The following is a 68321-nucleotide window of genomic DNA, read 5'->3' on the forward strand; positions in this document are numbered from 1 at the left end:
CGCATCACAAAAAGCCTTGACATCAAGTCAATGTCGCGCTGAAGTTATTGACTCCATATGTGTTTCTATATAAAACGAAAGAATATACTTTGTGTGATATGCTCTGAAAAGTTAGGCCTTGTCACTGTGAAAACTTTTCAGATTACTGTGACACTTTCATTTATATGTGGTAATTATTATCCAATTATATACTAACTATACTTAAAAGATTCGTCTTGCAAATTACAGACATGTTATATATAGTAATTAGTTATTTTTTTATCTATATTTAACACTCTATATATGTGTCATAAGATTCGATATGAAAGAAAATCTTAGAAATTTTTTGGTTTTTAAGAGGAACTAAACAAGGCCTTACATGTAGCATGTTGTTGCAGGAGGGAAGAGGTGGCAAAGAAGAGCGAAAATGAATTTGTTGGTGAATAATGATATTCCAAGGTGTCCCCGGAGAATGTCCACACAGAGATTCGTCGATTAGAAGGAGCCCACCGATCAGTGAGTGAGGCGGGGACCCACCTCCCCCGGTGCTCGTATAAAGCGGCAGAGCAGGCCCGGCGGTTTCCCCTGGCATTCGGCGCCGCCGCCTCATCAAATCACAAGCCCCAGCCCGTCCCGTCAGCCAACCCGAGCCCAAGCCCCAAGGTTGGCGGCGGCGGCGCGGCGCCATGGAGTCCCCCTACGCTCTCCACCTCGCCCTCGCCGCGCTCGTCGGCGCCTCCTTCGCCGCTGCCTCCGCCTACTACATGCACCGCAAGACCCTCGACCAGCTTCTCCGCTTCGCCCGCGACCAACAGCGCCGCCGCAACCGCCTCCTCCCCGACGCCGACGAACTCGAGGGCGGCGAAGACGACGAGGACTATCCTCCGGCGCACAGGGACCACGATCGCCGCACCCTGCCCATCCCGCCGGGCCTACCGCCGCTCCACACCGGCCGAGAGGGTGGTAAGCCTCCCGCTCTTTTACTGTTTCGTTTCGATTCGATTCGATTCGATTTCTCATGTTTTTGACTCAAAAAATGGCTGCGTGCCACCTCATAGTCACGTCACGTGTCATGTCATCGGCGCTCTAATGCGCTCTATGGAAGTTTAGCATCAACTGCTTATTCGTATCATATATTGGAATGCACAATGTGCGCGATAGTTTGATTTGTTCAGTGTTCATTACTGTGCGCCCCCTGCTTGTTTTGATCTGCAGAAATAATGCGCGATAGTTTGATTTGTTCAGTGTTTACTGCACACCTCCTGCTTGTTTTGATCTGGAGAAATAATTGATGCTCCAAGTTAAGTTGCGATTGAAGTTAATGGCCTCGCGTACTTACTAGGTGTCTAGGTGTACTTTATCCACTGGCCAGTGGCTACTTACGAATTTCTCCCCCCCCCCCCCCCCCCCCCCCAGCCCCAAAGTGATTGTAGAATGTTGAAACTGTGTCTACAGGATTTAGGACGTGGGAGATCCTTCATTAAAGCATGGTTAACACTTAGCATGGCTGTCATATGAACCACTTATCCTGCTAATGTCTGTCTTCTTTATCTTTCAGGTAGGCCAGTCATTTCTCCAGGTTCGACTAAAAGAGTTGGACCTATTGTTAGACCGACTACACCCAAATCCTCTGTCCCCACTGTCAGTGCATTTGATAGAATTGAAGATTCAGATGACGAGGAGGATCTTGTCCCAGATGCCAAGAATGATACTGCTTACTTGGCCCCAAATGGTGCTGTTGTAAGTATCAGATCTCTATGCTACTCTGAACAATTGATGCCAATCTGTCTGCTAGTTCCACTAGAATTCTATCTATCAATTGCATGAATTCTTTGCCTTCAGGATCTTCACATTTTGAGCTTTGTTTAGCAAAATGCAACCTGGTTCAAAACTGCTGTATTTACTATTTAGGCCTTGGACTAAGTTACACCAGTTATCAAGTAGAGCTTCTTAGTCTTTGTTGCAATGCTAGTAACATATACTGATTAATTACCACACATATATTGTTGTGAGCAATGAGCATGTTTAGTTGTGTTTGTAGATATGAATCATGGTTCCATCTGTCTATCCTGGGCTGGTCTACAGCTGCAACAGTATGATTGGATTGTTGCCAAGTTAGTAACTATAGACCATTGAAAAGATTTACACTGTTCATTTGGTAAAACTGCTTATGGTATTAATAAATGGAAATGTATTCTTTTAATGTCGTCTCCTTTTATGTGTTCGGCAACTTTGATGTGCATTTTCTCATGTGCTGCAGTCCAACATTTCTTTTTTCAATGTAGGGGCAATATTATATTTTCCTTGTAAATGTGCCCTACTTATACTGGTATTATAGACTAACAGTGGTTTCTTTCATTTTTGTTCTTTCTCTCAGGGATCAGATCTCACAGATAAAGCGAGCCAAAATGGGGAATTAAAATCAGCACCATCAACGCAGATGATTAGATCCCATAGTGCAACTGGCAGTCTGCATGCACCCCAGCTTAACCCAATAGCAGCTGATATACTTCGAAAGGAACCTGAACATGAAACCTTCAGTAAAATCAACATCACAGCTGTTGGTATGGACCACTTTTTTTATCCTTTTATCTATTTGGCTGCACCTTTCATAAGTTAACAATATTGCTATTTCCTCATGGTGTTTTTCTAATGAAAGAATTAACATGTTTACCTCATATGCTTTGTTTTTCCTCTGCATATATGTACACATGCCTTGTCCCTTTTTTCCTGGGGGGGGGGGGGGGTACCATTGGGAGGTTACTTCTGTTCACTGGGGAGGTTGAGCATTGCAGTGTATTTTATTCTATGAATTATTGAATTCACTCAGTAATCATTATATCTTTTTGTTGCCTGTGCTCCGTGTTAGTTGCTACTCAATCCGTTCCAAATTATAAGACGTTTTGACTTTTCTAGATTCATTACTTTTGCTTCATATTTAGATACACACTACGTCTAGATGCATAGTGAAAGCAATGTATCTAGAAAAGCTAAAATGTCTTATAATTTGATGAAACAGAGGGAGTATTTTTCATTACTCTTACACTCCCTTCTCCCCCCTCACAGAGACTCCTTCTCCTGATGAAATCGAAGCATACAAGGTTCTTCAGAAATGCCTTGAGCTGCGTGAGAGGTACATATTCAGAGAAGAAGTTGCTCCTTGGGAAAAGGAGATCATAACTGATCCTAGTACCCCAAAACCTAACCCAAATCCGTTCAATTATGAACATCAGGCTAAAACTGATGTAAGTGCAGCTTTTCAGATATGAACATGTTGACTAGACGGATATGTCTAAGATAATTTCCTTTCACCTAATTATTTTCTTTCTTTCAGCACCATTTTGAAATGGTTGATGGTGTCATTCATGTGTATCCCAATAAACATTGTGAGTAATTAAGGAATTCTATATCTTTTAGTTTCTATACATCTACCTTCATGTAATGATGACTTGGTTTAGGGTACACTGATCATTATCTTTATCTATGTCTTTACAGCTAAAGAAAGACTCTATCCAGTTGCCGATGCAACTACCTTCTTTACTGATATGCACTACATCCTTCGTGTGTTGGCTGCTGGGGATATCCGAACTGTGTGTCATCACCGTCTAAATCTTCTAGAGCAAGTAATTCTTTGTGTTTTGTTCTTTCAACTGCGTGCTCTTTCCGCATGAGTCTTAGCCTAGTGAAGGGAATAATGTCCTGACGGCCAAGCCTGTTCATCAAAGCATGCAATGGTCTATGTTGATTCTTTGTATATGGTGTGTGCCACTTTGGTTGCTTGCCTTGCTTGGCCAGACAACAATCCAGGCCCTCGATTTCTAGTGCCTGGCAGCCTGGATTTCTTGCCTGGGAGGCATTTGCCTACCAGGGTTCAATCCAAACAAGCTCTATAGTCCTTTTCTTTTACTGAAAGCTGTGAGGGAGTTATTCACAGTGAGTCTTCCATACTGAAGAACAAGAGCAAAATATTTACAAAGAGTCTTCTGTACTAAGACAAAGCAACAACAGGGTTATGAGTAGGGCTACTAGGAATATGCATCCACGCATAAGCTAGCTTGATTCATAAATCTTACTAAGGTTGATGTCATATAGTGGATGTGTCCCAGACCAGGCTTTCAAGTTTGGTTGATTCATACATCTTACTGAATAATATGGTGCATGCATATATTGACTCTTGCTTATGTTCGCTCTTGTGTATGTCAGAAATTTAATCTTCATTTGATGGTTAATACGGATAGAGAACTGCTTGCTCAGAAAGCTGCACCTCACCGGGACTTCTACAACGTTAGGAAGGTTGATACTCATGTTCATCACTCAGCATGCATGAACCAGAAGCACCTGTTGAGATTTATCAAGTCTAAGTTGAGGAAGGAACCTAATGAGGTACATCCACCTTTTTTTGTTTCTGAACTTCTCTTATTGTTTCACGTTATATCTCATAGTTCTTCACCTGAGATCTGGGATGTGTTCTGCGGCCGACTTAACTCCAAAATTGCAATTTGTAGGTTGTAATCTTTAGAGATGGGACCTACTTGACTCTTAAGGAGGTTTTTGAGAGTTTGGACTTGACAGGGTAACTTCTAGATTTGACTTTGCTTGTGTATGTCTTTCAGTTACCAGTTTTGACGTAACTCATTGATTTCTCTGCCAGGTATGATCTCAATGTTGATCTCTTAGATGTCCATGCTGATAAGAGTACATTTCATCGTTTCGACAAGTTCAATCTGAAATATAATCCATGTGGTCAATCTCGCCTGAGGGAGATCTTTTTAAAACAGGATAATCTTATCCAAGGTGCAAATATTTTGTTTAGATGTCTTCCTGTCTCAGTTGTGGTGCAACTGTTACTCCCTCCGTCCTAGTATATAAGGTGTAACCACTTTTTATTCATGTCCCATAATATAAGGCATGCTCTCTCACAAACATTAATGCAGTAGTACTAGTGCTGAGAGAGAATTAAATGCGTTCTTGGTCTTTGAACCAGAGGTGGTTACACCTTATATACTGGGATGGAGGGAGTATTTACATGCCACATTTATCTCATGGTCAATGTAAACCTGACAGGTCGCTTCCTTGCTGAGCTGACAAAAGAAGTATTTTCTGACCTTGAAGCAAGTAAATATCAGGTGTGTTAATCTTTCATAACTTGTTTTCTAAGCACTGGAACTAGTTCTTCTGATTAGTGATCTTTCTAGTATGCTATTTTATGGATTCTAGCTATTCATTCTTCAGCTAATAACTCTTGCAATTACCTTCATCAGATGGCTGAGTATCGGATATCTATTTATGGGAGGAAGAAAAGTGAATGGGACCAAATGGCAAGTTGGATAGTGAACAATGAATTATATAGCGAGAATGTTGTTTGGTTAATTCAGGTTGATACCCCCATCCCCTTCTTTGGTTCAGTGTGTTCAGTAAAAATATGTAAAACTCTGGCTAGTCCACAATGGAACAAGAGTATAATTTTTGTGCTTTATTATTTGTTTCATTTTTCTCTGCAGATTCCTCGGATATACAATGTATACAGGGAGATGGGCACAATCAATTCATTCCAAAACCTCCTTGACAATATTTTTCTCCCTCTTTATGAAGTAACTGTTGACCCAGCTTCACATCCTCAGCTCCATGTTTTCTTAGAACAGGTTAGTGGAAATACTTGTATGTTCCACCCAATGGGTGGTTTCCACCTGATATTTGTTGTATTTTGTTAGGCATTATTTACATCATTTTCCTTTATTTACTTCAGGTTGTTGGGTTGGATTTGGTGGATGATGAAAGCAAACCTGAAAGACGCCCAACAAAACATATGCCAACACCTGAGCAATGGACTAATGTTTTCAATCCAGCCTATGCATATTATGTGTACTATTGCTATGCCAATCTGTATACACTGAACAAGGTACATCTTTTTGTGCATGGAATTCTTCACCATGTGCTCATTTAAGGATAAGTAACACAGAAAATCCTCTGCAAAAGAAGAAAGATAATAGTGTCATTTTCTTTTTCCATAAAATAAATTTTAGTTTGCAGTTAGCTTCTTGTTCAATATTCATCGGGTTAAATTACAGTGGTTGATTTGAAATTTTTTGAGAGTGCAGCTTCGTGAGTCCAAGGGCATGACAACAATCAAACTGCGTCCACACTGTGGGGAGGTACGTGCCTAACATTGGCTAAAAATGTCCAGATTGAACTTGAACATAGTGACCTGATTATTGTTATCTTCAGGCTGGTGATATCGATCACCTTGCTGCAGCATTTCTTACTTCACATAATATTGCTCATGGGGTGAACCTAAAGAAATCCCCTGTACTTCAGTATTTGTACTATCTTGCTCAGGTTAGTGATAGTATTTTTGTGTTTGAACATCCATTGGATTTTGATGTAGTTGCTTGAGAGGAACTAATTAATTATCTTCGGTCTGGCTGTATTCAGATTGGTCTTGCAATGTCTCCCTTAAGTAACAACTCACTGTTTATCGACTATCATCGGAACCCTTTCCCAACATTTTTCTTGAGAGGTCTTAACGTGTCTCTTTCAACTGACGACCCTCTACAAATTCACCTGACAAAGGAACCTTTGGTTGAAGAATACAGTATTGCTGCTTCAGTAATGTCCCTCCTTCCATCCCTCTATCTCTGTCATCTATTTTCCCACCCAGATGTTCTTAGTTTGGATTGCTTGTTGCTCTTGGCAGCTTTGGAAGCTGAGCTCATGTGACCTGTGTGAAATCGCTAGAAATTCTGTCTACCAGTCTGGCTTCTCTCACAGGCTCAAGGTATAAACTAATGGTTTATATTGCCATTTGTTGTGGGTCATGGATGGATTTTCCATCGCTTTTTTCCCCTGAGGTCTAACATTTGTCTGTTTTAGTCTCACTGGATTGGGAGAAACTACTACAGAAGGGGTCCGGAGGGCAATGACATCCACCAGACAAATGTTCCTCACATCAGGGTTGAATTTCGACACACTGTATGTATCTGTGTATTTAAATGATGTGTCTTCTTAAGTTAGCTTGTATCTGTTTATGATCTATCTTCTCGTTACCCTGGACTGCAGATCTGGAAAGAAGAAATGGAGCTGATACATTTTGGAAATGTTAAACTACCCGAAGAAATTGACAGGTGAAGAAGAGTAGGGAATTGTGATGGCGTGGCAGTGAAGTCTGGCAGTGGCTGTAACTGTAAGGGAGGAGAAAAGGTGTCAACATGATCCTGCCTTCGATGAATCTCTTGTTTGCAGAGGTATTATGGCTGATGTCGCCAAGTCATACTAGTATACTCACTCCGTGCCTAGGCCACACCATATATGAAGAATAAGCCGGAAAGCACCTAGTATTTAGAAGCGTTGAATCCAGATGTGCCATGAGGTGGGAGGCAACGCATCATGTACTTTCGTTACGTTTATATACGTGTACTGCTGTAATGGTGGATCGACGAATGTCTGTCATCTAGTGTTTTGTTAGCCAAATTGCATGGTAAATTAATTAGTTATCCAGAAAAAAACTTATGCTTTATACTAATGATGAATAAAAGGAAATCTTTAATGGGGAAAGAAGTGAGAATGCGCATCGTGTAAATAGAATGAAATAGGTGTTTGGCTGTTTGCGGCGGGAGGGAGGCAGGTCAGGTGCAAGAATGAATGAATGATACTCGTGCGTCCATGTGTGTATTGGTGGGCTAGGCTGGTCCTGTGCATCAATTCAAGCGGGACGAGGAAAGGGCATGGAATCTCGTACTAGGCTTACGTGCGGTACTAGGTTATACCACGGTCATCCTCGACGGAGGGTTTCGTACATTCATATTGTAGAAACAGTTCATATTGTAGAAGTGTAGAAGAGTTTTATTCTCATAATTTTTTTACTATTCTATAAAACTTTTATTTTTTTTATTAATATAGTGTCATATTAATATATAATGTCCATAAAACTCTATTAATATTAGTCTACTAGTATGAACTGCTTTTGGAGATGGCACGGGCAAGCTTTTTGGCCTTTTGGGGACGGATGGATCCATGGATATTGAAATAAGGATATTCATGATGTATGTTGGGTTGGATGGATGAGACTAGCTATTTCTCCTATTTAGTTGGATGGATGAAAGTAGATGGAATTAGAATAGTTGACTAATTATATCTATTAATGATTTAAAAATATTAACTACTAATTGAACACTAAAAATATACACTAATCTTAATTTTGTCATAATAATTACTAAGGCTAGATAACGAGCTAGCTCGGCTCATTTTGGCTCGTTAGGATAACAAGCTAACTCGGCTTGGCTCGTTATCTTAACAAGCCAGCTTGGCTCGGCTTGTTAAAAGCTCGAGCTGCCTCGTTAAGCCTATGTAAAATATAATATTTGTATTTATCTAGAGCTTAAAAATAGTAATAATACAATAATAATATATCCAATAATCTTAAATCTAACAAAATATTCATATGAACTAACATATCAACCAGTTATAAAGTGTAAGACATAAAATAATACAAAATCATTATAAGTTATGATGATTTGTTTTCTAATACTGTAGCTCGTCTGGCTCACGAGCTGCCTCGTTATAACGAGCTAAAATCTTAGCTCGGCTCGGCTCGTTATCCTAACAAGCTGAGCCGAGCCAGCCACGAGCTAACGAGCTTTGAGTTTTTCGTCCAGCCTTAATAATCACTAATTTGAAATAATGTCAATTAGCACTTATCAAAACTAATCCCATCATCATAATTACTAAGAGTCTGTTCGCTAGTTTGAAAAGTCATGGCTGAAAGTAATGTTCGATGATTTATTGTGAAAGAAAAATACTGATGACTGATAGAAAAAGTACGGCTTAATATGGTTGAGTACCGTAAACTAAGGTACCCCAACTGACGATATAAAAAAGCCCAAGGCTACTTTCTTAAAAGACCAAACGTCCCACAAAGCATTCCCGAGTTGAGCCAGGGCTACTCTTTTTTGGCCTAGGACGGGCCCAGCGAGATAGAGTCTCCTCCTCAACCCGCCCGGGCTAAGCCTCGAGCGAGTTTTCCGCCTCATCCGAGGCCACGCCTTGGGCGATTTCCTCCGCCTGACCCGACCCTAGACCAAGCCGATTTCTCACTCCGACCGCGGCCTCAGGCGATTCTTCCGCCTCGCCCGAGCCCCGGCCCCGGCTCAGATCTCATGTTCGCAGGCTTCCCGCGCACGATAACTATGCTGAGGATAGGACGCAGGGCGCGCTCTTACCCATGACATGGAATGGTCTTCGCTGTGCTACCTACCCCCGTCACTGCAGCACCTGACACCCGTCACTATGCGTACGGAGAGTCAGGAGGGATGGGAGACGTCAAGTCCAAAGCACTGTAGCCACGATAGCTACTGTCGCATCCAAGCATTGGTTAAGGGAAGAGGCCTTGAAGAAGAAGGCCACGACCCTGAACAGGACTTGGCAAAGCGTGAACAGGGTCAAACATCAAATCCACAACATCAGGGATGACTCGGCATGATCAACAGAAACGACCACGTCGAGGTTACAGCTCTAAGGATGAGACACCCTACCGCTACTACACCAACACCATCCCCCAATATGTACTCTAGGAATAGAATACAACACAACACATGTACACGCTATCCCTCCCCTTGAGACTATAAAAGAGAAGAAAAGGACCCGTTCAAAAGATACGCATGCAACAACACTTCAACACACCGTGACAACCACGGTTCACTCAAGCACACATACACTTAGCGAAACTCTCAGCCGAGACCTGGGTCACGTACCCTCTCTCGCAGTTTGCTTGTAACCTCTACTATAAGCACATCGGGTGCAAGATAGTACAAAGCTCCATCTCCACACCGGACGTAGGGCGTCGTTGGCCCGAACCAGTATAAACTTCTTATGTTCTTCTTGTATCACTATCTAGGCTCAGGGACACGCAGACTCGAAATCACCCGTTAGTGCTTGAACCACGAGTTCAGACACCGACAAATATACTAATAATCCTTAATTTATTTACTAATGATAAAGATTAGAAGATATGGAGGAGCTGGTCGACGAGATTTTTACGAACCAGAAAATCTAGCAACTGAAGGGTATATTAACTGTTTTATGGATTTGATGGTCCGAATGACCCATCCAACCAAACAGTAGTGATTCATGGATGATCGAATCTCATCCATACGAATCCGTACTGGAGATGGACCACGCGACCCGCCACCGCATCCCTCTGTAGAGCTAAATCAGGCCTGTTTGGTTTGCCCTTCTAAATTTAGTTGTTTCTAAATGATTTAGTCTATTTTAGTCACTCCAAAGTGACTAGAGAAGAGTAAAGGAGATTTAGTTCCATTTAGTCATAGGTAAAAGGTGACTGAATGAAACTAAACGACAATCAATTTAGCACCTGCAGGTTCTTCTTGATTGTTGCTGGCCGGACCACAGTTTCTTCTTGATTGAATAATCATCATTTTCTCATGTGTGGTGTGCTGCTTGAGAGATGACTTTCCTAGCTGACATGACAAAAGTAGGATACAGTGATATACAGCAAGGGAAAAAGGAAAGAAAGGTGCATGCCTAAACTGAATGATGTATCTTGTTTCTCTCTCTTTAAACTAATAAATAAAAGAACTAAAAAGGAAAAAAGTAATTGCTGCTGCTAGCTTAGTCACAATCACAATTAGATCAGGGAATTTTCTTTTTACAGAAATTAGAAGAGAAGACCTGAGCTGGTTGTTGTTCCCTTGCATGAAACGAAGAAAATGATTGATCTACAGTAGGTAGGGCCAAAAATGGAAAATGGTTAGTGATCCTGGGACGACGACGAGGGCGGGCTTGGTGATATGATGTGCGCGTAGAGGAAGTGGTTCCAGGTGTCAGGGAGGCCTGGGAGGCACCAGTGGATGCAGTCGGCGTAGGTCTTGGGGTCGGCCTGCTGCTCCGGGGTGAGCAGCTTCCCCTGCCGCAGCGTGTGCACGGAGGTGTGCGCGTCCTTGCGCAGCTCCGACAGGCCCGTGATGTCCACGAACTGCACCGGCACGCGGCGGAGGTAGCGCGCCAGCACCCCGAGCGCCACGCCGTGCAGCCGCCAGTCCGTCCCGATGTCCAGCCGTCCCGTCCGGTTGTTGCTGATCGGCTGCGTCTCCATAGCACACTTGATCCCGCCGTTGTTGCCCCACGCCCACGGCCTGCAATGCAATGCAATGCAATCAGTTGTAATCTGCAGCAATCAGCATCACATTCCCTTCCCAGCCTCCAATCCAAGGTGTTAATCATAGGCCTTGTTTAGTTTCCAAAAAATTTTGCAAAATTTTTCAGATTTCCCGTCACATCGAATCTTTAGACGCATGCATGGAGTATTAAATATAGACGAAAATAAAAACTAATTGCATAGTTTGGTCGAAATTGATGAGACGAATCTTTTGAGCCTAGTTAGTCCATAATTGAACAATATTTATCACAAACAAACGAAAGTGTTACAGTACCTGTTTTGCAAAAAATTTTGGAACTAAACAAGGCCTTAGAAGAGCTAGAGGTAGGGGGAATCTTGTGGAACCGAACCATTGCTGGTGCTTGTTCTCTTTTGGTAGATTTGATGCAAAGAAAATACTGTATTCATCTATAGCTAGAGCTTTTGCGCCCCTCCATGGAATCTAGTGGACCACCCTCTTGTTTGCCCTTTTGCGTCCTGACAGACAGGCATTCCCTTCCTCTCTCCCCCTTTCAAGTTTCAAGCACTAGAGAGAGCACTCCAAATGAAATAATCTACAAAGTGGAAGCTGCCTTTGTGTTATTAATAACTAGTACTGCTGCTGGGCAAAGGCAATCCTCCTAAAATTAACAAGCAGTAGCTTGGTTAGTTCCTCGTGAATTGATTCCCCTGGCCTGCTTGGGAGGCAGATGCAGATGGGCACTACATAAAACGAGAAGACAAGAGAGGAGACGAGGAGCACTAATCTATGGAATGGAATGGAACGGAACGGAACAGAACGGAATGGGTGGTCAGACTGGAGGCCCAGAAAGTCACGGCATGTTTCGGTCAGCAAATTGCCAGGAGTCCCTAATTTCCAAACGGTGACGCTAGTGAGCAGATTAGCAGCCACGGCACACCGCACACCTACTCCTACCTACCCAGCACAGCACATACTGTACACACGACGAAAGGAGAAGGACAAAAAAAACAAGACCGAAGATGAAGGGAGGGCCTGGCGTGATGATTCGTGTGTGCTTACGTGATGTGGTTGGGCGACATGCCCATGAAGAAGACTCTGGTTCGGTTGGGGTCGATGTGGCGGTCGACCCACTTGGCCCACGTCTTGAGCACCTCCCGGTACGCCACCGGCCGGTCCACCAGCGCGTACTTGCTCCACCTCTCCTTTCCCTGCTGCTGCTGCTGCTGCTGCTGATGGCCATGGCGATTAGTGCCTTTCCTGAGCACACATTACATTACATTACATTTCATCTCATCTCATCTCAACAAACACACTAATGAGTATAGACAGACAAGCTAGTGGTAATGCAAGGTCGTAATGGTTAGTAATCATCATCAAATGTGTTGAGACGTACATGACTTTCATCTCGAATGTATTGAGCCACCAGATGTATGAGTTGAAGACGAGGTAGTCGACGCCCTTCCAGTTCTTGGCGTGCTTGGCGATTGCGCGCCAGGCGATGACACGGTCCATGACGCTGTGCACCTGCGGGTCATCCGAGTTGGACTCGACCAGGAAGGGCGCCCAGTAGAACTCCACGGTGGCGTTGTAATCCTGCCATGAAATTTGCATTGCATTGGTGTCACAGATGAGAGAGAGATGACAGGCAAGAAAGCAGCCTTCCACAGATCCATCCATACGTACATGCGCCGTGAATACGTTGAGCGATCCGTTGTTGACGAACTTCTGCAGCGTCTTGTGGCCCCAGGGCACGACGGACTGCACCAGGCACACCATGGACTCCCACTGGTTGCGGTTCAGAGAGTCCCCCACAAACATGAGCCGCTTGTTGCGCAGCCGCTCAAGCAGCAGCCGAGCATCATACCTGGACCATCACAATTCACAATCCATTTGAGGAGTAAAAAAAATCTCAGTTGCCAGTGTGTCGGTGCCGTGCCGGTGGTGGATCAACGAAACGATCAGCAGGTGCAACATTCTACTACTGTTTTTCTAGCACTCTATTTAAATATTCTGCGGCATGTGTGCTAGTTCAGTCCCATACCATCCCATGCGAGCACATGGGGTGGGAATCCGAGATCTCAAATCTACTTGAAGGCATTTTGACCGTCCGAGCGACGATTGTTTCACCAGAGAGTCTGGCCTTGTTTAGTTCACTTCGAAAATCAAAAAGTTTTCAAGATTTCCCGTCACATCGAATCTTTATCTTTTGATACATGCATAAAGCATTAAATATAGACGAAAATAAAAACTAATTTCACAGTTTACCTGTAAATTGCGAGACAAATCTTTTGATCCTAGTTAGTCTATAATTGAACAATATTTGTAACAAAAGAAACGAAAGTGCTACAGTAGCGAAAACCAAAATCTTTTCGCATCTAAACAAGGCCTCTATTCCATCGTGCATTACGAAACACTACTACTACTTTGAGATGGCAGGCAAAGCATCGCTGATCGACCTTGCCACTCTGCAGTCATGTCATCTACCGGCCGGAATGCAATTGCAAGGAACGGTCAAAAGGGAAGAGGGATCGGGACGGGACGGGACGGGACCCCGCCGGAAAAGCCAAAGGAAAATCTCACTGGAGTCGGAGTCCTCTTCGGTGCTCTGCCTCTGCCATGGATACGGAGTTTGGATACCAAGCAAGCAAGCAAGCGAATTAAAAACATACAGTTGGGTCGATGAAACGAAGAAAACACAAGCGAGAAGACGTGATTGCCGCGAAGCACAAATTCATCGCCAATCTCAAGCACAAATACCAAAGGAAATGGAGAAGCAGCAAGTCGATCGGTACGGTACCTGGGCAGGTCGCATCCGTCGGGCTGCCACCGCCACTTCTGGTACGAGTCGTCGCGGCGGCCGTTGCGCATGCACGTCACCTGCTCCGTCAGGAACTCGCACTCCGACTCGCGGTACAGCGGCGCCTGCTCGCCGGCCGCGTCGAACGTCCAGCGCCCCCGGTACAGGTCGCACCCATCGGCAACGGCCTGGGGCGGCGGCTGCTTCTGGGTTTGCTGCTCCTCGTCCTGCCTTTTAGTATTGTCGACGGGGAGGGTGGTCAGCGGCGGCGGCTTCTGGTCGGCTTCCTTGCGATCTCGATCCTCCTGCTCCTGCTCCTGCTCCTGCTGCTGCTTCTGAAGGGCGTCCGCCTCCCCATCCTGGTGCGCTGCCTCCTGCAGCACCCGCAGGTCGGGTGACCTCGCCCGCCCGGAGACGCCGACCTCAACAGCGGCTCTTGTTGCTGGGACTGAGCTGGAACGGGAGGCGGCCTTGACCACGTCCTCGTTGTAGAGGAAGGTGGCGACGAGGAAGACGGAGACGACGAGGCCCGCGAGCGAGAGGCGCGCCGTGGGCCTGCGCGCGGGCGGCTGCTTGGCGGCCGGCGGCGCGGCGGCGGAAGCGGGCTTGCGGCGGTGCTGCATCGCATCCGAGGGGCGAGGCGATGATGATGTGATCTGATCTGAGCGATCTCCGTCCGCGCACTGCCCAGCCCCAGCCCCAGCCTGCCTGCCTGCCTCCCTCCCTCCCTAGATTGGACTAGGATTAGCAGCAGCAGCAGCAGGGGGGATCCAATCCAATCCAATCCCCTTGCTGCTATGGTAGCTAGCAATTCCAAGGTAAGGTAAGGTAGCTGCCAACTAAAAACTAGCACTGGATACAATACAATACAATACAACAGAGAATAGACGGACGGACGAATTGGATTCACGCGACGGGACGGGAATTGGTCTTTGTGGCTGTGGGGAGGTCGCTTTGCTTGGTTTGGTAGCTTCTTCTTGTTTAGGTTGGATCTCGCTCTCCCTCCCTCAACTCGTCTGTCTATTGCTGATGGATCTCGCTCGCAGCCGCAGCCGCAGCCGGGACAGGAGAGGAGAGGAGAGGCGAGGCGAGAGCAAGAGGAAGGCACTGCAGAGACAGGAGACGTTCAACGGCAGGGCAGGGGATGGAGGGATGGATCATGGAGATGGAGACGAAAAAGGGAAGATCCCTCCTGTGGGCCCCGTCCCCTCTCTTCTCTTGTGTTATTTATCTCTCGTATATAATAATCCCCTCACACACACAAGTGCTACCTGCTCCGCACACTTCCGGCAGTGGTTACCAAAAAAATTATTCCATGACTACAGATTTCAACCCTGCGACAGTAAGGGGGTGTTTAGTTTCTTTTTTTCTCAAAAAAAAAATTACTTTTTGGTTTATTATTTTGTAAAATAGAACTAAACATCATGCAAAATATTTGATAAAAAGATTGTTATTATTTATTTTGGATTTTGGTCTCAAAAGGCAAAAAAAAAACTCAAAAAGATCTTTAAGAGGCTCTTATGAGAGAAATAAATTCTGTATTTTAGATAGCACTAAGCTAACCTTAAAAATTTTAACATTTTGTATTTCATCACTTATACTGTAGTTGGTATTTTATATTTTGAATTCTACGGGAACTAAACACCCCATTGAGTAGTAACAATTTCCTCTTCATAGAATATTTCTTCCTTTCTTTCTTATCGGTGCAGGGCCATGCAATGTAATGCATGTCATGTACTCCTGCTGTGTCTGTGTGCCGCTACCATCCACGTTCCAACCGTCTTCTTTTTTTCCCTTTCTCCGTCGACGTTATGGTGAGGTTGGAGTTTGGCTTTGGGAGGAGGGATTTTTTTTAATTTTTTTTTTATTTTGGATGACTCGCACTCTCTTCACCTAAACCAAGGTTTATATGCTCAGTTTTTAAAGGTAAAACCAACGCTTATATATGAAAAATTACTATTATAGAATCTTAAACGTGTGAATTTCGCTATATACACATACAGTAACACATTTATTTAAAAGGCTAGCCATGCATGTCCATTTAATTAATCGTCCCCTTCGCTGCTTGTCTTAATTTAGGTCTTATTTGTTTTAGGCTTTGTTTAGTTCTAAAAATTTTTGAGTCTAAAAAACAAAATATTTTGCGTTTTTGCGGTTTGGAAGTAAACAAGGTCGAAATTTTTCAATCCCAAATTGTTTAGTCCCAAATTAAGGCATTAAGGGCCTCTTTGGCACAACTTCAGGGGCTCCGGCTTCATCTGATATTGTGCATTGTTCATTTGGTAAAACACAATAGCACCACTATTCATAAAAGCCGTTTTTATCTCTCCTCTCCTTCTTCTTTTACTGACACCGTGCACTATTCATAGGAGCACCCGGAGCCAGCTTCTCTAGCTCCTCTCCTATGTCGCTACAATACATGAATAGTACCGGAGCGGGAGCCCCTATGAGCCACGCCAAACGGGGCCTAAATAGAGGGTGTTTGTGTCTCTATTTTCTAAAATATTTTGAAACTAAACACGAAAACCAAAAAAATTAGTGTCATTTTTTGATGGGCTGTTCAGATTTTAGAGTTTTGGAGTTTTTGCAAAAAAAAAAAAATGTAGAAACTAAACAAGGCCTTAGCTTTCTATAAGTCTTTAGACTTTAGCTTTGAGGCCTTCCAAAAACCTCCTGGCTTTTGACTTCTAAAAGCTCACGGAAAGGCCAAACAAAAAGGCTCTTAAACTGGTACATAGATGATCGGCCACTTAGTGTTCAGTTTTTACGTGAACAACCATCGCTTAGAGCAGACTTGAAGCCTTGAAGGAGCAATCTGATAAATTAATGAATGGATGGGTGCACGCTGCGCCTTGCACGTACACAGCTAATAACATCTGTCGTTCTCAACTCATTGCTTCAACTAGCATGATTGGTTGATTCACGTATTCCGCTACGCCATCATGCATGCATGATGATATGATTCTGCAATCACATATACATACTCCTACGCATCACCGTCAACTCCTTTCATTCTCACTAGATTGAGGCCACCACTTTGCACCATTATTATGTTCCAGCTTGTGCATCAAACCAATTAAGGACTTTGCAGCATTATATTATTATATGCTAGTATATACATGTATGATTTGCTCTATTATCTTCTTCTTCAAGGATTAAAAAAAAACCTTCAGCTCAACATATATACGTACCATGACCAAAATTATAAAAAACACAGACCCGACATGTACAAATCTCAAAGCAAGGAGTACAGTAACTATAATATTTCCAACATTACTCTATCTAGCTTGCTATCATGCACAAAATGCAAAAAACATTGAGGTAGAATTGATAAAAAAAAAGTGGGTCTAAAAGCAACTCCAAGAGTTTCCAAAATTCACTCTCAATCTTGATTTTTTTGTAAGATTGAAAAAACATTATCCAACAACTCCTTATCTCAACTCCTAGTTTTTTTTGCATTTGAGGGAATCGATCCAATCACACGGGGATATACATTTCCATGTATCACTCGGGCAATCTGGAGGTGGAATGATGTGGGAAAGAATGTATAGTAAGGACAGGGTTTCTAATGCAAATGTATAAGAGAAAAAGAAAATATAAAAATAGAAATCGTTTGTGATTCCTCGTGTAAAATTGTGAAAGCCCAAGTTTGGTTTTGGTAATTAATGACACCAATGTGCTAATGCTATGTGTTTAAGTGATTTGAGTTAGGCATAGCAACACATATGATGAAGGTGCATGGTGGCATGGAAAGGTGGCCACATGACTACAAAGAGATGAAGCTTGATATGGAGATCATGAGGATAGACGAGGAGCAAAGTTATCAAGGCAAAGGTATAAACATAGGGTTTTACTTTTGCCGGTCTAAGATGAGTAGAGAAGTGATTGACCGGGTTTAGGATAGATAGCCGACTATCAAGAGGGAAATCACGGTCATCTCTCGAATCAAGTGCTACTAGGTCTACATCTTGAGCATATGCATTAGGATCTAGTAAAGTGCTAACTTAACTCCTTTGGATAAAAAATGTTTGTGAAAAGCTAACACACATGCACTTTGGTGGTGGACACTTGTTGGTGTTAGCACATTTACAAAGGAGGTGGCGTTCCTAGGGTTGAGAGGGGTGTGGGTTCCTCTCTCCCTCCCGCCGAGCTTGCGAGGCGGGATTCGTCGCTTTTGAGAAAAATAAGTGTATATTTTCTATTGCGCCGGTGGAAAATTTGGTGAAGTCGCGGGAGTGTTTTCTCAGTGAGAAACACTCACCGGACGCTGAGTGCGGAGGCACCGGACGCTGGCCTCAGAGTCCGGTGTGCTTGACCCTACTAGGGTGGAGCACCAGACGCACTCTGAGAGCGTCCGGTGGTTAGCGTCCGGTGTGAGGGCGTTTTGCGACCCTCTCTGCGCATGGGTCCAGTGAGCACCGGACGCTACCGGTGCTTAGCGTCTGGTGACCCTACAAGTTTGCAACCCTCTCTGCGCATGGGTCCGGTGTGCACCGGACGCGTCCGGTGTGAACCTACAGAGCGTTCGGTGGTGCGCAAGTGACCATTAGAATCTGACACGCGGGATTCAAGTAGGACACGTGGCCAACCCCTGAGCACCGGACGCTGGGGGACGAGCGTCCGGTGATCACTTAGTAGCGTCCGGTGCCCCCGATTTCAGCCCAGTGAAAGTGGCCAACGACTAGTTTCTTTGAGGGGCTTATAAATTGAGGGTGGCCGTCTTTGGGAGGTTTACTCTTGCACATTTGATTACTTGAGGCATATATTGAGCTAGAGAACACTCCCTCCACTCATCTCCTTGCTTGATTGCTCATCCTAGTGAGATTCAAGTGCATTGCTTTGAGAGTTGCATTTAGTGGCACTTGATTCTTGAGTTTGCTGCGGATTTCTTGTTACTCTTGGGTGTTTCCCGACGCCCTAGACGGCTTGAAGCAGCGGTGTTGTTGAGCTCGTGATTGGAGATTGTTTCGAGCCTCACCAAGTGACTTGTGAGGGGTTCTTGAGCCTTCCCCGCGGGAGATCGCAATTGGCTACTCTAGTGGATTGCTCGTGGCTTGGAGGATCCCCATCTTGTGAGTGGATGTGCGGCACCCGCTGAGGGTTTGGCTTTGGATTGCCAATTAGCTCGTGATCCATCAAGTGGGTGTATCGCCACAACGAGGACTAGCTTGCCGGAAAGCAAGTGAACCTCAGTAAAAAATCTTGTGTCATCTCTTGCCGAGGATTCTCTTGTGATTGTGAGTGATTGGTTGGATATATCTCTACTCTACAACGTTGGTATAACAATCACTCTTCACTCCTTTACTTACTTGTTTACCTTGCTAGTTGTTTAGCTTGTTTAGTTTAGTCTTCTTGTTTAGGAGTGTAGCAAGCTTCTAGTTGTGCTTTCTTGTTGTAACTAGTGTTTAGCTTTCTTGCTAGACTTGTGTAGGTGGCTTGCATAGCTTAGTTGTGCTAGTGCTAGAATAGCTTTGTCTTTTTATTTTACTAATCAACTTGTCTAGTTGAAGTTTGTAGAAAATTTAAATAGGCTATTCACCCCCTCTAGCCATTTGGACCTTTCACCCTCTCCTTTACCTTTGTGTATACCTTGCTAGTTGTGTAGCTTGTTTAGCTTAGCTTTCTTGTTTAGGAGTGTAGCAAGCTTCGAGTTGTGCTTTCTTGTTGTAACTAGTGTTTAGCTTTCTTGCTAGACTTGTGTAGGTGGCTTGCATAGCTTAGTTGTGCTAGTGCTAGAATAGCTTCGCCTTTTGTTTTACTAATCAACTTGTCTAGTTGAAGTTTGTAGAATTTTAAATAGGCTATTCACCCCCCTTCTAGCCATTTGGACCTTTCAAATTGTCTTCTATATTTTAGAAGTGAAATTTTAGAAATTGTTGTGATGAAGCCACAAAATATGCTCCCACCTTTAATTATAAGCCACTTGGGAACTTTGGAGATGCTCGAAATTCTTGACCATGGTCACAATGGTTTATTTTGTTCCCCAAGTGATTGGGTTAAGGGCTTCCTTGGAATCTCTAGCCTAAACTTTAGTGATTAAAGTTGATAACTAAAACTTTAGACTTGTAATTAAGGTTTTATCTTTATCTTTTTTATTTATTTTGGCTAAACCTTTACAAAATCATAGCAGATTATAGAAAAATCATAAAATAGAAATAATTTTGTTAGACTTCATATGAGCATATCTACACAGTGAATATATAATATGATTTTTCTGTGATTTACTATAATTTTTCAAAGATTCAAATAATAAACAAAAAGAAAAAGACAACCTTCATAGCAAAATATTGTACTAAAACATACCATATTATATGTTCATTGTATAGATTTACTCATATGGAGTCCAGCAAAATTAGATTTTCTATTTTATGATTTTGTATGATTTTTTAAAATTCAACCGAAATAAATAAAAAAGAACAAAGACAAAACCACTGTCGCTGTAGCAAAACCACTCATTCACTATAGTAAAACCACCTTCAAAATTGCTCCAGGGAGGTAGAATGTACGGTTTGAAAAGTTAAGGGAGGTGGTTTGTAAAGTTGAGGGAGAAAAAACGAACTTTTGTGAAAATTAAACGAGAAAAATAGATTTTCCCATAAATATTTATACCCCATATAATTTTTAGGCCCATAACTCAAGTCCCAACACCAAAAAGGCTACGGAATGCCTCTGGTTGTGTCCCTCACCCGATTGAGCCTCTCAAACAACCACTTTGAGTTTGTTCGTTTGTCTAAAAAATTATGGCTGAAGTACTATTCATTAAGAAAAAAAACCTCTTTGAGTGGCAGAAAAAAATACAGACTTCACAAGCGGACAACCCCCCTCCCCTCCCCCCCAAATCATCGGATCAACTAAAAAAAAATGTGTCTTCGTTTTAGTTATTTCTATGCGTGGCAAGAATGGGAGCCTACTAAAGTAGGGTAGAGTTGTGATACTGTGATGGGTAATTTTCACCGTTAGATAAAAAGCACTAGCCTTTGAACAAATCCCGTGTCAGACATTGGTTTCTTCTCAAAAACTTTTCTGTGTTTATTTGAACATCGAACGCGTAGCACCCACAAAATGATTGCTTTTGTTTTTCTATCGTCTACTAAAACTAGCAACAAATCTTTTGCCATTGTTCCTCCTAAATTTTTTTTGTGTGTTTATTTGGACAGCAGTATTCGGCTCAGCTAGAGATAGTAGATGTGCAAATGGATGTTCGCTTTGTTTGCTCTAATTTATCAGCACTACTTTTTAATGATAATTTTTTTCTCTCATAATAAGGGTCTGTTTGGTATAGCTCACAGTAGCTTCATGAGTTGTTTTTTTGCCAAACACTTATTTCTAAAACAACTTCATGGGTGAAGCTGTTTTTCTTCTCCTCTCACAAAGACATGAGTTGGGATGAAGCTGAAAAATGTAGCTTATTGCAGCTCTCTCCCTCATTTCTCTCTCTCATCTATGCATGAAGTAGTTGGTGAAGCTATTTTACCAAACACTTTTTCCAAAACAACTTAGCTTTATCTAGAAAGTTGCTCATAAAATTATTTTCTACAAAAACAGTTTTACGAAGTTGAGCTAAATGAGATCAGCATCATGGAAACACACAGGTACGGTACGGTCTATACTGTTTGGACTTTTGGAGGGTGTTCATCGGCACTCAAAAATAAAAATAGCGTCGTGACAAGGCAAGGACTTGCTTCCAACCGAGCAATCTCACTTCTCTTTCTGGTTATATTTTCGATAACGGAGAAAAAAAATGCACAATTTCGTTGGTGAAGCGTCATCAACAAGGGTGGATAAATTAACTATGCAGGTGCGCATGCAATACATTCTGTAGTGTGCTTTGCAAGTGCAGATATTTATGGGATACATTAACATGAATTTTACAGATGATGCGCATGATTCTGTGTGGATGGATGGACAAGCTACTGTAGCTAGGCAAGGTGCAGACTCTTGTGGCACATGGTGGTTCCCTGGAAGCTCAGGATGGCGTGCTCCGCGGCGATCTCCATGACGTCGGAGCGGGTCATGGGGTGGAAGCCCAGAGAGGCGGTCCACATGGGCAGGAGCTCAGGCACGGCGGGCAGCACCAGCCTGCGGACGCCCACCTGACGCAGCACCTTCTCGAGCTCCGTGACGAGGAGGTGGCACATCCCCTGCCGGCGGTGCGCGAACCGGGTGCCCACCAGAGGCAGCTCTGCCACCTCGGTCCCCAACACCCGCAGCGTCCCCACGGTGATGAGCTCGCCGGCTTTCTCCAGGCCCACCACGTAGTACCCGCGGAAGTTGAGGCGGCGCAGCTCTGACTCTCGGTTGAAGACGATGTCGGCGGTGAGGTCCGTCTGCGTACGGGGCTCGATCAGGGTCACGAAGCACTCGTGGAGCACGTCCAGCGCGGAGCACAGCTGCCCGTGCTCGGCGGCGTCCTCCTCCTCCTCTTCCTCCTGACACCCAGACCCCGTGGCGACCATGGAGATGGGTCGTCGCCGCCGCCGCCGCAGGATGCTGAGCGACACGCCTTCTACTGTAGTGGGGACTGTAGTGGGGATGGGGATGGATCTTTCCCTGGCCACCGCAGCAAGTCCCTGCAGATGCCGAAATACCTCGCCGCATTCAGGACTGCAAAGCCACGGCCATTCTTCTTGTTCCTCTGGTCGCCGGCACCACTCTGCTGCGCTTTCTTCCTCCTCCTCGGAACCTCGTCGTCTCACGCATCCCACATGATCTGTTTGTTCATTTGCCAACGACGACATTAAGGGCTTGTTTGGGCACAGCTCAACTTCACTAGTAAAGCTGTTTTTTTAGAAAATAGCTTCATGAGTGACTTTCTAGATGAAGCTGAGTTGTTTTGGAAAAAATATTTGGCAAAATAGTTTCACCAACTTTTTTTATGCATAGTTGAGAGAGAGAAGCTGAACTTATATCTTTGTGAGAGGAGAAAAAAAACAGCTTCACCCATGAAGCTGTTTTGAAAATAAGTGTTTGAAAAAAAAAAACAGCTCACAACACTAATATTTCCCGTCGAATAATAAAATTCTAGACTGAACTGGTCGGAGGATGGATCGGAAAGGAACTTACATTCACGCTCGCATTGGTCGCAGTAGATGATGGTCTTGTCCGTGAACCCACCACCACCAGCGGCGGTGGCATCGAAGTCGCTGCCGCCGCACACGCCGCATCTGCACGACGGACAGAACCAGTCGCCCTCCGGAGTGGCCTGCAGCCCAACGCAGGCGTGGTGGAACGCCGACGGGCAGTTGTCGCAGAGGAGCAGATCGCCGCCGTCGTTGCAGATGGAGCACACCGAGTCGCCCTCCGGGTCGCTGCATTTCTCCTTCACCCTCACGTCGCCATTCCGAGCCGCGACGACGGCCACGTCGCGCCTCATGAGCTCCACCAGGCACTGCGACAGCGACCTGCCGTCCTTGAGGAACACACGTGCCCAGGCCTCACGGCGGTCGCTCCCCCGGCGTGCGGTGGCGTGTGCCGCGAACTCTGCCACCGTCAAGGTCTTGTTGCAGCACGTGCATCTGATCCCCTCGCCGGTGATGAAACCGTCCTTGGCCGCCGGCCTGTCCCTCGCCGCCCTGTACGTCACCTTGTCCCTCGGCACCACGATGTCCTTGTCGATGAGCACGGACAGGAGCGTCCGCGAGCGACGCTGGCACGCCGACGCCGTGCTGTTGGTGGGCCGTAGGACTACGCGCGTTTGGTTCTTGGAGGCGGTTGCTTCCTTCCTCCTCCTCTTCTTCCTGGTCAGGGTGGTCGTGGTGATGGATTTCTTGATGAGCTGCGTGCCATCAGCGCCCACCACTTGACAGCACGTCTCCTTCTTCTTGATTTTCTTCATCGTCACGTTCACGGCGTCGCCGTCGCCGATTAGTTTCCTTTTCTTCCTGATCGTCATCACAACCGGCGGCTGGCAATGGATGGTGCCGCCGTCTTCGTCTCCGTCTCCGACCCTGCTGGGGCGCACAGCACGCAGTATGGTGGCAGGAGTCGCATGCACCCGGCGTCTATCAATCTTGCTGCTGCTGCTGCTGCTGTTGGAAGCCGACGAAGCCGAGGCCGAGGCCGTCGTCATCGGCAACGCGGCTTGCCGGCGGCTGGTCTTGAAGGCCTGGCAGGCAGTGTGGAGGGAGATGTAGGAGCGTCCGGTGGGCGCCCTGTAGCGCAGCTCCTCTCTGCCGTTGCTCTTGAGCTTCGTCCAGAACGTCCACCCGGCCGCCAGGAGGTGCCTCTTGGCGCCGTCGCGGAGACGGCCCGCCCTGCGGCCCCTGCTGGCGCCGTCGTTCCTCGCCATGAGCGCGATGTACTCGGCAATGACGGCGTCCTGGTCATCATCTTCCTCTTTTTGCTCCTCCTCCTCCGCCGGCTCAGCAGGCCCATCTTCCTCATCATCGTCTTCCTCGTCCTTGGTTTGTGGCGGGGGAGGCGGAGGCTCGTTATTATTAACAACAGTAATAATCTGATCCTCCTCCTCCTCCTGCTGCTCAAACTCAAACTCAAACTGTGAGGCGGCGGCGCTATCGACGACGAGGTCCGGAAGGGAGCAGTAGGACTTGGCGTCATAGCCTCCTGGCGCCCTGTAGCGGAGCCTCGTCAACATGGCGGCGTTGGGCCTGGACAGGATGGTCCACCCCAGCGCCAGCAGGTGCTTCCTGACCGTCATCCTCAGGGCCTCGTCTCTGCGGCGTAGGCAGGAGGACAGCTCCCTGCGGCCGTGGTCCGTCAGGAGCAGCTGGGCCACCTGCGGCGAGAACTCGGCGTCCAGCGCCGCCGGCTGCCATGGTTTCGAAGGGGCGGCCGCCTTCGTCATGGTGTATTGTATTGTTTATGGTGGTGATCTCTCTCTCTTTTTTTTTTGGGATAGTAAAAAGATCTTGCACAGAACTCGGCGCCCAACAAGAACCACCACCAAACAGGAAATTGAATTGAGAACAGTACTATGCTGCAGGCTCACCTTATATAGAACGAGACGAGACAATGAGTTCGACACGGTTGCGGATGAATCCGTTTTTTCTTTTTAAATTTTCCTGAGCTTATATTATAAATAAATAATTCCTCACAATCCGTTAGCAGCAAGCAAGGAACGCAACTAACTCGTCGTAATTATAATAATTATAATAATAATAGCCGGCCGGCCGGCCGGACGATCGGATTCCGACTCTTTCTGGGCCCCAGAAAGCCCAACAACGGCCCAATCGCTTCAGTCTGCCTTAGCAGGCCCACTCGATCGTCTTGCACGCCAGTACGCCACCATCGCTCCGTCCGCTTTCGATTCGACTTCAACTTGGAAGCAGTCAGCGACCCACCTCGTCGTCGCCGTCGTCGTCGCCGTGCACATAGATGTTCGCCAAACGACTCTTCCACAAGGCACTCGTGCACCATCAGGTCCTTCCCTCCCTGCCTCCCTCGCTCCATTCCATTCCATCTTTCGATTCATCCAACTACCTGCCGCGTCCTTTCTGCTAAAATTACACTGGCAGCAGCTCAGGTTCGCGGAAGCGGAACCGGAATCCGCACGGCGTCGATGATTCTCATGGCTTCACCACACCTTGATGCTTCTGCTTCTGATTCCGTTGCTTTGCTGCTGTTGCTGGATTGCTGCAGGGAGGGGGAGGAGGAGGAGGATCAGCCTCAGCACCGGCATCACCTAGGGATGTCATCCAAATGGACGCGCAGATCTCGACTCACTGCGGGGTGCCCTACACAGCATCACTACTCGCCTTCGATTCCGTCCAGCGCCTCCTCGCTGTCGCAACTCTGTGAGCCCCTTTCCAAACTTCGCCTTCAAATTACAATCAACCCTTTCAACTAAACCACTCGCACACAGTTCATCCCATTGTCAACTTGAGATTTGCTAATTTATGCTCCCCCCTCCGTATCAGTTACTTGCGGTTGCAGTATAACCAAACAAAGAAACTACCTTCCCTTTGCATAAACATGGAAACAGGTTCTTTAGTTTCTCTTGTTGTATATGTCTCAGAGACTTAGCCCTTATTTTAATACATTAACAAAGCTGATGGTAATTGTATGGAGATTTTCATCACTGCTGTGCTTCAATCTACCATACTGTTCATTTTAACCCTGTCTATTGTTATGTAGATTCTGATAGCTTTTCTGCGCTCCAAACTGCAGGGATGGTAGGATAAAAATATTCGGAGGTGATAACATTGAAGGCCTCCTTATATCACCAAAGAGTGTGCCATACAAGTTTTTGCAGGTTCAGCTCTTAACTATTTCTCTTGCTGCTTATTATGTACAACATGCAACACCAAGTCCAAGTTGTTTTTTTCTTTTTTGGTTTCTAACAACTAATGTTTTGCTTCTTTACAGTTTATTACAAACCAGGGGTTTTTGGTTGCAATTTCCAATGAAAATGAAATCCAGGTGAGCCATTGACAGAGCCAAAGTTTTTCTGCATTCAAACTCTTTTTTTCTTCTAATTTGGGGATTCTGGAGCCTGGAGCTCATATGTTAACGTCATCTATGTGGTGCTCATGTGTTGGTTCATACTGCAAGTTTCTTTATTATATGCTCTTTGAAGACAACCTGTGAAAAAAATAAGTGACTTGGTCAACCTAGGAGGAACTACCTAGCCCCTGAAATCTATAAGCATGTTATTTATTAGTGTTAGTGACCATTTTATATATCATGTATATCTGTCTTGTAGGTATGGAATCTTGAGTTCAGGCAACTATTTTATTCGTCCCAGTGGGACATCAACATTACTGCTTTTGCAGTCATAGAGGGGACCTTTATGATGTAAGCTACAGAAAGGACTACTTATTTATTTGAATATCATGCGTACTTAGTTTGGCTTTTGTATTCTAAATTCTTGCTTTGTATTCAGGTACCTTGGAGATGAGAACGGTCTTCTTTCTGTATTGAAATATGATGTAGATGATGGGAAGCTTCAAATAATGCCATACAATGTTCATATCCATTCTTTAATCCGTATTACCTCTACGCCTTTCTTGCCAAATGTTAACTAAAACTAGAATGTTTCTTACAGTTTCTTCTATTGATGCCAAAAACTGGTGGTGTTGCTGCTGGATGAAGTTTAAATGTTGAAGGAAATTCCATTCCTGAGCAAAGATAGTTATAGCCTGTTATCTAAGTTTTCAGCTCAACAGAAATATTTGATGTTAGTTACAACTGCATAAGCAAATTATTTGAGTCAATAGAAATTATAGTGAACTTGAACAGGCCATCAATATTCATAACTTTTGCAATTTTTGTGTAACTTGAGCATGGCCATCAATATTTATAGCCTACTGTAACTTTATGCTATTTATTCATCTACTTGGACTAGAATCATGCTTACTGTTTACACATTGAGGTTCAAAGTTAATATCTTAGCATTCAGCTCTCTCTCTCTCTCTCTCCACAGAAAGAGCTGGTGTTTCGTTACAGGATTCTCAACCTATTGTTGGAATATTGATTCAGCCTGACACTTTTGGGACAAGGTAAGGTCTATGTAACTTATAGAACTTTGGTCGATTTTCATTAGTTATTATTGGGATCTTTAGCAACAGATCTGTCGATAGGTGATAGTATCGAATATTAGGATGGTCAGACTTCGCAAATCAAAATAGATATATGGAAATTATGGTACTATCCTCAGTTCATCACTTTGTTTTCTTATACGTTAAAGCAATTAAGGGATCCATAACATGTCCTAGAATACTGTAAATAAGGTTTTTATGCAAGAAAGTTTGAAAGAAGAATGATGGCTTTGTTTTCACCTGTTATTCTCATTTCGAAGAAATTTATTTTGTGAACGGAAAAGGTCTACTTCACCCCCCAACTATAAGGGGTGGACTACTTAACCCCCTCAACTTTGAAACGGGATATTTTACCCCCTAAACTTTCCAAAACCGTTCAAATAACCCCTTTAGGCGGTTTTTGACTGTGGTTTGCTACAGTAACCATGGTTTTGCTATAGTGACAACGGTTGTCTTTTCTTTTTTATTTATTTCAGCCGAATCTTTAAAAATCATAGTAAATCATCGAAAAATCATAAAATAAAAAAATTCAATTTTGTTGGACTCCACATGAGTAGATGTACACAGTGAATATATAATATGACATACTTCAGTACAAAGTTTTTGCTGTAGATTTTACAGAAAATAATAGATCAAAATCGCCGTATTATTTTCTGTAAAATCTACAACATACTTTGTACTAAAGTATGTCATATTATATATTCATTGTGTAGATCTACTCATGTGGAGTCCAAAATAATTATTTTTTTTATTTTATGATCTTTCTATGATTTACTATGATTTTTTTAAAGATTTAGCTGAAATAAATAAAAAAGAAAAAGAAAAACCGCTGTCACTGTAGCAAAACTATGGTTACTGTAGTAAACCACCGCCGAAAGCCGCCTGAGGGGGTTATTTAAACGGTTTTGGAAAGTTCAAGGGGGTAAAATATCCGGTTTCAAAGTTGAGGGGGTTAAGTAGTCCACTCCCCATAGCTGAGGGGGTGAAGTAGACTTTTTTCCTTTTGTGAACCTGGAGCACTGAAGAATAATAGCCTTTATGCAGGTTGCTAATTGCATATGAGAGAGGGTTGTTGGTTCTTTGGGATGTATCTGAGGACCGTGCAGTTTCTGTTAGAGGCTACGGGGATTTACACATGAAGGGTCAAATCAATGGTGCTCAGAGGGATGCTGGTGAAGATCAACTAGATACTACTATTGATGACAGTGAAGAAGAAAGAGAAATTTGCTCTCTTTGTTGGGCATCGAGAGAGGGCTCAACTGTTGCTGTGGGCTATATAACAGGGGACATACTTCTATGGGATATGACTACAAGATCGTCCAGACAAGGCAAGCAAAGTGACGTTTCATCTAATGTTGTTAAGCTACAGCTGGCCTCAGGGAGTCGTAGGCTTCCTGTTATTGTCTTGCATTGGTCTGCTGGGTCAGCAATACATTCTACAAAAGGAGGGCAACTTTTTGTATATGGCGGTGATGATATGGGATCTGAAGAAGTTCTCACGGTTTGCCTATTTTTTTCTTTCTCATTGTTTGATTTCCTTTTATTTTGCATGCCATCTTAGAGGCATTGCTGTGCACAATTGATGCCTTCTTAGGTTAACATTGTACTTTTTTGCTGCTTTACAAATTTGGTAAAGTGAATTCCTAGCTCAGTGAATTCAAATCATAATCACCTGGCTGTGAGACATGTTTAGTGTAGAGACACAATATTAGCTTGCATGGCAACATAGTCAACATGGGTTCGCAAGAAACATGATCAACCATGAGAGTTTCCTGCAATTATAAAGAACTGTTTCCCAGGCAGAACCCATTTTGTAGATCTAAATAATTCTGAAGATATATATTTTTTGGTTCAGGTCTCAGTAGCCAAATAATAATGTATACATACCTATCAGAATCACTTAGATGAACATGGAAGAACATAATCTTTTTAATTGTTTCCCAAAATCTTGTACTGCAGAAAACTTGCCTCCATCAGTGAAAATTGCTCATTCTCTTGCAGGTTCTTAGCCTGGAATCGACTGCTGGATTAGAATCAGTGAGATGCATGTCACGAACAGACCTCAGGCTTGATGGATCCTTTGCTGATATGATTCTTATTCCTGATACTGGGGTTCCTGATAAAAGCAGAACTTCTGCACTTTTCATTTTGACAAATCCTGGACAGCTGAATTTTTATGATGGTGGTTCTCTATTTTCTATGCAAAATTCAAAAGAGGGAAACCCTCTACCTGAAGCACAGAAATTTCCAGTTGCTATTCCTACCATTGATCCCAACATAACGGTCACTAGTCTTTGTTCACTAACCGAAAGTGAATTTCCAAATATTTCACTGAAGGTGCATTCTGCTTAAATTTGGATATTATACTCTTATTATCTAGACATCATCATTACTTATGCAAGACAATTTCGCTGTGGAATTTCTGTAGAAATTTTGTGCTAGGAAAAATGCTGGGTGTTTCATACCAGCGAATATGAAATGGCCTTTGACTGGTGGAGTTCCAAGTGAGATGTCGCTGAACGAAGATCATGCTGTTGAAAGAATATACATTGCAGGCTACCAAGATGGTTCTGTGAGAATATGGGATGCAACATTTCCTGTTTTAATGCCAATGTTTGTCTTGGATGGAAAGGTCAGTCTCATTTATATTTATGTTATTACTTGCATTATCCCTCATTGGCTTACAACTAACAGATTAACCCCAATAAAGTTGTAACTATTCTACAGGTTGCTGATGTTAATCTGGATGGAGCAAATGCTTCTGTATCATCTCTAGCTTTTTGTTCACTAAACATGACTTTGGCTGTTGGGACAACATGTGGTCTGGTTAGATCTTGTCAAATGTGTGGGCTGGTCGAGAGGTTGGTAACTGGTATCATTTTTAATAACTCTTTTTTATACCATTCTTTATAGGTGCGCATCTATAAACTTCGAGAGCACACTGGGGGTTCAAGCTTTCACTTTGTGAGTGGATCTAAGCAAGAAGGTAAATATTTCAGTATGGGACCCTGATGACATATATGCATAAAGTTTTGTCTACTGATTTAACCTATTTAACACCCCTCTCTTTTTTTGAATGGCATACATGTTTTCTGTGTGAAAGTGTTGCTGCCGTCCTTGTAAAGACAGTGTTACACCAATTTTACTTCCTTTCACCATCGCATACAAGATGCCTGTCATGTCTGGTAGTCTAACAAGCAGCAAAAAATTGTAGGAAGTTCTGTAGTAAGCCTGTAGCTGTAGGGAAACTCATGCTAGGCCTAAAAGTTCTCTCTCTGAATAAGCTTCATTATATTTTCAATAATAACAGACACTCTTTTTGTTTTTTTACAGTTCATGTTGTTCAACATGGGAAGGGATTTCATTGTTATGTTGCCTTTTTGTCATCAAATTCCTCAGTGCGATCTCTATTATTTACGGCTTCAGGAGAGCTCCTTGCCGCAGGCTATCAGAACGGTCAGGTACATTCTTCCTATTTTTGTAATATAAATCATGTCCTTATTCCTTAAGATTTCTGAGATTGCACTATTCGCTTGAAACTTATAGTAATCAACTGTTATTAATTAATCCTTATGTTCTGGTCTGTCTTCTTAAAGGTGGCAATGCTTGATCCAAGTCAGCTATCAATTCTATTCACTGTAGATGGTGCATCAGGAACAAATTCTCCTGTTGTTTCCTTGGGCATTTACAGTGTTGCGGCATCTGCTGCAAAAGCAGACCAGTCAAAGAAAGAGGGTCCTCAAAATGCAAAGTTACCCAGAGATGTTCTTCTTTCCTTGACAAAGGATGCTCGTGTTACTGTACTTGACTGCACAACAGGTGTGATGATAAATTCACATATCATACATCAGAAGCAATCATCAGCTATTTCCATGTATGTCATAGGCAAGTGATTACTATCATTGCATTAAGGAGGCACTTACCTTTTTTTCTCCTTCAGATCGATACCTAACTTTGCAAGCTTTTGCATCTAGATGCAGCTTCAGATGAGAAACAAACCCAATTATCAGAGGACAAAATTCCAAGTCAAGATCAGGCAGGAAAAGAGGGCAACAGAATAGAAACACAAGGAGTTGAAAAGCACCTGAAAAATGCTTCCCAGCTTTCACACAATGGTGGTTCAGATTCACTTGTGGTGTGCTGTGAGGATGTTTTGTTTTTGTTATCCCTGGCATCATTGATTCAGGTGTGTACTTGGCTTTTATTCTTGAATATGCAGGAGAGCTGCTTGCCATCACATTAAGAAGAAGAAACCCAGAAATACAACTCACCCAAAACACCTCTCACACAAATCAAATATAGGTACTGCTTTATGGAGCTTCCATACTTCCACATCTTACTGGTGATGTTCCTTTCCTCATCAGGGAAGCAGCAAGCATCTACAGAAGACGAAACTTACAAAACCTTGTTGCTGGTCAGCAGTTTTCAAGAATATGGATGGCAAAATTTGTGGGTTAATATTAGCTTATCAGACTGGCATTATAGAAGTGAGGTAGTTACAACTTTGCGATGTCTTTTCCTTGTTATACAAGATAATATGGTTCATCAATGCAGATTTTACATGTGGACTTCAGGTTTATATATTAGAAAAGGTGTCCTGTGTTTACATTTGAACATATGCTTCAAGCCTTCAACATAGGGAAAAAATGTCTTACTGCAAGTTTTTTGCTTCACTGCTTGAACCAATAAAGATAAAAGCTGTCAACACTCAACAGTGTCATCATCTATATTTGGTGCTCAGTTCTCTTCTATCATCTGGTTCATATCTATCTCACCATGTAGAATCCCATGCGAGTATTTTTTGATATAGATGAGAAAAGATGATATTAGATTTCAAACCCTTGCAGTTTTCTTGGATTTAAAAATGACATATTTTTTTTAAGAACTTTGCATCTGTTTTACTTACTGGCATATCTACCATCCGTACAAGGGATCGGTGAAGTTTGCTCAGACCATTGACAAGTTTACTTATCATGGGCAGGTCTGTGCCAGATCTGGCTATTGTTGCTGAGAGCTCCTTGATGTCATTATTGAGATGGAGTTACAAGACAGGCATGGATAAATCAGCGAGCTCCTCAAATGGACAAATAACTTTGGTAATTTTATTCCACTTGCCCCTTTAATCTACTTCCTGAGGGTTTGGTTGGTGGGTTTCAGATTGGTGTAGTGAACTTTAGTGCCTAGTATGTGTAGTAACTTTGGTTTATATTCTCCAGTCCATTGTTGTTGCCACGCCCATATCGACCTTATTTTACCCAAACAGAGTATGGATTTTGGTACCTAAAATGGGTGTCACGTTTTGTTTGTGGTGAGCATACTCGAAGGTGGGTTCACCAATAAAATATGCAACTTATCTGTTTATTCCTTTCTAAAAAGGAAACTAGGGTGTGCCTGTACCATTTGGATTTCGTATGTATTCAGAATTTAAAGAAAAAAATCTCATTTCCCTGACATATATTCTCACCAGGTAAATGGATCTGAATTTGCAATTATCTCTCTTATGGCCTCAGAGAATGACTTCAGGTACTTAACTTTTTTGGCATTGTTGTACTGAATGCTGTTGAGAGCAATAGATCTGACTGCTGATCCTGTGGTAATAGGATTCCAGAATCTCTGCCATGCCTTCATGACAAAGTACTTGCAGCTGCTGCTGAAGCAGCTATTAGTTTCTCAACTGATCAGAGAAGAAAGCAGGTATCCATTCATGTCTTCCTGGACATTGAGCAGAAGCTCGTGTACATTTTGGCTTCACAAGAAACTTCATGGTGCAGAATCCTGCAGCAGGGATTATTGGTGGCTTCATTAAAGGAATGAAAGGCAAGGCTGAAGAAAATGCAAAAATGAGAGAAAGTTTGACTATGGAAACTCCAAGCCAACAGTTGGAGTCAATTTTCTTGAAAGAACCATTTGCTGAACTTTCAATACCCGATCTTGATGATCCGATAGAAGAATTGTCAATCGGTTCTCTTTCTCCTTCCTTGTGCATCTTAAAGCAAGCATTTATCTTAAGTGCTCCCTTCCCTCTTGACTTGGGAGTATTGAATGCAGATGACATCGAGATTGACGATGAAGTACCCATAGCCCCGGCACCAGCAGCATCCTCTACATCCCAATGGAATAAGAGAACAGCAGGTTGGAGACAATACTAGTACACCTTCTGTTTGAATTGCTGAGGGCTACATTATTTGTTTAAACTCTGCATGTTTGTGTTGGCAGTAGAGGAGGAGAGAGCGAAGCTGTTTGAAGGGTCAAGCAATGTTGATAAACCGAGAATGAGAACTCCACAGGAAATTCTAACCAAATATAAGTTTGGTGGGGTAAGTCATGGACATTGCAATTGGTCATGGTTTTTGCTATGTATGGGAACTAAATGTAGGTCCATTGCAGGACGCAGCAGCAGCTGCTGCTCATGCGAAAGATAAGCTGATGCAGAGGCAGGAGAAACTGGAGGTGAAATAGTTGCTTTCAGACTACAGCTGATATCGTTGGTCTTCTTCGCAAGCCCATACTCGGAGCAATATCAAAGATGTAATTCTGTTTGTTTGTTTGTTTTTTTTACCAGAGAATAAGCCAACAAACCGCCGAGCTTCAGCATGGAGCGGAAAACTTTGCTTCCCTGGCACAGGAGCTTGCGAAAACAATGGAGAACAAGAAGTGGTGGAAGCTATAATCTGGTTCTGTACGTATGTTGTTGGACACTCATACCCATTGCATGCCATCCGTCGGGGGCTGTGTACAGTAGTATGACTTGCAAGTGCAGTTTGCAGAGGTTTCCTCCTCTGTTACGAATCGGGTAGCTAGTTTAGCTTAGGAACGTTGTGATGTTTTGTGTACCGTGTCACACACCAGCATTATTACCATGTATGTAATAATCCTTTTGTGTCCGTATTAAGCGTGCGTCCCGTATCCACTTGGTCATTCTTTTTGGTTTTTGGTGATGTATATCTATATCTATACCTTAATAATAAAGGCAAAATTTCAGCCTCTTTTTTAGTCTGGATAATTTTTGGTCTGGATTGGATATTTTTTGGTCTGTTCTTTCAAATTATATTCAAAAAATATATCTATTATTTATTTCTTTTGAGACAAATATATCTATTCAAAATTTCTGGCGTTTTTTTTTTTCGTTCAGCCTATTCGTCATGGCCCAACAGTCGGCCCACTCATTCGTGCCCGCTGGCCTTACTACCTTAGCCCAAGTTGAGTCGCTGTTGTCCGAAAAAATTACGATAGAATTTTTGTCCACTATCTGTGCCGCCGCTCGCTCGTCTTCCAGCGTGCTGCCGCATCGGCAAGCTCGCTCATCTCCCCACGCCGCTGCTTCTTTGTTCCAGCGCCCAGCATCGCCGCTGTGGCTTCGCCGACGCTTCATCGAATAGCGAAAAGGAATTGGAACCCAAGGCTACGAAGACACCAGTTCGGATCGTGGAAAAAACGAAAATGAATCGAGGAAAGGAAAAATCGGTATCCAATTCTAATGGAACAAAGACACCAGCTTAGATCTAGGAAAAAAAATCCATAGTAAGTTGGACATGAACTCCATGTTGAACACATAGTTCTTCAATTTTTTCAATTTATAAAAGGTTCCATTGGGATACGACATACAGAGCCCTTATTCTAGAGCACTAAAAATTTTGGTGGTTGAAACGGAAGGGCGATGATGGCGATGGAGCTGCACGAGGCGTCCCACCGCGATGGGCGTGATTCACATGGGAGGCGTCCCCACACCTCGTCCAGGTAACGAGGTGAAGATCGTAGGTACCAATCCGCTGCACACATTAGCATCCTAGTTACGATGACAACAGGGTAGCCACACAAGGCGTCCCTACATGACGAGGACGAATCGCACTAGAGGCACCTGCAGTCCTTATCTAGGTCGCGGAGGGACAATCCTAGGTACCACCACCACCAATCTGTTGCACCTCATCGTTTTTCAAGTCTGACTATGTTTTATTTTGGATCTGATAGTGTTTTGGTTTGGATTAGAGTGTTGGTGTTTTGGAGGCATCGGAAATGGTTTCCACTTGCAATTTCCTATAAGATACTTAATTTTTGGATCTATTTTGGTAGCCCAAGGACATTTCCTGATGTCAGATGTTAGAGATGCGTCAAGATGAAGAATCTGTGGAGTTAGCAGACCATGATCACAAGCAGAACAAAGATAGTGAACACGGCAATGATCCTCTGAACGCTAAGTTAAAGTTAGCGAGTGATATATAGAATGGCCCTCCACCAGGGCTAAGAGATCATCTAGGGGAACCAAAGGGTTTTGGGTGTTCATTCTTTGAGGTTCTTATCTTTTAGGTTCTCTCTTTCAATTTTCAAATTGTTTCATAGCTACAAATAGTGTGCTTTGACTATCACGCGTTGCTACAGAGATGTCATATTACATAGCTTAAGTGCTGAATAATTGCTGAATTGCAAGTATTCCACATTTGGTAACTGCATCGTTGCTGGATTCATCATCCATGGGACAATATTTGCAGGTGGTTTGGACTGCAAACATCTAGCCAGGATAACTCAGGTCACCCATAAGTGTCTGCTCTGTCCGTTAAATAGAACCAACCATGTTAGGTACTGCAATTGTGTGGAGTAGTGTCTAATGACAAATGGTGCTGTCATAGTAGACTGTTTTTTTTAAAAAAATATAGTAGAGATTTATGTCTAGCCAGTACCAACTTCCTTGGATTTAAAATGTTTGGTTATTGTCTAAGTATTATTAGGCTTTTGAATGATACTTGTTTCATAATAATCATACGTCTAGGCATATCAAACTTATTGTTCTATCCTTACTAATTATCTTTTATTTTGCAAAATTGTAGCTTAATGAATATGTCTCTAAAAGAGTTCCTGAAATCTTGTTGGGTGATCCTAGAAGATCTCGACAGAAAATTACAAATTTAGTGGGGAACTAAGCCTGCACGACCTTTCCTTCAAAGGCCATTTTATCTAGACTAGGGATAGAACCACACAGTTTTATCAAAATATACTGCAGTGTTTAATTGGTACTCTGAAGTTTGTTGCTAGCTTAAGTTTATGATTTATATTTGCTTGCACTGACAGTTCACAGAACAGGGACATATTTTGAACAATTTCATATTGCATATCTCAAATCTTGCAACAAAAGCCAAGTTGAGCCAGTGGCAAATGGGACCAATGCATACAAAGATGAGAAAACTGCTGTAGCAACTAGTGTTAAATATCTTTAGACGCATGCATGGAGTATTAAATATAGATGAAAATAAAAACTAATTGCACTGTTTGGTCGAAATTGACGAGACGAATCTTTTGAGCCTAGTTAGTCCGTGATTGGATAATTTTTATCAAATACAAACGAAAGTGCTACAGTGTCGATTTTACAAAATTTTTGAAACTAAACAAGGCCTAAAGAAGAAAAATAAGAAAGAATTGCCAGTGAACTGCAACAGTACGATACGTATATTGTTCGTGTGGCCTGCAAGCACGCAGTGGCAGTTGCCAGAATGCCAGTTGAGTGACCTGGGCCGATGGATCGGAATCGGATCAGCCACACATTTCCAAGCCGAAGGGAGGAGAGCAGAGAGCGCCAACCAACCAGGCTCGTTCTTCTTCTTCTTCTTCTTCTTCAACGGTAGAGGCAGAGGCAGAGGAGCGGCGGCTGGACCTGGAGAGCCGCCATGGCACGCCTGCTCCTCTCCCTCTCCGTCCCAGTCTCCGCTAGCATTGTGCTGCCGTCGTCGTCGAGTACTAGTACTAGTACCGCACGGGCACGGCGCCGAGGGAGAGGCCGCGTGGCTGTGCCCGCCACCTCCACCGCCACCGCCACCCAAGGACAAGAAGCACCGGCGTTTGACCCCGCGGCGGCGCCACCGTTCGGGCTGGCCGACATCCGCGCCGCCATCCCCAAGCACTGCTGGGTGAAGGACCCCTGGCGCTCCATGGGCTACGTCCTGCGCGACGTCGTCCTGGTGCTGGGGCTCGCCGCCGCCGCCGCGCGCCTCGACAGCTGGCTCGTGTGGCCGCTCTACTGGGCGGCGCAGGGCACCATGTTCTGGGCGCTCTTCGTGCTGGGACACGACTGTGGGCACGGCAGCTTCTCCAACAACTCCAACCTCAACAGTGTGGTCGGCCACATCCTGCACTCCTCCATCCTGGTGCCATACCACGGCTGGTAGTGTGCATTCATTCATTCATTCATTCATTCTACTACTGTAGTGATTCGATTCCATTCTGATGCTGCAAGTTTGATGAGAATGCAACTGCAGGCGGATTAGCCACAGGACACACCACCAGAACCACGGCCACGTCGACAAGGACGAGTCATGGCATCCCGTACGCCTCCTCCTGCAATGCATTGCATGTTTGCATAGTACTTACTGAGTAATAATCTACTAGGATGATGATGATGATGATGATGATGATGATGTCCTCCTTCCTATCTACTATCAGCTCCCCGAGCGGCTTTACAAGAGCCTGGACAGCGTCGTCCTGATGCTGCGCTTCAGGCTTCCCTTCCCCATGCTCGCCTACCCATTCTACCTGGCCAACAGGAGCCCCGGCAAGTCAGGCTCCCACTTCCACCCGGCCAGCGACCTCTTCCAGCCCAGCGAGAGCAACGACGTGCTCACCTCCACGGCGTGCTGGCTCGCCATGGCTGCCCTCCTAGCTGCGCTCACCTTCCTCATGGGCCCTCTGCAGATGCTCAAGCTCTACTTCGTACCCTATTGGGGTTTTGTCATGTGGCTCGACTTTGTTACCTACCTGCACCATCACGGCCACAATGACAAGCTTCCATGGTACCGAGGAAAGGTAACTCTCTCTCTCTCTCTCTCTCTCTTTTCCCCCTAATATATTTTCAGGGTACTGTACAGCTACTTTACACCAGCAGTAAAACTGCTGAATTAGAATTACTGACTAGTCCAACTAGCATAAAGGCCCTGTCACAAATTCAGAGCAACTTGAAGATACAATCACCCACTGTGATTCACAGCTGCTGCTTTCAGTTAATTAATTGTGCTATGCTAATGATCTAGGAATGGACCTATCTTCGGGGTGGCCTGACGACGCTCGACCGGGACTACGGATGGATCAACAACATCCACCATGACATTGGGACTCATGTCATCCACCATCTCTTCCCGCAGATCCCACATTACCATCTCATAGAGGCAGTAAGTAAACAGCATCCATCCATGTCTCGGGCAGATTTTATGCCATTGCATACGTATATCAGTCACTGAATGATGATGGCTGTGCTGTGCATGCAGACAGAGGCAGCCAAGCCGGTGCTGGGAAAGTACTACAGAGAGCCGCAAAAGTCTGGTCCTCTCCCCTTTCATCTACTTGGTGATCTGGTTCGGAGTTTGAGACGTGACCACTATGTCAGCGACACAGGGGATGTGGTCTACTACCAAACTGACCCAAAACTCCATTAGCTGCTCCATTCAACCGAGGGAGGCTGGGAGTTATGCGAATCGCAAGGATCAGAGGCTGCTAGAGACATCAATGAGGCAACACACTGCATTTAATATAATAAGAATAAGTCAACTCATTCTTTGGGCAAAACAAAGCTACAATACAATTTCCAAGCAGGGAAGAGCAATGCCAGTTCCCTCTAAAAAGTAGACAAACTATGATGCACCATTGCTTTACTATCTGATAGATCTCAGGGCTCGTTAGAAGATTGGCACATACTTAGGGTCTGTTCGTTTGAGGTAGTTTGACACCAGGAATTGTTCCGGTTAATGAAAGCTTATGTAAATTTGAGTAACGATTTCATCCGGATTTTTTCCTGGCGACCATTCCGGAGGAAGCGAACGGGCCCTTAGCTGGTACTATTGCAAGAAAGCAATGCCAGTACCTTCACTCACTGCTGTCCTCAGATATGCGGTACATTATTTGACAATACAAGTGGTAGTCATGCTCACTACCTGCGCCTTAGATCTCTCTGCAAAAGGAAAACAAAAGAAAAAACTTTAAGATGGAGACATGGAGCTTTTCCTGACAAATCATGTGTTGCTGCTTGAAGATGATGGTGTGTTTATTTTAAAGGGAACATTCTGACAAAATAAATAAATGCATGGAGGTTCATATACTGCAATGTATTAAGCTATTACGGATTGTATCGTGTCACCAACCAAACAGAACAGAATTATTTATGTACCAACTTTCTGATATGCAACTATTTTGTGCGCAACATCTTAGATTCTTAAGGCACATTTTGATGGGGACAACAACCCCCTAGAAGCCACAAGCAAGTTGAAATCATATCTAGAAGGGAAGGCTTACTCTTGGGACACGGTCTGTAACTGGCGTTGCTCTGCTCCCTGTATTATCTGCTTGCTGAATCATCTGTGGACTATCGTGCTTATAGAATGCCTGCAAAGTTCTCACCATGAAAGGGCGGACAATGTTCACTTCCATTGCAGAGAGATTTTTGAGCTGCACGAATGCAAACAAGATGAGTAAGGTATTGTTGGTGTCTGATCAATGAAGCAAGATGTTAAGCTAGTATAGGAAACACAGATAAATACAGGGGAAGTGGTAGTTACATCCAATTCAATAATAGCTTTGATAGGACGACAGTTGTTTTAGCATCCCCAGTTCTTAAGGGGGAACGGAAAGGGTGTTACCTTTACGGCATGGGTGCGTCCAGATATTGTCTCTAATCCAGTCTCAACCTTATGGAATCTGACATCTCTGATGTCCTCAATTAGAGATCTCACCTGTGCCACAATCAAAACTAGGAGTAAGCATATATTGTTTCTTCAATAACATTAGGAGTTACTAGACACAACTAACAAATCTGCACCGAGATTGATTAAACACTCACCAGGTATGCATCTGAGATGTCATCACGAGCACTGCAGGAAACAAACGAGAGCAGATCAGGTTTAGGTGAAAGACGTGCTGAAATCGAGGAAACAGGGTAGATATGGGTGCTCACTGATCAAATAGCAGCTTAGAAATTTCAATGTAGTGGAATGGTAATGGCTGGAATTCTCGAGGCGACTCTCTTTCCGCTTCCAATACCTGTGTCAAGCGGTCTAGTAGAAACAAAAGCAAGCAACAGATGCTTATGAATGTGTATGCTTGAGCAGAAATAAAAGGGGAGCAAGCAACAAGGAAGCACTGACCAACAGTCATCCAGTCAGGGGTGCGGATAGTGCACTTGCTACGCTTCTTGAGCGCGACGGCGAGCCAGAGCGGCACCTTGGTGGGAATCTGTGGGAAGAAGGGCCCGAAATCCCCCTGCACGGCGGCGGCAGCAGCGGCGTGAGATGTAAAGACTAGGTGGTGGGGGATGGGGAGTTAGAAGGAGATGGAAATGGGTGGTGACGGGGCAGACGCACACAGATCATGTTGAGGGCGTCCATGCGGATGTTGGGGACGATTTCGACGATCTCATCCTCCGCCACGAACTCCACCTGCAGCACAGGCAGGACAGGTCCAAAAATTGGGTTGCAGCCCACTTCACTTTCCTTTGACCCTGCCTGTGGAGTGTGGAAGGGAAGGGTTTGGTTACCTCGGAGGGCGAGAAGATGGAGAGGTGCGGGTCGGACTGCCCCGCCATGAATGCCCGCCGCCGGAACAAACGAACCTGGCTGCCGCCGGGACTCGACTCGAGAGAGTCAGAGAGAGAGAGAGAGAGAGCGGAGATGGACGAAGACGGGGACAGGAGGGAGGCTACAAAGCCGCTGGGCCTCTCTAAAGTACAGCCCAATCTGAGGACCCAAAAGCCCATCCAACAACAGAGCCCAACAGCCGCTGCACGCTGCTTCAGGCTCAGGCAGTTCGATTTGGTCTGGTCGCCGCAGCGCACAGGCACAGCGGCCGTCGGCGGCGAGGCGAGGCGGGGCCCGCGGTTGCCTTCTTCCTGCTCCTGCAGTCCTGCTCGGCGCCGGAGAGGTTATTAGGGTTTCCATCTCATCAACTTTGGCCCCAACATAAACAAAGGAGTGGTACCAGCCAGCAGAGGAGGCCGGGCTCGATGCTGGCCGCCCGGAACCCCCCTCCGCCGCCCCATGACATTGCCGCGCGCCTCCACCACCTGCGCGACCTCCGCAGGGTGCCGCTCCCCAACCGCGTCGCGCGCATCGCCGACCTCCACACCGATGAGGCCAGCCCCGTGCGCAAGCTGGTCGCCGAGTGAGTTCATCCACTTTCGCCATTCGGCTTCATCTCTACCCATAGTTTCACCTCCCATGTATTCGGCTTGTGATAAAGTCATTGAACATCAAATGGCTAGTATAGCTCCCTGTATCGCAATTCCCAAATGAGTTTGCTCTTTCAACGTGCTGACTGCAGACGGAATTAGGTCAAACCTATACGTGAGCACGCTTAAAAATGCTCTGTTACAGTATTTATTTGCACATGTTTTTTTACTCTGCAAAGAACTACTATTGGCGTAGGATCATTGGTGAGCTTGGGTCAAAACACATGGCGTATCTACCTGATATGATCCCTTGTTTGCTGCACCTTCTGAATGATGAGACACCTGCAGTCGTCAGGCAAGCTGTTAAGACAGGAACCAACTTGTTTTCCAAAGTACTCCAAAAGCTAGTTATCCAGGTAATTCCATTTCCAGCATTTCCATTTCGAGTTGCCTTCCTGTGCAAACATCTGTCTCAGTTTGCTGATTTCGGATCCAGGGTTTATTCTCCACTGGAGGGATTGATGATGCACTTAAATTGTCATGGGAATGGCTTCTCAAGTTCAAATCAGTTGTCTCGCACATGGCATTTCAGGCGAGCCCCTCATTTCTTTTAGTAACAAATAACCCTATCTTCTTGGCCTCCAGTTGTCTCATGTGGAATTTCAATGCCAGGCCACCGGCAATGAAGGTGTCAGGTTACTGGCTGTTAAGTTTGTTGAAAAAACAGTTCTTATGTACACACCAGATCCTAATGTCCCATCTGATCCGCCAACTGAAACTACAGAAGGTGCGGCTTATGTTTCCTTTCATATGGAATTGAACATATTTTCCATGTTTAGGAATTGTTGGGTGCATGCTGATTTAGGCATCCGTAGAACATTTGCAGTTATGGGATTCAATGTAGCTTGGTTACGAGCAGGAGGTCACCCTCTGCTTAATGTTGGGGATCTGGCCATGGAAGCCAGCCAGAGTCTTGGATTGTTGCTAGAGCAACTCAAGTATCCTAAAGTAAAGTCACTCAGTACTTCCATGATCATCGTCTTCATTACTAGGTTTGCCTCTTGTTCACTTGTGTTCTATTATAATATTTCTGTATATTACAGTTTGTACCAGCTGCCGAGCAATTAAGTTTTCTGTGGATTCTTTATCATCTATTCAATTAGTCTGCTGAAGTATTGCTTGCTACTTTGATCTTTATGTATCATGAGTTTTCTCCTTTTTTCCCTGCTTAGTTTGTTATTTTTCTCTCTCTTCTAACATAAACTTCTTCCAGTCTCTCAGCTATTGCCCAAACAAGGCCTTCCTTTTATGGACGCATACTGCCAGTTTTACTTTCCTTGGATCCAGCAAGTTCTATTATTAAATTGAGAGTCCCGGGTGCATTCCATGCCTTGAAGAGTGCCTTCTCCGCATGCCTGAAATGCACACATTCAAGTGCTGAGCCGGTATTTCTTTAAGCTTCAATGATTAACATACACTTTCGTGTTGACTGGTACAGTTGAGATGTGTCCCTTTGCTCTTATTTCTATATATATATATGCAACAACTGGAGTTAACATATATGTTATCTACAGAATGCTATGTTATGTTCTAGACAGTCTAATTAGGATTTTTCTTTCTTATTTTGTTATTATCGAACTTTAGCCAGTTTGGTGCTGGTGCTGATTTGTTTCCTGAGTGTGGGTCAGCCTGCCAGAACAATGAGTTTGTGTTTCCCTTGTTACCATGAACAATTTTCAGAACTAATTGAAACTCCTTGGTGGAAGTGAGCCATTTAATATCTCACCATCAAGGAAAATATGTTGCGTTAACCAATAACCTGTCTATAAGCTGTATGCACGCCATCAACCAGCACAGCACTACTTAGTCCATATTCTGAATTGATTGCTAAGTATTGTATGCTGCCATTGGTTTTTTATTGATGAGTATGTGTGTGGTATAGATTTTTTTTATTTTGTATTTGAGCTCCATTTGTTTGAGAATGTGTATGTATCCTGTATATTTGGTTGAGGTGCATTTGTTACTAATTTGAGGCTTTTATTGTACTTTCAGTGGCGAGAACGGCTATTGGAAGCTCAAAATATTGTCAACCAGGGGGATTCAAGAGAAGATGCAGCAAATGCTGCTAAGAATTTTGGGGACACATCAAACAGGGAAGAATCGTGGCTTCTGATGGTATTTACCTGTTCTTCCAAGCTTGCTCTCTCCCTCTCTCATAACTATCTCAGATGGCTATGTTTCCTTGATAGGAGAGAAGCACTGACGGTAGTAACAAGCGTAGTCTGGCTGAAGACATGAATCATATGACAGAAGATGATCTCCACTCCCCTAAAAGAGCCAGGCAATCATTTGATGCTAATGAACACAGTGAAGGGGCAAACAAGAGAAATGTTGAGTCGACATCTGTTGATATCTCATCTAGCCAGCCCAGCTCTATAAGAACTGGGAATTCAGAAGCTGTGTATCAATTAATTGGTATGTTTGCTGCACTAGCTGCACAAGGTGACAGAGCAGCTGGATCACTGCAAATCCTTTCGTCCAGTATCGCTAGTGACTTACTAGCGGAGGTGGTAATGGTTAACATGCAACATCTCCCAATTTCTCGTCCTGAAGTTGACCAACAGCAGCTTCCTTCTACGAGCTCTGGAGATGGACTTCCATTATCAAGTTTCTTCTCTCTGTTAGGGACTCTACTGAAGGTTTGTTTCTTTAGCTGTCATATTTTGATTTGGTAGATTCTCTTCGCTTTTGTTTGTTGATCCTTCACATTTCAGAGAGCGAACCAAATTGATCAAGATGAAGTGTCTCCAACTAAAGAATCTGCGGTGGTGTCATCTGTTGCTGATGACATCATGACAGTTCCTGCTAGTTCACCTGTTCCTAGCTCAGTAAATCTACCTATCGAAGAGAACACTAACAGTCCAACAGTTCCATTATGTATAGAAACAACAGAGGCCAAAGTAAGCAGTGCAGGTGGCAATAGTTCGATTGATATTCCAGAATCATCAGAAGCTTCCCATGCCTCAACAGAGCTCCAGGGAACCCAAGAGCATGCTAGCACTTTTGTCAGTTCATTTCCTGCTGATAATTCCTCAGCTGGGTTTAGTTTGGCACAATCATCAGAAACTCGCAGCCCAAGCTCTTCTACAGTGGAAGCAAACCACTCGCAACTTTCATCCCTTAGTTCACAATATGTTCTTCCGAAGTTGGTTGTCAATAATATTGATCTCAGTGATGAGGCCAAAGATCTCCTTCAAAAAGAGGCATTTGTGCGGATTCTTGAGAGTGATAAGCAAGAAGCATCTGGTGGTTCAATTGCTCGCCTTCCGTTGCTTGCTCACTTGGGTGTCGAGGTACTACCTAAGATCTTGTTATTTCCTTTGGTAGAGTTGATACTTTTTAACTGTTGGCTTGAACTTTGGTTGGTGATTTTCTACAAACCATAGCTCCTCTCAGAAACATGTGTTAGTTATTGCAATTCTTACATTTCTGGTTCCTTATCCTCCTTATGTACTGTCTAATCATCTTATAGTTATGCACTCAGGATTTGTTTACATTGTTGTTTAAGTGATCTCTCTTTAAATTGTGTTATTTGTTGCAGTTTCCTCTGGAATTGGACCCTTGGGAGATTCTCCAAAAGCACGTGCTCTCTGATTATGCGAATAATGAGGTACCAATGCACAATGTCATATAATTATTAGTTTCTCTAGCAGATTTTTAGGCCATTCGGTATAGTTTGTATATATGTTGCATAGCTGTAAATTAGGATGTGTTGGTGACTCTGTTAAAGGAATTTAGTCCTGATTACTCTTGGTACAGTTTGTATATATGTTGCATAGCTGTAAATTAGGATGTGTAGGTGACTCTGTCAAAGGAATTTAGTCCTGCCTACTTTTAGGAATTCCACTCAACTTGCTTCTTCAGAGATTTCTGACTCAATTCTTCCTTGGCAGGGGCACGAGTTGACTATATGCATCCTGAACCGGTTATATCGTGAGGCAGAGCAGGATCAAGATTTTCTTTCATCTACAACTGCTACATCAGTTTATGAATCCTTTCTTCTAAACATAGTATGTATGCTTGAAATTGATGTATTTGTTACAAATGTTATTTCTCTTGCATCATGCCAGTACATTTCCTTTTGCATAGGCTGAAAATCTTCGAGACATGTTTCCAGCTTCAGATAAGTCACTTGGCAAATTGCTTTGTGAGATACCATACTTACCAGAAGGTGTGCTGAAACTGCTCGAAGGTTTATGTTCTCCTGGAAGTAATGAGAAGCAGGATAAGGATATTCAGAGTGGTGACAGGGTAACTCAAGGTCTCAGTGCTGTCTGGAACCTTATCATGCTAAGACCTTCAAATCGGGACAGATGTCTGGAGATTGCTTTGCAGGTGCTTATCTGTTGTCACATTCTTATTTTTAGTTAGGATATGTATATATTTACATGCTTGCATGTGTCCTTTTGATATAATTTTGATTCTTGAGTGCTTGGTAGCAATTTTTTCAAATAAATGTCTGCAGTAATGCCAGTGACGACTTGATGTAGTGGTCTATTTTGAGTTCTCAATTGGGGAAGAGCATAAATCAGAGACAATTTAACATAAGTTCCAATTTGAACTTGTTTTACAGTTATTCAATAAATTATTACATGCTGAATTATGGTTTGAGTACTACTATTTTGTTTGCTCTGAGTTGGGCCAATCTCTGAATAATTGGCATGAAATTATTAATGGATAAAACTTTAGACGCTTGTAATCATGTGAAGTTTATTATTTTTAATATTCCACGCCTTTCCTAAATCCTGGTTGAAGTATAACCTTTGTGCTGGTTTTTATGTTACCGGGTAAAATATTTCATGCAGAGTTCAACTCATCATCTAGAGGAGGTCCGCATGAAGGCAATACGTTTGGTAATTACAAGTCCTGCCTGCTTTGAATTTTTCACTTACTTGGTTTGCTCACTTCGTTTGCCATCTGATAACAACAGGTGGCAAATAAGTTATTTCCCATGGCAAGCATTTCCAAAAAGATTGAAGATTTTGCAAATGAAAAACTAAATTCAGTGCTGGAAGTGATTCCATCTGGTGATTCTGCAACTACTGAAATGGCTACACCTCAAGCACACAAAGTTTGTCTCATGCTCTCACTTCTTTCAGATGTTCTTGTGCTGATATTCTTTTCTGATTGGGTGTACTTGCATTTTATGAAGGATGTTGGTTTGGAAAACTTAACAGCTCCAGTGGCAGACGCGCAAACTCTGATGTCTCTATACTTTGCATTGTGCACCAAGGTCAGTAATTACTGATCAGCAACTATTTTAGTCTAGTTATATGATATTTGCTAACAGCAAGCAAAATAAATCTTTCTTACCAGAAACATTCCCTTCTCAGACATGTATTTGCAATATATGGTAATCTACCGCAAGCTGCCAAGCAGGTCCTTACAGCCTATCATTCTTTCCATACAGATACCTCAGATATTTTTTTCTTGCCGTTCTATCAGCAAACTTAGATTTATCTTGTAACTATTTCTTCCAGGCAGTTCATCGACAAGTACCAATTCTGATACGCACAATAGGCTCCTCCTCTGATCTTCTTGGGATCATCTCAGATCCACCAGCTGACTGCTGGGACCTCCTCATGCAGGTGCAAGTTGTGCTTTTGACTTTTGTTTCCTTTTTAAGACATGTACTCTCCCTTGGTCAAATCATCTGTCAGATGCATTTAAAAGATGGTTTATGTTTTATATAATAATATAATATTGTATTGTTGCATTTGATGCATGTTTATAACCCATGAAATTGCACCATACAGGTTTTACAAACCCTCACTGATGCTGCGGTTCCGTCCAAAGATCTGATTTCTTCCATAAAGATCTTATATTCTAAAACAAAGGTTGTTGCTTGCTTTAAGAAAGCAGAAAGTTCGTACTGACTTTTTACAAGATCAGAATTAGCTGCGATATTCCTACTTTCTGTCTTTCTGAAATGTAGCCTCATTTTGCAGGATGTTGAGGTCCTTTTTGCAATCTTGGCTCATCTACCAAAAGATGAGGTTTTCTCCACCTCCCACTACAATAGCCGATACTCTCTCCAATTCAGAAACATGCTATTTTAGGATTCTTGCCAGTCAAACTTTTGTATTAACGTTGACCATGAATATATAAAATAATTACATTGATTGACAATGTAACAATGTAAGATAGATAATAGATGTTACTAGATTCACCATGAAAACTATTTTTGAAATATTTAATTATCTTTATTTGAAATGCTGTATTTTTATATGAATTGTTGGTCAAAATTTTACCTTGTAGACTGTCGATGTCCTAAACAATTTCTATTTTGAATGGAAGGGAGTAATAGTATTATTATATTGTGCTTCTAGGCAGTGCCTTATGCTTTCGTAGTCTTCTGCTGGCACCTATTGCCCATAGCACTGCCAATTATTTGCTCTGTGTTCTGCACATACCTGACATACCTTGTAAACTGCTCACTTTTTATTCAACTGAAACTGGGACCCTAGTGTAAATGTTTTGGCTTTCAATTTGATTGACAAAACACCATGGTACCAGGCCAGTAACCCGTGATATTTTCTCAGGACTAGTGTTACGAATCTTGAGCTGACTTTGGACTTTACTGGAGTAATTATATCTTTTAAGCACTATTGTGGTGCTGTTTCTTATATTTGTATTCAATTACACACTAGTTATGTTCATTAATCATTATCCTTGTGCTCCCAGGTTCTGCCTGTGTTCCCCAGTATTGTTAATCTTCCAATAGACAAGTTTCAAGGTGCCATTTCCCGAATCTTGCAGGTTAGTCTTTGTCCTGGTATGACAATATGTGTTTGTTTGAGTCAATTTTTAGACGATTCTTTAATTGTGGCTTGAAAATGAAGCATTAGTTTGAGACTTGAGTTCATTTGGCTGAGACATAAATAGAACCTTACAAGTGTATTATTGTCCTGCTAAAGTTTTTTGAAACTTAAAGAACAAGTTTCTGTCACCTCTTTTAGGACTTGGAACTTTTCAAGTAACTTATACTTAGGTTTATGTTACTGATTCATTTCAGTCAAGTATTGCATACGAATCACACATCATCCCTTTTTAATGCAGGGATCACCTCGGACTGGCCCTTCGCTTGATCCATCAGAAATTTTAATTGCAATTCATGTAATAGATCCTGATAAGGAAGGAATACCACTCAAAAAGGTCTGCTAGTTTCTAGTTTTGTTTTACAACTGAAGGAGAACCTAATTTAATCAACTGAAGCATTCATATAACTTATTATAGGTTATGGATGCATGCTCTTCTTGCTTTGAGCAAAGAACAATATTTACCCAGCAAGTTCTGGCAAAAGCACTAAATCAACTGGTATTTATTTCTGGGCATATTTTTTTTCCATAGTATATTCCTTATGATATGTAGTTGATCAAAGTAAACTTTTGCACAGGTTGAGCAGATTCCTCTTCCTTTGCTATTCATGAGGACTGTCATGCAAGCAATAGGTGTTTTTCCTGCATTGGTGAGTTAACTAGATGATTCACATCATGTGAACTAGGGAAATGTGGTTAGCATGAGATATTTGGTGCTAGAAAAAATGAAATGGATGGCATGATCTTTGTATATAGCCTAGTTTGTGAAAAAGATTTGCATTAATGACCATTAACCAGGACGACATGGTCGTAGCATTCCTTGATTTTTAATTGAAAAGTATGCTGCCACTTGATCTACCTACCGTAATGCATTGTAGGGTACACTACACTCCCTTGTTCTCCTTTTTGGTTCATGCACCTCATTCCATTGGAATGCATATGTTGATGGTTTCTTGTTAGTAACAGTCATGGGATACTTTAGATGGGCGGTGGTCTCACCACAGGGCCAGGGATAAGAAGGAAGATCTTAACTCATGATCTATTTCTTGCTTAACCAAAAGAGATATAATCCCATCCTTTTATCGATAGGGTGACTAGACTCATAAAAGAAACCCATCTCTAGAATCAAGGAACCAACTCAATCTAATCTTATCTCTAAATAATTAAATTTAAGCCTAGTGCGCTGGGAGCTGGCCCTAGCATGGCTTGTGGCTGCTCCATTTCATGGAGCACATGACAGTCACATGATGCTCAAGGAGCAAGAATTGTTTGTTGATGTTATGATCTCTTGCCCCGATTTTGGTGAAGGCACCATATTCTTCTGGAATAAGTAACCAAGAAATATGCACCAATGTTTAAAACCTGTTAGCATAGTTGGGTAGTGCCTCCTCTCAAAAGGCATGAATGCTTGAGACAAGCAAGGATCCATTGATTGAATTATGCTGTCACTGGATAATCATACCCAGTCCCCAAATCCACATCCACAACAATGTGTAGGGTATGGATAGAAAATCCTTTATCCATTAGGAGAAACGGGTATACCCACTAGTAATGGGTATGGGGAGGGTATACCCACTGGATATTCGTACCCCTTCAATTTTTCTCTGTGGCGCCGTCGGCGGCGATGCGTGCCATCGATGCCGAAGCTCGAGGTTGGCCAGCATGGGGTGCTCTGCCGCGGCGTCCTCTGCAAGCTCCTCCCTGAAGCCCGCATCCCTGAGCAGCCTGCTGCCCTACGCGCACAGCAGAGACAGCATGGCCAGCAGCACCGTGTCCTCATGGCCAACGATGGCGTTGGCGCCAAGGTGCTCAATGCCGTCGATGCCGAGCTCGAGGTTGGCAGCATGGGGTGCTCTGCCGCGACGTCCTCTGCGAGCGCTCCCTGAAGCCCGCATCCCTGAGCAGCCTGCTGGCGTATGCGCACAGCACAGACAGCACGCCAGCAGCACCGCGTTCTCATGGCCAACAGCGGCGACACGTGCCTGCACGTCTTCCTTGACGCCGGTGTTAGGGCAACTGGGAGGCATGGCGCTGCCCAGCTGCGAGGACGACGACTCCCGTGCGAGCAGGTCGTGGAGGAAGGACGGCGTGGGTGAGGAGCTCCTTGTCTCCTCATCCATTGTCTATTTCTCCATCAGCTTACGCGTTATCCCATGGGTTTGGGCAAATGAACATGGATGCAATTGGGGAGGGTGAGGAATGGGGATTAGCCAGTTGGGTTTGGATTTGGTTAAGCTTGGATTTCTCCAAACCCTCCCCAACGACAGGTATAGATTGAATCCTGTGGAAATCCAGTGTTCGCGGTTTACAGTCATGAAAAGCTGTTAATATATCAGTGTCTTGGAGGCATCATTTCTCATTTTTAGTAAATTTGATTTGATGCAAGTGACTTTATAATCTGATGATGAGCCTTTCGCGCAGGTGGATTTTGTGATGGAGATCATGTCACGCCTTGTGAGCAAGCAGGTCCTTGATTGTTTTTGCTTTTTAATTGAAGAAGATATTAGCCACTGTTCTTTTTTACATATTTCTAAAACTGGACTCTGTCACTTGCCATGGCAGATTTGGAAATATCCCAAGTTATGGGTAGGATTCCTGAAGTGTGCTATCTTGACAAAACCTCAGTCATATGGTGTGTTACTGCAGGTTGGCACGCTTCTGCGCATCTCTTATGTAATCTATTATAGCTATATGACTAGATTGAGTTTCAAGAGAAAAAAATCAAACTTTGGATCATAATGTAGTATCATTAGGATCCATCTACAATCACTGGCAAGAGATAACGGGGTTCTTGTTCATTATGCTTGATCCTCATCGAGTTATTTTACACTGTGTATGCTAATTTCCCTATATGTTTTTTATAATCATCTTGCAAAGGTTTGCCATGACATGGCATATGTTTTTTTTTTCAGTTACCAGCTCCTCAACTTGAGAATGCCTTGAGTAAGAATCCGACACTGAAGGCACCCTTGGCTGAGCATGCCGAGCAGCCGAATATTCGATCAACTCTTCCAAGGTGCTCTTTGTTCACTCTAATCTGTAGCAAGTGGTATCGATCCAATATGAAGTGCTGGATTTGTGATGAGATTCGATTTTTGCAGGTCTACCTTGGTGGTTCTGGGTCTCGCTGAAGATCAACCACAGCAACCAGCAGCAGCACAAGCACAGAGCAGCCAAAACCAGGCTGTGGAAACCAGTAGCTCTGCTGCGGATACGGCTACAGAAGTAACTCAGGAATCTTCTGCTGCTAGCTAGCATCTTTCGTGAAGTTGAGGCAAGTCTTGGTAAATGTATCTTCTTGTACCTTCTCATTCTCATCTCTGGAGTGATGCCGGTGATTGAAGAAACGGGCTAATATGCTTTGCAGGAATGCAGGTTGTGTACCATCTGTCATTCTCTTCTCTGGAGTGATGCTGGTGATTGAAGAAATGGGCTTAATGCTTGCAGGTTGTGTACCATCTGTCTCTCAGGGTCCAAGATGTGTTTTCTGTCTGATGCATCTCACTGGAGGGGTGTCAGCTGCTCGGCTGCTGCATGTGGAGGCCTAAATGAGAGCATGATGGCGAGGCCCGTAGCCAATCTGACAAGATCTAAGTTTACTTGATGGGTACTTCTAATTTTCGATTATGCACAGCGACCATTGTAAAGTAAAGAGGTTAACATTATATATCATCTTTAAATAGGACTAGCAAATATGTCCATGCGTTGCAACGGGACACAAAGCCTATCAAACGTTTAACTTGTTTGCTTTATCTTTTTGCACAACTGCAGCAGCCGCAAACTTAATTTCTATAGTTGTTACTTTTGATGTTGAGTGGTTGTTGCAACAATCACAAACACATGGGCTCGTTAATGAAAACAAGATAACAATATTGCATATCTATTTACTATTTATCTTTTAATATAATTAAAAGCTTTATTTATTTTATGATAATCATGATATCTATAATATAAGTAATTTATTTTATGATGATCATGATATCTATAACATAAGTTAACATTGACATTATCCTAAGAATTATGTATTGAATTAAAATGCAACCTTGATATATTTTTTTCCATTGTAAAAGAACGAAATATTTATATGCAAAAGTATCATAACTTCAGTTTTTAATATTTAGTTGTCGTGTTTCAGTTTCCACACATGTCAGCCCTTGTTGAAACTCGTGCTGGTATACGTAGATATTTTAGAGATTTGCATTAGTACGTGCAGACAGTTTGGAGAAAATTTTTTTCATTAGATTGAACGTAAAACCACTCAAGATTTGAGTTTACAGATTGATTAGTTAGATCATTGACTAATTCGTGTCATTTTAATAATTTATTTTTAATTAAAACCAACAACTTGATAGAAATATTTATTTATATTAAGTAAATATCAAACTTTAGAAACCCAATATTACACTACTATTTATCTTTATCTTTATAAGGAAAATTAGAGTTATTTTATCAGGGAAAAAAATAATCACGACAAATAAATCACGGCAAGGGCATTACGGGAGGGAGGCAACACTTTCCTAACAGGACTCTCGTCCTTGCCGGAAGAGTCTTCCGTTTTCCACTGCACAAAAACTGCTCTCCCAAGAAAGGAAAATTAGTTTTTTTTTTCCACGTTCATCTTGCATCCCATTTTCGGTTAGGTTTGAAAACAGCTTTTTCCTCGATCTCCATCGTCCTTAACAAATCGCGCTAGGAGTCTTACATCTTACATGTAAGATCACGGACTATAGAGGGTTCGATAGCATGATGTCTAGATTGAACGGTTATTATAGAAGAAAAGGAGTCTTATATCTTATACGTAGGTGGAAAAAATTCTTAATGGAAATTTTGCTTAAAGTGTCCGTATGTTGCCATGGTTCCAACTAAAATTATGAGAAATTGATGTTATTATCAAATCTAAAAGAAAGTTTCATCCAAGTCATACACCAAAAAGGTAAAATCATAATATGTATATAATAATTCATGTGATACATATCGTCCAAGGAAATCATCGAGGGTATAACTTTAAACACATCATTATTGGGGAAGTAGCCCTCAAAAAGCATCCGATAAAAGTTCAACACCTTATTAGCTTATTAACCATATGAAAACGCATCTTAAATCGATATAGACTCAAACAAAACAGCAGTCATCTCCAAGTTCCCTCAATTTACATTCATGTTCACAGCACCAGCCAACACTTGCCACTTGCGTGTCAGATTCATGATTTTTACCCAGCTGGAATCATGTAGACTTCAGGACAAAAACAAGTTTATCTAGTAGGTTGCCTTTACTTTTACAGCGACTCAAAAAAAATCCTAAAAACTTCTCCAGGATAAACATTATACCTATAACCTGATATCATCGCTGACCAGTGAGACCATGTCCTTGTATCAACTGATGAAACAACAATCCTGCATCTTTCATGTTAACAATGTGCATGCCTGAAATAGCAGTTATCTCAGGCATTCATCAAACAGCCTCCCTGCATCCTCCAAATCTATAAACTTCACATAACCATCAACCATTAATTATCACCCATCCACCCATTCAGAATACCATTTGCCTTTGGGGATTAGAAAAACATGACCATAAGAATACATTCAAGGCCACATGAAGTGGATGCTGGAGTCATCAATATCAAAATTGACTTGTGTTGAGTTGACTTGTTCTCCCTGAGAAACAAGAACAAGCAAACTCTTCTTATGTGGATGTTGATGTAAGAAAATTTACTGTGGAACTTGAAATCATGCAGCATCATTGCTTAATCACTTTGAATATATTTAACGAGTATCTCCATTAGTGGGCATTCGGTTTCAACCGACAAATCGGTTCGGTTTCCTCGGTTGCTAGAAACTTCGGTTTCCAGACATCATCACCCGATCGGTTTGCTATAAAACAAGAAACCGATCAGTTCGGTTTCGGTTTCGTCGGCTCGGTTATTCGGTTCCATCCGAAGCTAGCAGACAAGAAAAAATTAGAAAGAAGAATAGAGGAGAATGCCGCTGCATGCAGCCATGACACCTGCTCGGCGCTCGCGCTCGCACCGCAGCTCTGATGGCCATGGCCTCCTACTCCGCTCGAGACCATGTCATCGCATCGCAGGTCCTCCGTGAGCTTCACGCGGCCGGGTCGCTGTTGCCTCCCAGGTGGTACAGTACTAGTGTCGAGCCACTCTAGTCTCGCCTCCAGGTTCCTGCTCGCGCCGCGCCGCCACAGATTCACCTGCCCAGCGCGCTGCTGCCGCCTGATGCCGCCGCCACCGCCGATTCGCTTGTCCAGCGAGGCACCGCTCCAACTTTGATGCGAGCATATGACTGGGGGCTCTGCTATGCTCTTTTGTTATGTGGACTTCTGGAGACCAGATCGGTGGGCTATCATGGGTTGGGCTGCTATGCATGAGTGGTGGGCCTGGTGGCACTTGGTTGGGCGCTAGGAGCTGACTGCTCGTTTTGGTGCTTTGCTAGTGTCTGTAGTTCGGTACTTCGGCGTTCACTAGCATACTTAATCGGGTTGTTCGGCTTATCGGTTCGGCTGCACTCGGAAACCCAAGCCGAAGCCGACACCCGAACTTCCCAGCTGTAGAAACCGAAACCGAAACCGAAAACCGAGAAAACTAATATTTCGGTTCGGTTCGGCTCGGTTCGGTTCGGTTTTCGGCTTACGGTTCAAAAATGCCCAGCCTAAATCTCCAAGAGTTTGGCAAAATAACTTGACACCCATATAATTTTGGCAAAACAAGAAAAAATTGTCTCCAACAGTTGGACAAATCAACTTGACAAAAATAGCAACTTGGCATATTATGACTCTCCCAGCGCTCAAAAATAGCAACTTGGCATATCAACTTGCCATCACAATTTCTGACGCCACATTTCCTTCCCCTGCACACATGAAGCCTTCGTGCATTTCCTTCCCCCGTGCGTGCGAAGAAAAGGGCGCGCCTCCTTCATCCGTGTGAAGAAAAGATCGCGCCGTCACTGTTCTTCGTTTCTCCTTGACACGAAGCCAGGCCGTCTAGTGTTCAGGCAGGGACGAAGCCAAGAAAAAATTTAGGGGAGGCTAAACAAAAGTTCTACATCGACTTAGCCCTACTATTACCTCTTGTAATAAAAAAAATATATTATCTTGAAGTAGTCTTACATTAAAAATATAGACCAATAATAAAATTCACAAAATATATCTAAAAAATAAAGTTCTCAGCCCACCATACTTTATAAATTTATATCTAAAATTAGAATAAAAGCACTAGGGATTCCACTAGGCTAGCAGAGGTAGGGGGGCTGGAGCCCCCCTAGCCCCACCGCTGGCTTTGTCCCTGCGTTCAAGTACGTGGTTCTCTCTTTTTTCCATCGTCGATCTTCATGCACAGCTAGGGAAGTCGACGTCTGCTAGGGCAAGGCCGGCGCCGTGGGTAGTCATCGTCCTTCTAGGGTTCACGCTAGGTCTGATGTTAGAGAACCCATCGATGAAGCTACGATGCAGCGGCGGAATCATTTGCGCGAAAAGGGAGGAGGGGAAGCGCGTGGAATCAGTAGCGCCAAGAGAAAAACTATCTTGTGGGCCTTCTTTTTTCGTTTTGTCAAGTCTAAAATAGCAAACTCTTAGAGTGGGGCTATTTTTTTACTCTCCATATTATTGTGGAAGTTGGCAAATCACAAGATTTGCCAAGTAAAAAATAGCAAACTTCTGGATATGACAATGGCTTAGATGACATGAAGAAGTGCCACTGCCTTACCTATCGCATGCCGGACTTCACTGTGTAATATCAGCTGGAACACAACAGCAGCCAGCAGGAAGCAAAGGGGACTCTTCCCAATGTGTATCTGACGAGATCGAAATCGTACTCAGCCATACCACGAGCCCTCGGTGGAAACTTCCAATGAATCAAGGAATAAGGATTTTATTTGGGGTCTTGTTTTTTTATTTATAGTGCCTTGAGGAGACAAGTTAGAATACGATCTGTATTGGTATTTTTTTTGGAAACGAATAGGTCAAAAAAGGTAGAATAGGTATTTTCTTTGATATGGATTTGGTCATAAAATTTGATTTGTATAATTTATTTTTGATAGGTTGTACATTTGAGAATAGAAGATGGACACGTTTTGGAATCAGACTCCGTGTCACGCTACACAAGAGCTATTAGCATATATAAGTCTGGACAGCTGTTGTGCAGTAGTTAGAGGAAGACAAACCAAAAGAATAGACCGACCAAACCAAAATCGTGGGGTGAGAAGTTTTGTCTCTTTATTATTATACTAGCAAAACATACTTATGCGTTACAATGGAAAAACTATTATATATTTAGTTGGTCAATGAAGAGCAAAGAAAAGAGGTTATCTGCGCGTTCTGATATGAGATTTCGATGGGCACTTGCTTCGTGCCAGCGAGTGGTTTGACGGACTTCATGCAGAGTCCCATAATGGTGCATGCTACAATGCACAACACACGCCGAGTCTTAGTCCCCGCAGCGACAGATGCTGAGTCACGCACCTTGTGGTGACACACGGTCAATGCCAGCCCTGACCAACCAACTCAAGAAGACAACATCGGTCTTTGGTTGCCCTTGTTTAGTTCCCAAAATATTTTGTAAAATTTTTTACATTTCCCATCACATCGAATCTTGCAGCACATGTATGAAGCACTAAATATAGATAAAAGAAATAATTAATTACACAGTTTACCTGTAATTTGTGAAACGAATCTTTTAAGCATAGCTAGTTCATGATTGGACAATATTTGTCAAATACAAACGAAAGTGCTACTATTCTTATTTTACAAATTTTTTTGAAAGTAAACAAGGCCTAGTTTTCTTTTTTCTCCCGGTCTTCAGGTAGAGAAGGAGGCGAGGAGCCACGCCACACTCTAATCGTGAATAGCGAGTTCGTGTCGCGTTGACGCACACACGCGGAACTGAGCCACGCCGCCGTGGAGAGTTGGATGTCGGGGAACAACACACGACAACGGCGACCATGGAGGGAATATATTTATTCATATGTTTTTTACATTTTAAAACTCAACAACTTAAAATTTATTATTATTTATATTCCTAATGTTTGACTCAAACTTTATCCAGAACGACTTTCTTTAATTATATAGGTATGGAGGGAATATATAGTTGGATTCCCTTTTGCTTTGTAAGTAAAATTAGTACATAAATATTATAAGATTTTATATGTGTAATGGTCTAGAGGGGCCCATCATGACAAATTCGTCGGAGGGCCTTTAAAATCGTAGGACGAGCACTGCACACTCTAAGCCGGTCTTGCGTATTCTTTACTCATCCCTCCACCGTTGCATTACTTGTTTTTCTGTGGCTAGAGTCCTTGCCAAGACGGGCGTTTGAGATGGGGACACCCTCGGTGCCTCCGCTTCCTCCTCTATTACTGGCTGCTCCCGCGCTCTCCTGCACTTCCACTAGGGCCAGAACCCCACCCCACCCCACGTCATCGATCCACGGCATCCTGATGTCTCCAATCGCGTTCAGTCTGCCCGTCCCTGCAGCGGCGGTGCCATCCCAGCTCCCAATCGGCAGCGATGGCCTTGACCTTACGGTGCCCCAACCACATAACGCTGAAGCTCCTGTTGGCCCCACGCCTCTCTGACCCACCCTGCTCAAACGGCGCCTATCGCCGCCCGCCCTCATCAATGCCGCTGCTTGGGTTAGGGCGCCGGGCCGCCGCCATCGCTTGCTGCAGCACCATTCCGTCGACCGCCCTCAGGATCTCTCGGAGGCACAGCGTGGTGGCGTGGCTTCAGTGTTTCGAGCGTCCGACGACGTGCGGAGCTCGACCGCTAGAGCATGGTGCCCGGCGTGCGTCCGTGCCTGCTGCATCGTCTAATCCCGTCCTCCATTCCTCCCAGGGCTTGGAGTGTGCGGCGGCATCCGGCGCCCAGCCACTCGGTCACGGTGGCTGGCGTGCAGCGGTTCTGCCGCCTCCCTCCGTCCGGCCGCCTACTTCCAGGATGCTCATACCACTCGACCGCCGGCGCGAACCAGATTTTGGATTCGAGCTCAACGTGGGCGACGCCTGCGATGTGTTCGATAAAATGCCCACATAGTAATTATGATTCAATATATTGTTATATTCTTATGCATGTCAGCATGTGTGTTCTGGTGGCAGTGAAATCGATGCTTGCTTTGAACTGTTAAAAAAAATACCCGATCAAGTGTTAGATTTCTGAACATGGAAATATTTGAGTACTCAGAGGAATACATAGAAGTCTGAACATATTGAGTCCTCAGAGGAATACATAATTACATAGAACATAGAAGTCTGAACATTTTGAGTTCTTGGAGAAATATACATAGAAGTCTGAACATGCAAGTGTTAGATTTATCCGAATTAGCTTACTGAATTAAAGGTTCCCAAATTTTCTGCTAGGTCCTAAATTATGGGTTCCTAATTACGGATTTCCTATTTCCTAGGATCACCAACAAAAATAAGTCACGTGATTACTGACAACAAAGTCTGAGATATACAAAACTGAGCCTAAACTGGAACTGGTGGAGTCTTCAGATACCTTAGAGAGAAGCAAGAGGCTGTTGATTAGCAGTGTTGGAATTTTTAGTCTTAAGAAAGTGTGGACTTCAGTGTGAACAATTGAACTGTATGATCAGATGCTTGGTCCAGCCACATAGTCATATCATTATTGGGGGCCATAAGCACAATAGATAAGTTATAGTAGTACAACTTGTTTTGATTTATGTTCAGGATAGAAAAAAGTTCATGATGGAAAAAATACAGGAGTCCATCTTATTATGTCAGTGATTCTCTTGCTCATCTTGTTATGGCAGTGATTTATGTTGCCATTACTCGTACTGCCAACATTCATATTTGGGAATTTACAGGTAACCAGTAAAAATTTGGATGCATACATTTTTTTCTGTACATGGGAAATGTTCAATTGATCATGCAGAAACTAGCGAACGAATGTAGAACTATCCTCAGGATTGTCTTCATTTGGAAATTAACTAGATCATGAATATTGGATTATTTTTATGAGTATTCCACTATCTCTTTCTGTGACACAAATTCTTGTTAACTGAATTGAGTTAATTTACCTTTTTAGTTTTTCTTGCACATCGAAGCTGATTGCACTTGTTCACTGCAAACACACCATTGCAACATTCTCAAGAGAAATGAAATTAGAAAGTAGTATCAAGTTTTAAACCATTGTAACATTACTTGGCTGCATCTTCGTGAACAAGAGCATGGACCAGAGTTTTAGCAGGCTGTATAACTTCTGGTGGGCTATTTCCTTGATCTGGTGAGGAGCATAACTTCCTTTACCTATTCTGCTTGTAATATCTTCGGTGTTCATATTAATTGGCTTATTCTGCATGCAACACTTTGGGACAGAGAAAAGTTGGGTAGACATATGACAGATTTATACTATTAAAAAATGGCAGATTTTTATGTTATTGTATAAATTCACAAGTTATGCCATTCACAAAATAATTATTGTTCTTTCCCTAACAACTGATTTGTAAATTGTAGCCGGGTATATGACAGATCTATGTTATTGGATAAACTGATGTCAGGTACTATTCTTATGTCATATGATTTGTCCGTGGACTTCAAAGCCTTGCCCTCACTAACATGACAGCATAGTTCAGGACAGCAAGTGCACTGTATTGAATTGTAAATTGGAATATTGTAGGTTTATTAGTTTGTTTAGGGGAGATTGTGATCTGTCGCACGTTACATGCATTATGCCATTATGTGTTTTCCTTCTAGCACTATGCAAACCTATGGTGATCTTGAAATCAAATTGGCCCTCTATACTCATTTCTTTTATGCTGATATATGTATTCCTAAGAAAACCAATTTGGGTGAATATATACATGGAGTTTCCATCCGCCCATGTATTTTGTAACACTATTGGTTCATATATATTTGTTGTGTTTTTTGTTGGGCTCCAGTGAAAGCGACATGTTGAGAAACTCGCATTACCAGCATGTAAGGTTGGGGTCCAAATCACTTGCAAATGAGATATTAGAGCTGGATCAGGTATGTCATTCAGCCACTTACCGCTTTTCTTTTCCGTCCAGATTGGTCATGGCTAATTGATGTGGATTGTGTTTCTGAATTTCTACTTCCTAATTGGTGTTCAGCTGCCACAGACAAGGTAAAGTGCACGCTTGGTGAATTGTTTCCCGTTGCAACGCATGGGCATTTACCTATTAGAACTCATTTTCGAATGTAGCTATTTGGAAAAAGTATTTGTACCTTATTATAACTTATTTCTTAATATTTTTCTTTACTTATTATTTTTATTGTTATGTAGTATCATATTTTTGGTCGGATTCGGATTCGAATACGGATAATGTCAACAATACCGGATAAGATACGATTGGATGTCGACATCATAAATATACGATTTAAATATTCGGATACGGATACGGTATCGGATATTAAACATTCGGACTCGGATACGGACAGATCTCAACCCCTCTAAACGAATTCGGTCTCGAGTACCATTTTCATCCCTAATCATGAGGTATATATATCCCGAAGTACGGGCATATTTTGCTAGTAAGAATTAAGAATACATTGCGATATGCTTAAACGTGAATGTTTAAAAGAAGATTTGCATTGAGAATTCATCTTTGCGCTTGTGGCAATGACACAGCTGGGTTTAATTTAATTTATTCATAAGGACGCTGCCTTATTATTATTTGATCATAACAACGGAACGGAAGGAATTGTTTGCTGATCAAGTGTTGCACATATCATCCAATCCAAGCAATCTATCTATGTACAAAGCACGCTCAGGTTGCAATGTTCACACAAGATACATAATAATATGGAATGTATATATCAATCAATGCAATCGTCGTCTCACTCACGGTAAGACATCAGGCTAGGCAAACTCGAAACGCATGAGAAGCTTCACGTTGTTGTACTTGTTCCCTTTGCGGTCGAAGAGCGCCACCGCCCGGATCCCCGGCCGCAGCTCCGACACCGGCAGCACCGTCTGTCCACCGAAGTCGTCCTTCTCCGACATGTCGTACTCGTGCACTTCCACCCGCAGCAGAGCGATCTCCGGGACCGTCAGCGGGAAGCTGAACTCCTCCTCCCACACCGGCATCCAGTTGTCCTCGATAGCCTTGGTCTTCTTCATCACCGAGTCTGCTGGGACCCCAGCGATCCCAACCTACCACCACATCAGCATTTCTTACTCAGCTCATGCATGCTGGAATGCGTGCTCCACTCCACTACGATATGCTGTTTGGATTAATTCATTAATTTTACCATACCCGTGTGTAGAAATCTGGAGGAGAATATTGATCGAAGTGTGTCTGCTTGAAGTCCATTCGCCACCCATCGCCCATGTACACCTTCACCTTCAAGGTTTTCTTCACAGGTTGGGGTTCTCTTGGGTCAAAGACTTGTGGTTCTGTCTGCATCAAGAAATCTGGCTTCTTCACATAACCGCACCCACCGTTCGCTTTATAAAATCCGTGCATTAGCCAAAGCGCTCTTCCATATCCCTGAAAAAGAAAATATAGGATTGTCATTATGATAAAAGTGTAAGCACATGAGATTCAAAACAGTCAGGTCAGTGAGCCGAATTAGCATGAAGAGCTAGCCCTGTCGTACTTGGATCAACAGCTCAGAAACATACCTGCATATTGAATGCCACCATTTGAGCACCATGCACCCAACCAATAAACGGGTTGTAGTTAGATGAAGTGACTCGAGTGCCCTTCGGGTATATCCTCAATATGTTCCTCTGCGTGAACCTATTTTATTTGGAACAGAAGAAGCTGAGCTCTTCAGCAAGGGAAACAAACTAGATAGGATACAGTGGGCCGGTATTTTCTTTTCAGGGTTCAGTTCGGTGCATGCAGGAAGATGATATCTTAATCTACTACCGCTGTCAAAATATAAAGGGAGGAATGTGCTGATAAGAGTATCCATAAGTATATGTGTACCTCACAATTTCTGTGGCGTGATCCTCTGCCACTTTGGCAAGTTGTTGCTCGCTCAAACTGAGACGCCTAACTTTTTCTGGATCACTCTTCAAGGCATCAGCTAGAGAGCCTTTTGGCTTCCCTGCTCTGATTGTGATAAGGTGTTTATACTGTGGAGCTAAATGTGGTTGCATTTTCTGTTCTTCCTCCTCATCATCGTCGTCGTCATCATCTTCTCTTTGGTGTCCTGGGGCATCATCGTCGTGCTGCCAGAGGGAACAGCAATTGATTGTTGATTGCAAAGGTTGAAGGAAAGGATTAGTAGAGATGTAGCAGGTCTATACCTTTTTTGCGGACTGGATCTCAGTCTGAAAATCCGGTACTTCTTTTCCCCACGCGGCATCATCATTAGCCCCTTTGGCAAGATGGAGGTCAGCATCACCCTCTTTCATGGTGTCATCAGCCTTGGCTTCAAGGTACTCCTTGGGGGGCTTTGTTGAGAGGAGGACACGGCCCTTGAGTTGTTCAGGTGATGGGAATTCTTTGAGGTGATCGGAGTCAGGCGGGTAGTACAGTATGTCACCAAATACATCAAGAACCATCTGACGGATTGACCGATTTCAGGAAGCACGAGGCGGAATGCACATGTTATTATGTCAGAAGAGAAGTGCAAAGGTCGAGGAAGAGGCAACAATTGGCTATGCATTTATTGATTTGAGGAAGAGAATAAAATAGGGCTAAATATATAAATACCTTGGCAACTTTTTCCTGGAGTTCAGAGGGAAGGTGGTCTTCAAGCGTTATGATGACAGGATAGGGAGATGCAACAAAGGCATATTCTTTGATGGATATCAAGCATTTGATGAGCGAAACTGGGGTGGTCAGTGTCCTGTTTATTAGAAAGTGAACTCATATTGGCTGGCATGGCGATGCTCCAAGGATTAATTGATTAATTGGAGGAAATAAAGTAAGTATTTGTCGAGTTTTACACTTGAAGAGCAAAACAGCACAGTAGGTAGCATAGAACAGAAAGGTAAAGACGCAATATATACATGACAATCGTTGTTTGATTGTTGAGACGAGACGAGACGAGAATGAGACACTAGTATAGTATGGACTGGTGGATGAGGTGGCCGGCCACCACACTAACACCAGGTGGTCCTCTGCTATTGTAAGGGGAGGCTGGAGGACGACCATGGATTTTATTTATTTTATTTATTTAGGAACAATATAGTTGACTGATAAATTGTAGTATTATGTTGCTAGCATTTTGAAGAAGGCATGCATTATATTGCAGGTTATTATTGTAAGAGTCGCGTTATAATATAATATAATATAATATAATATAATATAATATAATATAATATAATATAATATAATATAATATAATATAATATAATATAATATAATATAATATAATATAATATAATATAATATAATATAATATAATATAATATAATATAATATAATATAATATAATATAATATAATATAATATAATATAATATAATATAATATAATATAATATAATATAATATAATATAATATAATATAATATAATATAATATAATATAATATAATATAATATAATATAATATAATATAATATAATATAATATAATATAATATAATATAATATAATATAATATAATATAATATAATATAATATAATATAATATAATATAATATAATATAATATAATATAATATAATATAATATAATATAATATAATATAATATAATATAATATAATATAATATAATATAATATAATATAATATAATATAATATAATATAATATAATATAATATAATATAATATAATATAATATAATATAATATAATATAATATAATATAATATAATATAATATAATATAATATAATATAATATAATATAATATAATATAATATAATATAATATAATATAATATAATATAATATAATATAATATAATATAATATAATATAATATAATATAATATAATATAATATAATATAATATAATATAATATAATATAATATAATATAATATAATATAATATAATATAATATAATATAATATAATGGTAGTAGTAGTAGTTATACAACAACAACAACATCATCATCATATATAAAACGAAGAAAGAAGAAAGAAGAAACGGATAGACGACATTACTAGCTAGCTAGTACCTTCCGTGCAGGATGTTGATGTCGTCCTTTGTTGAATTTGGCCACATGTCGAGCTCGATGACCCTGACCCCTCTCTGCAGCGCCTTGATGATGGGGACGTCGCTGCAGTCGCTGCTGAGCTGGTTGCCGGTGAGGTAGGAGTTGTGTCCGGTGTAGATGAAGTAGTGGGAGAGCGGGCGCGTCATGTCGTGGTGCACCTGGTGGTGTCGGAGGGGCGGGTTGAGGTCGTGCGAGAAGAGGTAGCGGTGGAAGTCGTCGAGGGCGAGGAGCGGGCGGGCCAGGCGCGGGAGGCGGGCGCGGTGGCCGCCCTGGTGCTGCTGCAGGCGGATCTGCTCCAGCAGCCGCTCCACCTCGGCGTCGTCCAGCCGCGACGCCTCCTCCTGTGTGGCGTCCAGGTAGCGTCGCAGGCCGTCGGCGCCCATGTGGGTACCCCCGCCGGTGTGGAGGGAGAAGAGGGCGCGGACGTCCTCGGGCGGCGGCGCGTCGCGGGCGTGGAACCGGCGCTTGAAGATGAGGCAGCACTTGTACGTGGTGCCCATGGTGGTGGGAGTGCTGCGGACGGAGAGGAACCAACGTCCCTAGGCGAGGCGGGGCGGGGCGGGGCCTCTCAATAGGAAGCTAGACTAGAGGAACTCTGAGGAAGAGGAATAGAGAGAATTGGGGGAGCCGGCCGGCCGGCCGACCGACACCCGACCCGACCCGAGGAAGGAGAGAGAGAGAGAGACTGCTAGATACAGGACCACGTCAGAGCGGGGCTGCCAAGGGATGTACTAGGAGGTTGCTTAACTGTCTCTTGTAATCTATCGACCCGACTTGTTAAAAAAAAATAGATACTTTATCATTTTTCTTGTATTTGATAAATATTATTTAATTATAAATTAATTAAATTTAAAAGATTTCTTTTATAAATTACAGTTAAATTATATAATTAATTATTTTTTATCTATATTTAATGTTTTATACATGTGTTTGATGTGATAAGAGATTAAAAAATTTTGCAAAATCTTTTTAGAAACTAAAACAAAAATTTTGTAGGAGTACAGTTCAATGCCGTGTCGGCAGCTAGCCACGCATCGCGGTCTACGCTAGCGAACAACTGTCTTTTTTGTCCTACGTTACAAGAAAAAAAAACTCTCAAACTTTAATAAAAAAATAAGATTTAACAGCACATTCTATTTTATTATCCTTCGTAGGAAATTTAATAGCACTCTCCAACTTCAATAAAAAAAGATTTGATAGTACATATCTATTTATTATCCTTGGTACTAGTAGTAGGAAACTTAGGTCTTGTTTAGATACACCCAAAAACCTAAAACTTTACAAAATTCTCCGTCACATCGAATCTTACGGCACATGCATGAAATATTAAATATAAATAAAAAGAATAACTAATTGCACAGTTTACTTATAAATCACAAGACGAATCTTTTAAGCCTAGTTACTTCATAATTGAACCATGTTTGTCAAATAAAAACGAAAATACTACAGTATCAAAATTCAAAAACTTTTTGCATGTAAACAAGGCCTTAATAACTATAATATACTACATGATCGCTATAGGGCCGTTTAATATAGCTCTGCAAAGTGCTATGTGATTAGAGAGGCTTACAAGTGGACAAACTTTTGGCGGTCGGGCTGCGGCCACCAAAATAGCTTTTGCAGCTTCGTGTATGGAGCCCAGAAGTGCTCCTTTGTAAGATCTCGTTTAACGTGACTTAATTTGTTGGAAAAGAAAAACTTTGCTGATAAATAGAAAAAATACGGCTTATCAAAATCGGCTTTGTTCGCTTAATTGTCTTATAAGCCGACCTTCGTACCATTTTTCCTCCACTGTGAGCCACAAAAAATATTTACATGTAAATATGTTATAATTTTATTTTCATATTACATATATATTGACAGACAAAGTTACTTGTTTTTAGGATCCATAAAAATATATAATTTTAATATTATGATTAAAATTTACAATGAGCTAGTTGTTGTTGAAGACCTTCGACTTCTACATGGCATCTATAAAAATATATTCCTAATATTTCATTAATGTCGCAAGGGGTTAGATGTTGTTAAAATCTCTCTCGATTAAATTTCTACATAGCAACCCTCGCCAAGGATTGCACATGTGCATGCGTACAAACTTGAAGATACATTTGTTTTGATTAAATTGACAAACTACTCAAGATTTTAGTTCAGGGTTTAAGATTAAATTGACAAAGTACTCAAGATTTTAGTTTCAGGGTTTAATTAGACCATCCATTGATCTAGATTCTTATAACAATAAGTTTTATACGCAATCAAAATTAAATCAATAATTTAGTGGTGAGAATATTTATTTATCAAAAATGTGGATAGGGAATGGTCAAAGTTCAAATACTCAATAATTTAGTGGTGACAATATTTATTTATTTTTGATTTTGATGTTCATATAATAAAACGGGAGATACTCTAGAAAAGAAAAAAAAAGAAAAGAAAAGAAAAGAAAAAATCATGAACGAGAGCTGGTTACACATGGAAAAAAAGGGTCTGCTAGCGCACGGACGTCCGGCACCAGCAGCGTGTTCGGACACCAAGCTCCCACCTGCACCACACGGAGAAGAAAAGGAAAATAAAACCCGTCCGCCCCCAACCAACTCGTCCTGTGTGGAGGACCGTCCTTGTCCGCTACCCGCGCAAAGAGCCCGTCCTCCACCCCCACGAGCACAGGATTCGCCCCATCTCTCACCTCACCGCCCCCTAAAACATCCGCCCCCCCCCCAACTCGTCCCTACAGAAAGCAACCCCTGTCCCGCGCCCGCACAGAGAAGAAAGGCGACCCCCACGTGCACGGATCTGTCTGCCCCAACCTCGCCAACCCAGCACCTCCGGTCCTACCATCAACTCACCACCATAGTATGTTCTCTAGCTGCAACAATGAAAAGATCTATTACAAACATCGAAGGAAAATACAACAAAAAGAAAAAACTGCTAAAACAAATGGAAAAAGCTATTAAAACATCGAAAAGAACATCTAATAACAAACAAAAATATAAACTCCAACATAAAAAAGGTCTATTGCAACATTTAAAAACACCTACTGCAACATCGGGGTATTTGAGCATGTACACCTACTGCAATAATTGTGTAAAAGTTAAACTATACAAAAAAACATCTACTGCAACATTTAAAAACTTTTCCAGTCGAGACCCTCTAGGGTTCCAAAAACCGGTGCGTGTCTATGAATTATTTCAAAATTCAAAATTCAATGCTTCAAACTTGGTCATATGACCCATTTGATGACTTCAAATGAAACAATTTTCAATACAAAGTTGTTAGAGATCATCAAGATCTACATTTGATACATTGTCTATTTTTCTATTTGGATAAATTTTAGCCAATCCTAGGCACATGTGTTTAAAATCCAAGACGGGTTTTGGTCAAACTTAGTGAAATGACAAACTAAATTACTTAAAATGAAAAACATTTGAATACCAAGTTGTTAGAGTTCATCAAGATCCAAACTTTTTATATAGACCATTTTTCCATTTGAGAAAGTTTAAGTAAACAATACTCACCAAATCTTGAATCTCACATAAACTATATGAAACTATTATTAAAAAAACGTCTGTTGCGACAAAAAAAATCTACTACAATATTAGGGAAGAATCTGCTGCAACAATGAGAAAAAGCTGTTGAAAATGGATGGAAACGGACGGAAACTTGCTCTATCATTTTCATTTTTATATTTTTAGACGAAAACGGAAGCTGGACAACCGGGAGCGAAAACGGTAGCAGGATAAACGGTAATACGAAAACAGGTAAATATGATCGAAAAATAGACGGAAACGAGCGGTAAGCGAAAACTTAAACC

General features: G+C 42.7%; 8 protein-coding genes across 20 annotated transcripts; 4 read left to right on the plus strand and 4 right to left on the minus strand.

Moving 5' to 3' along the window:
- Positions 559-7530, plus strand: LOC8084990 (probable AMP deaminase). The gene is made up of 19 exons (XM_002461231.2): positions 559-942; positions 1538-1719; positions 2357-2543; positions 3046-3224; positions 3314-3365; positions 3475-3602; positions 4183-4362; positions 4485-4552; positions 4631-4773; positions 5044-5105; positions 5241-5354; positions 5481-5621; positions 5726-5878; positions 6078-6131; positions 6205-6315; positions 6412-6585; positions 6674-6754; positions 6850-6948; positions 7036-7530. Exons 1-19 carry the CDS (start codon positions 666-668, stop codon positions 7102-7104), a joined length of 2454 nt encoding a protein of 817 aa, XP_002461276.1. The 5' UTR covers positions 559-665; the 3' UTR covers positions 7105-7530.
- Positions 10426-15105, minus strand: LOC8084991 (protein trichome birefringence-like 28). The gene is made up of 5 exons (XM_002463398.2): positions 13909-15105; positions 12795-12975; positions 12505-12704; positions 12171-12368; positions 10426-11126 (listed from the first exon to the last, which is right to left on the minus strand). The coding sequence occupies exons 1-5, from the start codon at positions 14529-14531 to the stop codon at positions 10742-10744; spliced, it is 1587 nt and encodes a 528-aa protein (XP_002463443.1). The 5' UTR covers positions 14532-15105; the 3' UTR covers positions 10426-10741.
- Positions 21746-24712, minus strand: LOC8077523 (increased DNA methylation 1). The gene is made up of 2 exons (XM_002463399.2): positions 22972-24712; positions 21746-22618 (listed from the first exon to the last, which is right to left on the minus strand). Exons 1-2 carry the CDS (start codon positions 24710-24712, stop codon positions 21828-21830), a joined length of 2532 nt encoding a protein of 843 aa, XP_002463444.1. The 3' UTR covers positions 21746-21827.
- On the plus strand, positions 25154-34401 carry LOC8077524. Of its 7 annotated transcripts, none has more exons than XM_021453680.1 (24): positions 25154-25287; positions 25507-25661; positions 26035-26119; positions 26233-26286; positions 26570-26661; positions 26750-26853; positions 27290-27365; positions 28449-28905; positions 29406-29741; positions 29833-30036; positions 30132-30230; positions 30318-30390; positions 30738-30865; positions 31001-31289; positions 31379-31590; positions 31769-31896; positions 32386-32500; positions 32872-32927; positions 33005-33098; positions 33176-33365; positions 33453-33536; positions 33624-33721; positions 33792-33854; positions 33967-34401. In XM_021453680.1, exons 1-24 carry the CDS (start codon positions 25243-25245, stop codon positions 34072-34074), a joined length of 3345 nt encoding a protein of 1114 aa, XP_021309355.1. In that variant the 5' UTR covers positions 25154-25242; the 3' UTR covers positions 34075-34401. The 7 variants fall into 7 exon arrangements, with proteins under 7 accessions (XP_021309355.1, XP_021309354.1, XP_021309356.1 ...); XM_021453679.1 differs by having other exon boundaries at positions 33621-33721; positions 33967-34299; XM_021453681.1 differs by having other exon boundaries at positions 31385-31590; positions 33621-33721; positions 33967-34299.
- On the plus strand, positions 36885-39541 carry LOC8084992 (temperature-sensitive sn-2 acyl-lipid omega-3 desaturase (ferredoxin), chloroplastic). Its single transcript, XM_002461233.2, has 5 exons — positions 36885-37554; positions 37649-37715; positions 37833-38192; positions 38417-38554; positions 38651-39541. Exons 1-5 carry the CDS (start codon positions 37061-37063, stop codon positions 38816-38818), a joined length of 1227 nt encoding a protein of 408 aa, XP_002461278.1. The 5' UTR covers positions 36885-37060; the 3' UTR covers positions 38819-39541.
- Positions 38890-41066, minus strand: LOC8084993 (DNA replication complex GINS protein PSF2). Its single transcript, XM_002463400.2, has 8 exons — positions 40909-41066; positions 40736-40810; positions 40520-40634; positions 40330-40429; positions 40216-40246; positions 40016-40108; positions 39672-39824; positions 38890-39330 (listed from the first exon to the last, which is right to left on the minus strand). Exons 1-8 carry the CDS (start codon positions 40954-40956, stop codon positions 39310-39312), a joined length of 636 nt encoding a protein of 211 aa, XP_002463445.1. The 5' UTR covers positions 40957-41066; the 3' UTR covers positions 38890-39309.
- Positions 41111-52301, plus strand: LOC8077525 (symplekin). 7 transcript variants are annotated; one of them, XM_021454875.1, is made up of 29 exons: positions 41128-41531; positions 41795-41954; positions 42035-42130; positions 42211-42325; positions 42425-42590; positions 42812-42983; positions 43591-43713; positions 43788-44237; positions 44313-44891; positions 45140-45208; positions 45492-45608; positions 45688-45933; positions 46404-46451; positions 46529-46669; positions 46751-46831; positions 46915-46977; positions 47079-47186; positions 47355-47435; positions 47547-47594; positions 48283-48357; positions 48658-48753; positions 48835-48915; positions 48995-49066; positions 50838-50882; positions 50979-51062; positions 51329-51432; positions 51518-51700; positions 51784-51791; positions 51864-52301. In XM_021454875.1, the coding sequence occupies exons 1-27, from the start codon at positions 41374-41376 to the stop codon at positions 51669-51671; spliced, it is 3732 nt and encodes a 1243-aa protein (XP_021310550.1). In that variant the 5' UTR covers positions 41128-41373; the 3' UTR covers positions 51672-51700; positions 51784-51791; positions 51864-52301. The 7 variants fall into 7 exon arrangements, with proteins under 7 accessions (XP_021310551.1, XP_021310550.1, XP_021310546.1 ...); XM_021454876.1 differs by having other exon boundaries at positions 41111-41531; positions 51518-51690; positions 51784-52301; XM_021454871.1 differs by having other exon boundaries at positions 51784-52301.
- Positions 61082-65253, minus strand: LOC8084994 (phosphoinositide phospholipase C 2). Its single transcript, XM_002463401.2, has 7 exons — positions 64478-65253; positions 63067-63202; positions 62658-62915; positions 62335-62579; positions 62025-62142; positions 61657-61890; positions 61082-61553 (listed from the first exon to the last, which is right to left on the minus strand). Exons 1-7 carry the CDS (start codon positions 65014-65016, stop codon positions 61260-61262), a joined length of 1824 nt encoding a protein of 607 aa, XP_002463446.1. The 5' UTR covers positions 65017-65253; the 3' UTR covers positions 61082-61259.

Source organism: Sorghum bicolor, chromosome 2 (assembly GCF_000003195.3).
Source record: "Sorghum bicolor cultivar BTx623 chromosome 2, Sorghum_bicolor_NCBIv3, whole genome shotgun sequence".
Taxonomy (NCBI): Eukaryota; Viridiplantae; Streptophyta; class Magnoliopsida; order Poales; family Poaceae; genus Sorghum; species Sorghum bicolor.

Coding starts and splice junctions, on each gene's coding strand:
- LOC8084990 (XM_002461231.2), top strand. CDS start 666: ATGGAGTCCCCCTACGCTCTCCACCTCGCCCTCGCCGCGCTCGTCGGC. Junction 4,553..4,630: donor GAGAGTTTGGACTTGACAGG/GTAACTTCTAGA, acceptor TTTCTCTGCCAG/GTATGATCTCAATGTTGATC. Junction 4,774..5,043: donor ACAGGATAATCTTATCCAAG/GTGCAAATATTT, acceptor TAAACCTGACAG/GTCGCTTCCTTGCTGAGCTG.
- LOC8084991 (XM_002463398.2), bottom strand. CDS start 14,531: ATGCAGCACCGCCGCAAGCCCGCTTCCGCCGCCGCGCCGCCGGCCGCC. Junction 12,976..13,908: donor GACGGATGCGACCTGCCCAG/GTACCGTACCGA, acceptor GTGATGGTCCAG/GTATGATGCTCGGCTGCTGC. Junction 12,369..12,504: donor ACATTCGAGATGAAAGTCAT/GTACGTCTCAAC, acceptor ATGTGTGCTCAG/GAAAGGCACTAATCGCCATG.
- LOC8077523 (XM_002463399.2), bottom strand. CDS start 24,712: ATGACGAAGGCGGCCGCCCCTTCGAAACCATGGCAGCCGGCGGCGCTG. Junction 22,619..22,971: donor CGACCAATGCGAGCGTGAAT/GTAAGTTCCTTT, acceptor ATGAACAAACAG/ATCATGTGGGATGCGTGAGA.
- LOC8077524 (XM_021453677.1), top strand. CDS start 25,243: ATGTTCGCCAAACGACTCTTCCACAAGGCACTCGTGCACCATCAG. Junction 31,290..31,378: donor TATTTCCATGTATGTCATAG/GCAAGTGATTAC, acceptor TTTTGCATCTAG/ATGCAGCTTCAGATGAGAAA. Junction 33,099..33,175: donor CTGATCAGAGAAGAAAGCAG/GTATCCATTCAT, acceptor TTCATGGTGCAG/AATCCTGCAGCAGGGATTAT.
- LOC8084992 (XM_002461233.2), top strand. CDS start 37,061: ATGGCACGCCTGCTCCTCTCCCTCTCCGTCCCAGTCTCCGCTAGCATT. Junction 38,193..38,416: donor TTCCATGGTACCGAGGAAAG/GTAACTCTCTCT, acceptor CTAATGATCTAG/GAATGGACCTATCTTCGGGG. Junction 38,555..38,650: donor ATTACCATCTCATAGAGGCA/GTAAGTAAACAG, acceptor CTGTGCATGCAG/ACAGAGGCAGCCAAGCCGGT.
- LOC8084993 (XM_002463400.2), bottom strand. CDS start 40,956: ATGGCGGGGCAGTCCGACCCGCACCTCTCCATCTTCTCGCCCTCCGAG. Junction 40,109..40,215: donor ACATCTCAGATGCATACCTG/GTGAGTGTTTAA, acceptor ATTGTGGCACAG/GTGAGATCTCTAATTGAGGA. Junction 39,825..40,015: donor GACGCACCCATGCCGTAAAG/GTAACACCCTTT, acceptor GCATTCGTGCAG/CTCAAAAATCTCTCTGCAAT.
- LOC8077525 (XM_021454876.1), top strand. CDS start 41,374: ATGCTGGCCGCCCGGAACCCCCCTCCGCCGCCCCATGACATTGCCGCG. Junction 42,326..42,424: donor GCCAACTGAAACTACAGAAG/GTGCGGCTTATG, acceptor GAACATTTGCAG/TTATGGGATTCAATGTAGCT. Junction 48,916..48,994: donor CAAAAGCACTAAATCAACTG/GTATTTATTTCT, acceptor ACTTTTGCACAG/GTTGAGCAGATTCCTCTTCC.
- LOC8084994 (XM_002463401.2), bottom strand. CDS start 65,016: ATGGGCACCACGTACAAGTGCTGCCTCATCTTCAAGCGCCGGTTCCAC. Junction 63,203..64,477: donor ATCAACATCCTGCACGGAAG/GTACTAGCTAGC, acceptor TCTAATAAACAG/GACACTGACCACCCCAGTTT. Junction 61,554..61,656: donor CTCCAGATTTCTACACACGG/GTATGGTAAAAT, acceptor ATGTGGTGGTAG/GTTGGGATCGCTGGGGTCCC.